General features: G+C 37.1%; 2 protein-coding genes across 2 annotated transcripts; both read left to right on the top strand.

The window, feature by feature from the left end:
* The first annotated feature begins 26,970 nt into the window (after window positions 1–26,970).
* Window positions 26,971–57,781, top strand: SLC30A5 (solute carrier family 30 member 5). The gene is made up of 16 exons (XM_079145199.1): window positions 26,971–27,345; window positions 32,286–32,408; window positions 33,384–33,450; window positions 34,417–34,502; window positions 38,214–38,301; window positions 41,243–41,330; window positions 42,250–42,326; window positions 43,253–43,423; window positions 44,162–44,450; window positions 44,632–44,840; window positions 45,556–45,713; window positions 46,842–46,971; window positions 49,780–49,981; window positions 51,947–52,173; window positions 53,906–54,034; window positions 54,952–57,781. The coding sequence occupies exons 1-16, from the start codon at window positions 27,260–27,262 to the stop codon at window positions 55,120–55,122; spliced, it is 2,301 nt and encodes a 766-aa protein (XP_079001325.1). The 5' UTR covers window positions 26,971–27,259; the 3' UTR covers window positions 55,123–57,781.
* A 5,258-nt stretch (window positions 57,782–63,039) lies between these two features.
* Window positions 63,040–71,093, top strand: CCNB1 (cyclin B1). The gene is made up of 9 exons (XM_079145934.1): window positions 63,040–63,737; window positions 64,303–64,473; window positions 64,563–64,715; window positions 66,021–66,203; window positions 68,312–68,470; window positions 68,661–68,897; window positions 69,058–69,198; window positions 69,798–69,908; window positions 70,335–71,093. Exons 1-9 carry the CDS (start codon window positions 63,717–63,719, stop codon window positions 70,440–70,442), a joined length of 1,284 nt encoding a protein of 427 aa, XP_079002060.1. The 5' UTR covers window positions 63,040–63,716; the 3' UTR covers window positions 70,443–71,093.
* Window positions 71,094–72,089: the final 996 nt, after the last annotated feature.

The raw sequence follows: 72,089 nt of genomic DNA, 5'->3' as shown, positions 1-72,089 counted from the left end.
TATCTTGGTTTTTCCGTTTATTGGTTCCGTGGAAAGAATGCCATATCTCTATATATATGGATCCATTGCACTCTTTTAACAGCCACATACTATTTCATTAAATGGTTTTGCCATAACTAATGGAGCACATTTCCCTGAGAGTCATTTCTAATAGTTCCTCTCTGGAAACTTAAAAATCTAATTTTTACACATTTAAATGCAATTACTGCCTTGCCACATTTTAAATATCTAGTTAGTTGCTAGGAAGCCTTTCTTCAATGTCATGAGCTACAAAACTTTAGTACCTTGCAATCTTTTTGGAACAAAGCTTTGTTCTCAAAGCAATTTATCTTCATATGTGACAACTATAAAGACTTGGCTGGCTCTTAGCCCTGCATCTTTCAGTCTTTACAGCCCCAGCCTCAAAGCACCAGATCCAAGACCAATCTCCATTCTAAACAGGAGAAAAACAAGGACCTGAAAATGCTTAAGTTAGACCCTCAAATCTCTGCGCTTCATCACATGCCTCCCTACTGGTGAGGGGAGCAAATGGGCTCTTGAGTCTGGTAGGAAATTTATAGACTGCTTGTTCTCCCTCACACTACTCCTAATGACAAACATTAATTCCAAGGACAGCACAGTTCAAACCCTAAGGGGAAGAGAAACCATTTCCTTCGGACCACACATTGAGGTGTGTCCCTGCAAGTGTACTACCTGTTGAGGGTAGCTGAGGCTGCCCTCTGCCTTCCACAGAGCCATTCTGTATGTAGGAATTTCCCATAGTGTTAAATTCACTTCACCAAAGTCAAAATCCAGTTCTCATCTTCCCTGCAGGGGGCTCACAGTTTGCACAATCATATGTCTAGAACAACACAAGGAAGCAGGTGCTACTTGAAATCATTTTCTGACCAGGATGGAAGGCAGTGACCAAGAGTGCCAGGGATTCCTGGGGTGACGGTAGTGTCTCTGGTGGACTTGGGAGGTGGTGCAAGTTCTGTTGCTGGCACTCAGCAGAAGAGCTCTCAGAAGAGCTCAGACTGAAACATACTGCACCTTCACTTCTTCCTCCCTCACAGATTCCAACCTCTTCCAACCATGAAAAGAAAAGGAAAAAAGCATTCAACTTCATTCAAAAGAGAAATGCAAAATGAATTAAGAGAAATATTGTTTTCTACCTACTGAGCTGGCAAAGATGAAAACATTCAATGCAATACCTTGACGAGAACATAAGAAATCATACTGCAAGTGAAAGAATAAATGCAAGCTGTACAAAGAGAATTTGGCCATCATTATTAAGTGTGAAATACAAAACCTTGTTTTTTAAAAAATATATTTTTCGTTCTCAATGGACATTTATTTTACTTATTTATATGCAATGCTGAGAATTGAACCCAGTGCCTCACACATGCTAGGCAAGACTCTACCTACCATTGAGCTACAACCCCAAACCTGAAATACAAAAACTTTGACCCAGCAATTCTTTTTTTTTTTTTTTTTTTTGGAGGGGTTGGTGGTGGTTAGTAGAGATTGAACTCAGGGGCACTTAATTGCTGAGCTACATCCCCAGTCTGTTTATTTTTTTACTTAGAGACAGGGTTTCACTAAGTCGCTCAGGGCCTTGTTAGTTGCTGAGGTTGGTTTTGAACTTGAACTTGTGATCCTCCTGCCTCAGCCTCCTGAACTGCTGGGATTACAGGCATGGACCACCATTCGTGACTGACCCAGCAATTCTTCCAATAGGAATTCACAAATCGGAGGCCCGAAAACTGTTTATTTAAAGGACCAAATACTAAATATTTTGGGCTTCCAAGTCAAACATCATTGTTGCAATTACTCAGCTCTACTATTGTAGCAAAAAAGCAGTCATAGACATGCATAAACAAATGGGCACATCTGTGTTTCAATAAAACTTTATTTACAAAAAAAAAAATGGCAAGTTGAATTTTGCCCACAGGCTATAGTCTGCCAACCCCTGTTAGGTAACCTAGCACATACATACAAAACATCTACTGTATTCATCACAGCAATAGCCTAGAAATAGCTATTGTTTTGATGTTATCAGGAGAGAACTAGATAACTGAATTACATCACCTCCATTCAATGGAATACTGCAGCCACTAAAAAGAAAGAGGAAGTTCTATGTGTACTGATAAGGATTGATATCCAAAATACATGTTTTAAAAAGCAAGACAGAGAACAAAGTAGAACGTGTTCCATTTCTTATTAGAAATGTACACATGCATATTACATATTGTTTTCTCATAGCAGAGCCTATGTCCCAGGGAGACAATTTCCCAAGAGGTTGGGGAGGGGAGGGACAGCTGAGGGACAGGAGCATGAAGAAGACTTTGTTTAGTTTCATCGTATGCTCTTTTGTGTCCTTTGAATTTTATACCATATGCTTTATGAATAATAGCAAATAAACACAATTTAATTTAATTTTTTAAGTGTGTTTGCTCTTGCAACAGTGTTTTAGATCACCAAGTACAGGTAGAAAAATAGAGTAGGGTTCTGTACAACAGACTAGCTATCTCCAAGGACCCCTCCCACGCCCAGAAGCCATGTGGCGTCCATCAGGAACACTGGAGTGGATATCAGGAGGCCTGGCTTTCAGCCCAGGTTCTGGCTCCAGCTCTCTGTACTGCCCTGGCCAGACACCTCATCTCCCTGATCATCCCTTTCCTCTTCTAAAAAATGAAGGCAATAGTACTTTTGAGCTACGTGAGTAAAATAATATTGCTGCTATTGGAGCATCTCTTAATATCTCTCAGCTTCTCTTGATCTTTAAAATCAGAACGTTGGACAAAAGGGGTCTTTCAACTCTATGATGCAGGGTTCTGTTAATAAACAAAGTTGTCATTTACAAGAATTCAGGCAAAATCATGAACTTGGCAAGTAAGTGAAGATCTCTTTTTGCTTACCTCAAGAGAGTGAACTCCATGTCCAAAAAGAAATTAGATAGATGTTTGTGCTTAGACATCTAGTCCAACCTGGAGGTGGGAAAGGACTGCCTAATTCCAGGGACATCAACTCTTCTATCCTTGCCTAGTTAACACAGTCATTGCCAGCCATATTTTTTTAAAGTGTCACTAGTTATAGAATATGCCCTTTAGAGAAAAAAATTGGAAATGTTCCTCATAAAGAAGGATGCACTAGGAATTTCAAATAATTGACTACTGAGAACTGGCAGGACAAAGAAATGGAGGGGTTGGGTCAGAGGGTCCACTCAGGTAGAGTCCTCAGCCCCATCATGATTTCCAGGCTCTGCCAAGAGCCATCCTGTGTATTATTTCAGGAACTTCAGGAGATGACAGAATTAGTGGTAAGGCAGAGCAGCATTGCACTATCCTCAAATTTCTGAGAATTAAGAACAGGAATTGATTATTGTTGAAGTTTGGAGGAGTTAAACTGACAGGAAATAACATACATGTTGAGTTAGAGGGTGCTGAAGGTTGTGAAATCCACTGCCAGAAAAGGCCAACTGGAGGAGAGTGTGCCGATGTGATAAGAGCAGAGTTCTCAGCCCCTCTCAGCTGGAGGGAGACTCTCCTCTCCTTCGTCAAGTCCATGGGCTTGTGTGTAACTTCACAGACACTTGGAAAAGAAGTTTGAAAAGACTCCTCCTGCCCCCGGCTTTGAAGGACATTTCATTCCTGAATAAACCATTGTTGTTTTGTCCACCTTAGAACCAAGGCAGCCAGGCCTAGCTAAGAGATTTTAACAAGTCACAGACTTGCTGGCAATGCAGAGTGCAGCCGCGGTTGATCCCCAAAACAATGATGGATAGGACAAGGGACAGGGAACATGGCACCCTACATCAGCAGAAAAAGAGGCTGGATTTTTAAATGTGAATTAAAGGATTACATTTTCTCTTTGGTAAGTGAGAGATGAACATTTATTAAATACAAGACACAAGACATGAAGGTTTGGCAACAACTTTGGAAGATGATGGGGGCAGGTAGAAATCAGATGGAAAAAATAAAAGAGAAAGTGAATATGACACCAGAAGAATTGGTTTTGTGTCCATCTTTGGGTTCCTAATGAAGAGAAAGCTCCCAACAGGGGACTTAGTGCTAGAAAAGAACAGGACAAACCCTGATAGGGCAGAAGCCAGAAAGAGAACATTCAGAAAAACTAGCATCCAAGAGTTTGAGAAAGGGACCCAACATATGACCCTTTATTTCTCTAACCCATCTTAGTTCTCTCCCAACCTCCCCAGAGAGAACTACTGTCAATTAGTCTTTCAGTCTGTGGGGTTTTTTTAAATATGTTTTTAGTTGTTGATAGACCTTCATTTTATTTATTTACTTTTATGTGGTGCTGAGAATTGAACCCAGTGCCTCACACATGCTAGGCAAGCGCTCTACCACTGAGCTACAACTCCAGCCCCCAGTCTGTGTTTTGATCCATGTACACACATCTGCAAACAATGGATATTTTTGTGTGTTTTTACTCATCATTAGAAATAATGGTATCATCCAGGATACATTTTTCTACAACTTGCTTGGAAACAAACAAAAAAAAAAACTAAAAACTCATTGTATCCTAGTTCTTGCTTTTCAACAACTTTGCCTCCTTCTACCATGTATTCATACCCTGATTATTTATGTATCCCCACACACCTCTTTTTTTTTCTTGTACTGGGTGTTTACAACTAAGACACATCCCCAGCCTTTTTTAAAGTTTTTTTTTTTTATTTTGAGACAGGGCCCCCCTAAATTGCTAAGACTAGCCTCAAACGTGTGATTCTCCTGCTTCATCCTCCCCAGTCTCTGATAGTACAAGTGTGCATCACCATGCCTGACTATGTATCCCTCTTTTTTTGTGTGTATATGGTGCTGGGGATTGAAGCCAGGGCCTTGTGATTGACAGGCAAGCACTCTATGACCTGAGCTATAGCCCCAGCCCTGTATCCCTCTCTCAATGGACAATTAGCTTTTTTCCAATTTCCTACTTTGCAAACAATGCTGCAATGTGTATCCTTGTACATATTTCCTGGAGTGCATATGAAAAAATGTTTCCCCAGACCAATAGCTACCTAGAAATAGAATTGTTGAATACTATAGTATGATTACTTTCAACTTTAGAAAACATTGCTGAATTATTTTCCAAAATGATCATGGTAATTTATACTCACACCTACTCCCTACAGACTATTATGTAAATTTATTTTTGCCATTCTAATGAATATAAAGTGCTATCTTGTTTTAGTTTGCATTTTTAAGATTAATAGTGGGATGAGCATCTCTCCATATAAATTTACCATCTGTGACTTTTCTATCTATACCCTTTGCCCACTTTTTTTTGCATGTGTGTGCGTGTGTGTGTGTGTGTGTGTGTGTGTGTGTGTGTGTGTGTGTTATATCAATTTGTAGGAGTCCTTCATATATTCTGGAAACTATTAATTTGTTTGATATATCTGAACAGATTTTGTATTCCACAGTTTGGGAACCAAAATATCAGTAATTCTTTTCATAGTATAACGTTCAGTTATATAAATGTTCTTATAAGATATAAGAACTCATTTGATTTTCTAATACAAAAAAAATCAATTAAAATATTTTCTTTGACTCTTTATATATTTTTCTATATTTTGCACCAAAAAAATTTACAAAAGGACAATTCCTAAAATGTCTAAGACTATTTTATCATATGGTCCAATCAAATTTCACACAGTGAAATTTTCCCTCTGAGTTTTAAACTTCTGTATCAGGGAATGTCCCCTGCCCCATAGAACAAAAACAAATGATACACACAAAATGGGAAATTTTGAAGCAATTTTATTTACAAGTGGACTAATTTCAAAACATTGGGTGAGTTTTGAGGAACTATGAGAGATAAGAGCAGAGTAGCTGTTGCCATCCCTAAAGGGAGAAAGGGGAGAACTTGCTGGAACCTGGAAAGGCAGAGAGTAATACAGTGGGCCACCTGAACAAGAGCAGTGGTCTTTTGCAGAAGGACTCAGCAGCCTGAGGCAATCTCAAAAGAAAGAACCAGGAAAATAAATGCCCGAAGCCCATGCCCCTCTCTCCCTCCTGCAGAAAGACAGAGAGCATAGGTACCTTTGATATAATCCATGCAGAACAACCCATTCACAGAGAATGGTCTGGAGAAAAGTGAAGAATGCATCTAGAGGGACAAACAAGATATCCAACACTCTTGTCCAGCCAAGTAACATGAGATTCTATTTCACATATAGGAAAGGAAAATAATATAGTGAAGATATAAAAAAATTGTGAGATCACTACTCAGAATGGCAGTCATCAAGAATACAGACAATAACCACCATTTGACCCAATTATCCCACTCCTCGGTATATACCCAAAGGACTTAAAATCAGCATACTACAGAGACATAGCCACATCAATGTTCATAGCTGCTCAATTCACAATAGCTAAGCTATGGAACCAACCTAGATGCCCTTCAACAGATGAATGGATAAAGAAAATCTGGTACATATACATAGGAATATTACTCAACCTTAAAGAAGAATGAAATTATGGTATTTGCCTATAAATGGATGGAACTGGAGACTATCATACTAAGTGAAATAAGTCAGTCCCCAAAACACCAAAGGCTGAATTTTCTCTCTGATATGAAAATGCTGACAATAGGTAGGGAAGGGGTGTTACTGGATTAGACACAGGGGAGTAGGGAGAAGGAAGGAGGGTGGGAATGAGAAAGACAGTAGAATGAATTGGACATAATTTTACTCTGTTCATATATGAATACAGGACTAGTGTAACTCCACATCATGTACAACCATAAAAATGGGAAATTTTTTGTATATATATTTGTTTTCCTTGTATATATGACATATCAAAATACATTCTACTATCGTGTATAACTAATAAGAGCAAATAAAAAAATTTTTTAAAGAATACAAACAGGGCTGGGGTTGTGGCTCAGTGGTAGCATGTGTGAGGCACTGGGTTCAGTTCTCAGCACCACATATAAATAAATACATAAAACAAAGGTCCGTTGCCACATCAATGTTCATAGCTGCTCAATTCACAATAGCCAGATTGTGGAACCAACCTAGATGTCCTTCAATTGATGAAGAAACTGTGGTATATATATACAATGGAATATTACTCAGCCATAAAGAATGATAAAATTATGGCATTTGCAGACAACTGAAAATTAGTTTAAAAAAATAATATAAACAATAATAGTAGAGATAATGTGGGGGGAAAGGGACATTTTTACACTGTTCGTGGGATTGTGAATTAGTACAACCACTATGAAAATCAATATGGAGTTTCTTCAAAAGGCATGGAACTACCATAGGACCCACCTATACCACTCTTTGGCATTTATCCTGGAGAATTAAAGTCATCATACTGTAGCAATACATGCAAACTGGTGTTTATTCCAGCACAATTCACAATGCCAAACTATGCAACCAACCTAGGTGTCCATCAATAGATGAATGAATAAAGAAAATGTGGTATATATACACAATGGAGTTTTATTCAGCCCTAACGATAAATAAAATTATGCCATTTATAAGAAAATGTATGGAACTTGAGACCATTATGTTAAGCAAAATAAGCCAAACTCAGAAGGTCAAGGGTCATTTATTTTCCCTCATATGTGGAAGCTAAAGAGGAAAAAGGAAAAGAAAGGTGGGGATGAGGATCTCATAAAAATCAAAGGGAGATCGGTGGAAGGATAGAGTTGGAAGGGGAGGGCATGCTGGGAGTGATATCGGCCAAATTATATTGTTATATTGTGTGCTTGTACATTTGTAACAACAAATTCCATCATTATGTACAACTATAATGCACCATTAAAAAATGTGTAAAGAGGGAAAAAATAATTTGAGACCTTTTTTTTCCTAATATAAGTTTAAGCCATGAGTTACTAAGTCAAGAGCCCCACTCTAAACCCTACACTACACGCTACCATACTCCAACCCAATAAAAAAGCCCTTTAAAAAAAGAACAGAACTGTTTAATAACTGACAAGTCCTTGTAAACTCTTAAGTTCCACTATAAACTTTTAAATGTTAAAGGTGAGTTAAAGGACTCTCTGAAATTACACAAGAGTAATGAGAACAGGAAAGTGAAAGACTGATAATAGGAACAGATATATAGTCCACAGAGAACTTCATGTATTTTCTATCTTTCATCTCTGTCAAGGAGAAAGATCACTGGATACAAAAAAAGTAGAATATTGGCCAAATTATGTTGTTATATTTTATGCATGCATGAATACGTACCAACAACAATATTGCATCAATTTAAAAAAAGGTAGAATAAGCATTTAGATGAACAACCTAAAAATCCAAACCGGTAGAGATTATAAGAAAGCACCTGGTTTCATTGTATCAATGCAAATCTCCGGGCCCAGCAAATCACATCCCAGGCTCTTCCTAGAAGAGTTGGTGTGAAATAAGCCAATATTTGTTATATTAAAAAAAAATCCTAGAAAGTGAGAAGAGCATGAACAATGTACTTCTCAGATAGGGCTATCAAACATCACCTTAAACACAAGAAGGCGAAAGGGTAACAATGGTGCATAAAATTCAAGAAGGACAAATCATGATTGAATGAATTGACAGCACTTCCCTTTCTATTCGAACTCTGCTGGACTCGCAAATCAAAGAAAGTCATCACACATCTTCAGCATGTGAACTCGACATTTGACAAAGACTCTTACTTGTAAACAAGACAGGAGAATGTGGCCCAAATGACCACAAAGAGAGAAGCTAATTTTGAATCAGTGTCCGCCGAGAGTCTCTAGGGCCATGGTGTGCTGTCTCCAGCCATGACCTGTTCATGGAATAAATGGCTGAGTGTGCAGCCTGCTTGCCTGTGCCCTTCTTTCATAACTGGGAGATGAAACTGATAGATTGAATGACAGAATGAAGATCCAAAGGCTATAACAACAAGCTAAATTCAACAATAAAAAATTTAATTGAAATTAATATAAAACTCTACACTAACACTTTTTCATTCACAAGAACAGAATTAGAAAAACATGAAACATAGCAGGGTTTATTTCTTGCTTTTATTTTTCTCTCTTTCAAAACCTATCAAAATGACAATAAAATAATTTTTAAAGAAAAAATAATGAAAAGGGCAAAAAGAATGAGAGAGGAGAAATAAAGAACAGGAGATGTGAGCAATATTTGAGAGATGAAAAATACAAAATAACTGATTTGGCATAACCCATCACCAAAGCACCTGCAAAGAGGAATTCCAGTGAGAAGGAAGGCAATTCACCCAAGAACCCCGGAAAGACCTAGGACTAGGTCTTGCTCAGATATTGCAGAAGGAACTAGTAAAGCCCAGAGTAAAAAGTAGAAGTGTGTTAAATCATTACAATAGTCTCCTCTGATTCTTGTTTCTGCTTTCTGATGGTTCAATCAATCATGTTCCAAAAATATTAAATGGAAAATTCCAGAAATAAACAATTCTTAGGTTTTCAATTGCATGCTGTTTTGACTAGCATGATGAAATCTCTCCCCACCCTGCTGCATCCCACTCCATCCCACCCAGGAAATGAATCAGCCCTTTGTCCAGCATACCCACACCGTCTGCTGTCTACCTTATCTCCTCCGGTCACTTAGTAGCCAGCAGGGTTATCAGATCTACTGTACCAGTATCACAGTGCTTGGATTTAAGTAACCTTTATTTTACTTACTGATGCCAAAGAGACGATATAAAGTGCTTCCATTAAGTGTGAAGGAGCCAGGAACTGTCACCCCTCAAAACAGCATGCTGGTATGTGGATTATTTTAAATTAAAGGTCTTAGAGAGCAGTAGGTGCTGAAAGAAGCTTTCCTCCTTGTCTGCCTAAAGTCTGGACCCACCAAGGAAGAAAATAATTACCTTTGATTCCTTCCCTGAGTTTCCATTAATTAAATTCATTTCACAATAAGAGAGACTGAAGTCTGTCAACATCCCTGAACAGAATTTTGTCTTACATCATTTTCTTCTTTTTTGGTTCCATTCAGTATTCAAAAGAGAATCATTTACAAACTATTGTCTGTTCTTTGGGCCAAAAAGAATTTGTCCCAGGTCATTGTATGTCTGAGTCCCCCAAAAGTCATTTACAACTCCTCAAAACTGTGTACATTCAGCAGGACATGGTGGCACACGCCTGTAATACCAGTGACTCAGGAGGCTGAGGTGGAAGGATCACAATTTCAGAGCCAACCTCGGCAACTTAGTGAGGACCTAAGCAGCTTAGTGAGACCCTGTCTCTAAAGAAAACATAAAAAGGGCTTGGGATGTGACTCAGTGGTTAAGAACCTCTGTGTTCAATCCCTGGTACAAAAACAAAAATTGTCTACATTCCCTCTTTTCCCCCTGCAAGTCATTTCAGGCAGTGGGTAACAACAGTATGTGATTGCCTCTTTGCATGTAATAAATCCATATGCCTTTTCTTCCATTTAATCTGCCTTGTTCAGATTATTCTAGTAAATCTTCAGAGGCTAGAGAGAAACTTTCCCAGCACCACTAGAAGTGAGAAAGTGAAGGTCCTTGGCTTTAATAAGATAGGAAAAATATTGTATGCTGAGGTTGCTAAAATCTATGGTAAGAATGAACCTTCTCTCTGTGAAATAGTGGAGGAAAAAAAAAATCATGCTAGTTTTGCCATTGCACCTAAAACTGAACAAGTTACAGGCCTGGTACATAAGTGCTAAATTAAGCTGGGAAAGGCATTCAATCTATGTGTGTATGTATAAGAAAAACATAGGATATATAGATTTTGGAACTATCTGAACTTTCAGGCACCCACTGAAGGTCTTGGTGCCTTTAGCAGGACCACTGAAAATAGAACCAGCTAGCCAGCAATGGTGGCACACAGCTGGAATCCCAGCAAGTCAGGCAATCTAGCGAGGCCCTGTCTCAAAATCAAAAATTTTTAAAAAGGCCTAAGGATGTGGCTCAGTGGTTAAGCACCCCTGGGCTCAATCCCCAGTACTGCAAAAATTAAAATAATAAAAATAAAATAGATTGAGATTTTCAGGGAGTCTAAATCCAGTCACTTGAGATTTCAAGCAGAATTAGACAAACACTAATCAAATATGTAATAAAAACAATTCATTATTTGATTATAAACTTGACTCTGATGACCTCTAAAGTTCCACTATATCTGAAGTTATGATTCTAGAATGTTTACTGCTGTCATTGTGTAGAAGGGAATACAGTAGGTTTTGGTGATGGTTGGATGTAGTTCCCATGAGTGTCCTAGAGATGGCACTGTGGTTTACAATGAGACCCAGCAAAACTGCTACTCCTGCCTGGCTCCCTGGCTGTACTGCGTGTGTCTGGTGATACATAACTAGAGTTTCTAATTTTAAAAACATCAGAAATCTAAACCCATAGATTCAGAACTTCTAGCTCTAGTGACGCATGAGTCATCATGTGCTTTGGTTGTTATTTCTTTCAGCACTGGCCTTCTACCTCATTGATATCTCATCTGCTGCACTTCATTCTATTTTGCCATTCTTGGGCAGCTAAATAAGTCAAATGCCAAAGTTGCAGCTGCTTTGCATCCCAGGCCTTCTGCCTCATTATGCATACCTTCATCTCAGGGGTGCAGGAGTGTGGGACTCCACAAGTAGTGACCCCACCTTGATTATTAAAATAATGTTTGTTATTATTTTAAACAAAAACAACAACAATAACAAAACCCTTTTCCAGCACAAGTTTAGAATCTTATGTCCAATATGATTATCTCTGGCTATCCTCCCTTTTCCATAGCTAATGGAGATTTATGCTTTGCTCCTAAAAAATCAATTACTTAATACCTAGCTCCTCCTGACAAAGGTCAACACTCAAGGCTCTACAGCCCAGTTCCTTCATTTTCCCCTATCTGTTTCAGAAGTACAAGGTCCATGGTGGTTTTCTGCTGCTCACCATAGAATACCTCCATCAACTCCATAGATTCAAACAGCTCTGCTCCTTCATCCACATCTCAAATCCAGGACAACTTCCTAAGACTAGGGATCTATAAATGTCAGATCCACTCATTTTTATCATAACTTGCCCCTTTGGATTTTTCAACCTACAATTTTTTTTTTTTTTTTTTTTTTTTTTTTTTTTTTTAGTTAAATGCCAGTAGTCCAGCTCAAAACCTAGACTGCCTTTATTTATGCTTGGGTCCAGTCTCACTAACAAAAAATGCTAGTGAGTTAAATAGGAAAAGAATTCCCACCTCACAGTCCAAACAACAACAAATCCCAAACAACAAAAGCAGCGTTCTTTTCATTGCTGTCTTTTCAATAGTCATGGCTTCTTTGCATCTTATTCCAAGTATGTGTTCCAACTGCTTTGGTCAGTTATGGAAGTGCTCCCCGCCAGTCAGGTGCAGTGGTGCACATCTGTAAGCTAGGGAAGCTTAAGCAAGAGGATCACAAGTTCAAAGCCAGCACTTAGGAAGGCTCTAAGCAACTTTAGTGAGACCCTGTCTCAAAATGAAACACAAAAAAGGGAGGGCTGGGGATATGTCTCAGTGATTAACCGATGGACTGTGTTAGTTTTGTTTAATTGTTTTTGCTTTTTTTGTTTTTCAGAAATGTCCTCTGTACTAACTTCATCTGAACTCATATTTCCCATTTATCCTAATTCTTCTATCAACTTTCTAGACTTATTTTTCTGTCCTTCTCTGGTGAGAAGGGAAATGTTTACAACATTTAATAAGCACTTGTGGAAACATCTCTGAGTTGTTTGTCCCACAGAAGGCAGGGCTGCACCTAGTTAATTCTTCTTTCAGTTAAACAATTTCTATAGTTAGGGTTAGGGTTAGGGTTAGGGCTCTTAACATTTCCAATACCAAATAAACAGTCCCCTTAACCCAAATCACAAAAAGGAAAACTTCTAAATTGGAACAATTCTGATGTATTTAATTCAATTTCTTACCATATTCATAACACGATTCTTAATCCTTTCTGTATTTTATAAAGGTGGGGTGGAGTGGTCTAGCAGTCCTCCTGATCTGTTTCTGTCAGGCAAATTGTACAGCTTAGTGAAAAGTGAGGATTTGAACATGGTAGGTTCAAAATCAGCACATAAGCCCCCCTTCAGGCCAAATTCATTAATTCTGTGATGAAACTATGTCCTGGGAGATCCTGAGGATGAAGGGAACCAATGTCTCTGATGTAATTCATGCATGTGGAACAGAGATGTGGCTCACCTCCCAACAGGATGAGAGAAGAGGAGAAGAGCTTCTAAAGCTCATGGAAGAACTGCATGAGAAAGCATGACAGTTCTTGGTTTCTAAGGCAAAAAGAAAAAAATCAACAACTTGAGCCTATAATTGCCTTAAGAAGTTTTTCAGTGAAATTTAAACAACAAACAAAAATAGCATAACAGATGCTTGCTACAGAGTTAGCTTTTGGTTAGGGTAACTAGGCCTCTAGTTCTCTCTAAAGAAGAGGTCCTAGGTCTCTCCAAAGTCTACTCAAAGGAGCTATGAAAATGACCCCATTTGTGACTCTTATGGTATTAATCTTCTGATGTTTCTAGTGAAAATAAGAACTTATACATCGTAGATCAGGCTTCTATGAAATTATATCACATGAAGTGTGTCTCTGTCAACTCAGGCTGCCACAATAGACTGAGTGGCTTAAACAACAGACATTTATTGTCTCACAGTTCTGGAAGAGTCCAAGTCCAAGATCAAAGTCAGTTTCCAGTGAGGGCTCTCATAGACAGCTGCCTTCTTCCTGTGTCCTCACATGGCAAGGAGAGAGCCAGTCCTCTGGTACCTCTTCTTATAATCCTATCATGACCACATCCAAACCTAATAATCTCGCAACGGCCCCATCTCCAAATACCATCACACTGGGGTTTATGGCTCCAATTTGTGAGTTGGGGGTAAGGACACACCTGAGTTCATAGCAGAGTGTAATTATTTGTAGTATTTTATAGTGTTGGCCTGTTTTGTCCTTTGGAAAACTTAGTGTGAATATAGTTGGGGAGTGGGGGGGGGCCTTGTTTCCTTAAAAAGAAATCAAATCACTAAGAAAGAATACCGCTCGCTATTTTACTTTTGATTCTATGGGAAGCTAAGATACAGCTTGCCTCATTTCAACTTACAGGAACTTTTTCCAGTTCACACTCAACAAAGAAGGATTTAACTTCTTTGTTGTACATGAAGCTAAAACAGTGTTAAGTGTACCAGCACATCTAGGTGGGTTAAGTTTTTTGGTATCAAACAACTTTAGGTTACTTCAAGTACTGAGGGGTTTTTTTGGAGGTGGGTTGTTTGTTTGCTTTTTGGTTTTTTTATGAGTTGCATATGGGATTAAGAGAACTTGGACTCTCTGCTATTTGGCCAGGCATTACAGGGCACAGACAAGCAGGAGAGCTGGTCTGCAGTTTCGGAACTGTAAGGAGACAATGCAACAGCAGAGACAACAGACCCCAGCTAGCCACACTTTCCTCAGCCCCCCGAGGACACTGCCCTCCACTGTCAGTGACTCAGTGTCTGTCTTCCTCTGCTTCTCCAGCTCATCTGTCTTCAACCACCACCTCACTCTGAGTATCTTTTCTCCACCCCATGGCTAACATAACTCCTGACTTCTGCCAGTTCGTGGTTTCTGCAAACTCTTGGTATCTGCATCCTGCCCTCCACATGGAGATCCAGGTAAGCTTTCATTACCAATCACCTACCTCTTTCTCTTTATCAATCACCAGTACAAACACTTGAGAAAACTCAACTGATTTAGCTACTAATCACAGACCATCTGATACACTGCTAGTTCAGTGGTTCTCAAACTTGAGGATGGAATCCGCTGGAAAGCTTATTAAAGGACAGATTTTGTATGCCACCTCCAGAGTTTCTGATTCAGTAGACTTCTAGAAAAGACCCAATAATTTGCATTTCTAACAAACTTCCAGGTGATACTGATGTTTCTGATTTTGAGACCACATTTCAAAAACCACGGCTATAGCCTGTAGGTGGATGGTCCTCGGTTAAATGTTCATAGCAATAGGTAGGGCATAAGTTATGTGGTTTAGAGGCACTTATGAATAAAGAACACAGTGCCATTTCCCTAAGGAAAGGTTCTGAACGTAAAGCTTTATCACAGCCTGTAGCGAGGCAAGCCACACTCCGACATTTTCCTGTTCTAACTTTTCCTAAGTGAAGCTCATCAAGCATTTGTTAAGTGCCTACTACTGAGTGCCTCCTCAGTACTTAGTGCCTTCTTAGTACATTGCTTCTTGCGGCAAAATGAAGATGCAAATAGAGATACAAAATCAGGCCATTTTAATTTGTAATGACAGAGGACTTTGCTAAATAATTTTAATAACTAATAAAAATGAATAGGAAGACACATCACCAAAAAAACTAGACATTCTTAACATCTGCGCTCAAATTATATTGTGGTAGAAACAGAAGTTTGAGAGGGGCATGGACAAGAAAAGCACATTTGAAAAACTAAGATGAAAAAAATGAGTTATGAACTATTCAGAATTTCTAACACTGATAAAACTGACGTCTATTAGGTTGAAAACACCTCAAAATCCAACTGCATACAAAGAAGGAAACACTCCTGAAAAGGAAGAGGTATTTGACCAGTCTGCTAGACGCAGGAAATAAGCTAAATATATGCTGGCGTTTGGGGAAACAGCAGGTATTGTCAGCCTCTAAAATGGGTGCACTGTTTTTCCCTTGAAAGTAGAATGGCAGAAAGTAGAAGACAACTTAAAGCCTGCTCCCTTTCCCAGGCAGGCATCCCAGGCTGCAGCGCCCGCCCTTCACTTCTCTGAATTTTGGCAGCACTTTTGCACCGTCTGAATTCACAGTGTATAGTGTTGTATTACATCGTCCTCTAGTGGTTACAAATTTTTCTTGTCTCCCTTCTCTTCAAGGCAGTGTTAACCTCAGTGCCTAATAAAAGTCTGTTAAATGACTAGATTTAATGACAGGTCCTATGTTCTCCTTGATGACTGAGACAGATATGACCTACCTCAGCCTCACTAGGAAAATGGGTGTTCAAGAGTCTTGGACTCAGGTAACTCATGCCATCATTGATCTTTCTTTAAAATAGATAATGCCAATCAGTTTGCCATTGCCTCTGCTATGGACTGAATGTTTGTGGCCCCACCCCCCTGAAATTCATGTTGAAACCTTAATCATAAATGTGATGGTATTTGAAGGTTGAACCTTTAAGAGTTGGTTAGGTTTAGGTGAGGTCATGATTGGGGAGCCTCCTTACTGGAATCAGTGGTCTTCTAGCATTCCCTCTGTGCCATGTGAGGACACAGCAAGACAGCCACCTGCAAGCCAGGAAATGAGCCCTCATCAGTACCCCACCATGCCAGCACCCTCATCATTTATTTCTCCAAAATGATAAGAAATAAATGTGTATTATTTAAGCGCCCTCTCTATGGTATAATGTTATAGCATCCTGAGCTTAGACAACCTCTTCTTGTACAGTTTCAAGGAAATCCAGTGTAAATTTTGGGCATGCCAGGGAGCACAAAAACTTCAAAAATATTAACTATAGGTTTCCTATTGATATGATCTAAGGTAGTCAGTGAATACATTTGAAACTGGTCTCTATTCCAGAATATTGTGACTGCAAAGAATTTCAGAGTGAGCTTTTGCACCTCAGTCATGTCTGAATTGTGAACACCTCACTTCCTGAATAGAGAAACCATGTAAACTTATGACTGGTTCATCCTTTTGTCTCAGCATGGTATATGGTATTTGCGGAGGTTCGTTGCTTTTCTTTTAATTTTGTCCTTTTGCTTCTACTGTGCACAAGGCACACTGAAATCAGTTTAGGGACATGGGAAATACAAATGGAACTCACCCTTCCCCTCAACGTGCTTACAGTATAGGGAGAAACCAGAGTACATACAGATTCTATATCACAGTGTTTTAAAGTTCCCCAAGAAAGGGATAGAGGAAGAGTTTTAGGACTTCAAAGAAGAAGTCACCTCTCAAATAATTCTTTTTGGATGTATGACATCTGTCTTTCATTCCTGAATGAAAACCACTCAACTGCAAACCAACCACAGGAAATCAACAATGACTGACAGCTGATATCATTAATCTATATTGAAACTGACTAAGGACAAAGGACATCACTCCAACTCTTCAGATGACAAAAATTTTACCAAATTTTAACATAGAAAAAAATCACTCATTATTTACTGGCTTTAAGATACCTTATCAAGTACTAATGAAAAAAATAGCAAAGATATTGACCATGACCTAAATAAATGTATCATATAGTGGGAGAAAGTTGCTTAGAATTAACAACAGTCAAGTAATGTATCAGAACCAAGATCTTATGAATGACTTTCCAGCTTAAACTCAGCTATTTTTCTATTTTTTTAATTTCAAGATATTCATTAGCCTTATTTTCCAATTCTAGAATTAGGCAACACAAAATAAAAATAGTTTGTGGAATAAAAAATATTCCACAAAAATAGAAATACTGTTCCCTCAGGAATTTTTTAAGTTTTATAATATAAGTTGTGCCATATCTAGGTGTTAGGATTGGAGTTGAGGGTAAAAATAAGTTTTATCATTTTGCTAGAAGAAACTAATTTCAAAATATTTGTTGACAAAGGAATGGTATACGTAAAATATGAAGGACTACAACTCAGTAATAAAAGACAAACCACCTACTCAAAAGTTGAGTGGTTTTCCAGAAAAAACTCGGCCTCATTCTATAAGGACCAGCCTCAATATGTTGTGAGACACAAGTAAGAGGGGCAGACAGCTTCAGAATTGCACCAAGCGTGATCTATTGGGGTACTTACTGACATAAGGGTGGTCCTGGGCAGTGGCAAGACCAGTTAAGGCCCCACAATTAGGGTCAGAAAGAGGGGCTGTGGGTTAGGACAAAAGTGACTTTATTCTGGCTAGAATGTATTTAGTTTCTCATAAGCTAGTAACAAAGAGGCAGACATATTCCTAGAGCTGGGATCTAGTTGTAAATCTCCACATACCACTCTAACGGTTTTGCCCATTTATAGTTTGCTGGGAAACTAACCAGGAAAACCTGACTGGGATAACTCTGGGGTAATCATGGCTGTTATGACTCAAGATGGCTGCAGTCATGTCAAGCTGAATCTATACAGGTGGAATGCTCAGACACTTTTCAAAAGATGACATAGAAATGGTCAATAAGCACATAAAAAAGTGCTCAATTTTTTATTAGTCATCAGGAAATGTAAATTAAATGAAATACCACTAAGTATGCACCTGTCAGAATGACTCTCAATTAAAAAGATTGATAGTACCAAATGTGCACAGATATGAAACAACTCTCATACACTGTTGATAGATTATAAAATGATACAACTATTTTGAGAAAAGACCTGGCATATTCTTATAAAGCTAAAAGTACTTGCAGTGGTCATTGCCTGTGGTCTGGCAATTCCACTCCTTGATATTTACCAGAGAAAAAAGAAAGCCCTAGTCTACACAAAGACGTGTAGCAGCTTTTTTTTATTATACCCCAGAATGGAAACAACCCAAATACCTATGAATAAGAGAAAGAATAAATGATGCAATATCCATACAGTGAACAAAAGTAACAAAATATACAGTAACAAAAAATAATAAGCTATTGATAATATAGCAACACTGAGAAATCTCAAAAATATTTTGTTGAGTGCAAGAAGGCTTACTCAAAAGAGAACATGTTAGTCTCCATTTATATGAAGTTCTAGAACAGGCAAATCAACTCTATGGTGGAATAAAAGTAAAAATAGCTGTTTCCTCTGTTGGTGGATGCCTTCATACATTGATATGTCATAATCAGTGAAATAAAATTAATAGGAGGGGCTTTAGGGAGGAGACAGTTCAGGTGGCAGAATCTTCGTAAGAGAAGAATGGGGTTAGTGCCCTTATAAAAGAGACACCAGAGACATGCCTAGTGCCTTCCACCCTGTGGGGACACAGCAAGAATATGCCATCTATGAACCAGGAAGCATTCTGTACCAGATACTAAATCTGCTAGCACTTTGATCTTGGATTTCCCAGTCTCCAGAACTGTGAGATACAAATTTTTTTTTGTTCATAAGTTACATAGTCTATGGTGTTTTGTTACAGCAGCCTAACCAGACTAGGACAGTGGGGTTAAAGATTGACTGAGAAGGAACATGAGGAAATTCGTAGGGTGATGACAATGATCCATACTGTGATGAGGGTTTAGATTCAAAAAATACTGTATTTCTCAAAACTTGACAAATGATGACTTAAGATTTGTGCAGTTCATCATATATAAAATTTATATCAAAGATATGGGGGTATAACTCTTGCCTAATATGCTCAAAGACCTGGTTTTGATCCTCAATAATACAAAAGATAAATAATTTTATGTCAAAAAAATATAAACAAATATTGAATTTAGTTAACAATACACCTACTGAAGTATATAGGGAGAAAATATTGATGCCTACAATTGACTTTTAAATGCATCCAAAAACATGATGGAGTAATAAATAGGTAGAGAAACAGACATGTGATAAGACAAGCATAATATGTTGCTAATAATAGAATCTGGATCACTGGCATGTGGGCATTTATTCAAAATTCTTTCAACTGAATGACGTTTGGAAATTTTTGTAATACAAATGTTAGAAAAAATACACAATCAATAAACTTAGAAAGTAAGTTTAATGGCATAAACACTGAAATAAGTGTATCTTGGAAATATTTTTAAAATGTGATTGTAGTCAGGATTGGTACCTGCCATGACCCTCTCAACTCTCTTAGCCTTCAGGGAAGAAAAATGAACAAACAGGAGAGATGAGGGATGAAGAAAAGATAGACACACATAGAAAAAGGTGAGGCTAGGTGGGCAGCTGAACTCTGATGGAGTTTGACTGACCCAGAGCTACCCCTGCACTTTTACTGTATAAGTTTCATCATCCAAAAGGTTATTTGTTAGCAAAGCAGGCAATCTGAAGACTGGTGAGTCATTAGGGTCATCTTGTTTTGCTTAGAATTCTCTATCCCTGGGAGTTGGTGCCTGAACTCAAGGTCCCAACTGATAATTGCTGTGTGCCTTTGCAAGTAGCCTCCCCAGGCAGGCATCACCATAGCAACTGGACCATTTGACCTGCACTTCTGCACAGGCAGTTCCCAGTGCAAATGCAGCCACAAGGCTGTTAGAAAGACCATGATTCAAATCACCACTCTCCACAGGTACCACCATATTCCACTTTTCAAAAATCTTTTTTGTGGTGGAGGGGTGCACTGGGGATTGAGCCCGGGGCACTCTACCACTGAGTCCTTTTTATTTTTTATTTTGAGGCCTAAGTTGGCCTTCAGATCCTCCTGCCTCAGCCTCCTGATTCGCTGGATTACAGGTGTGTGCCACCACAGCTGGCTAAAAAATATGTCTGTATTTCACAGTGTTCCATGTTTCTTCATTGTCACATTTATCCCTTAAAGTACACCAGTATCATGATTTCAAAAATCATTAACTGTTCCCTTATAACTAACTGCTCATTATAGAACGGACAGAAGAAGAAGCCCCACAATGCAGGCCAAACATTTGAGGTTCCAATCTCATCTGGCTAAGCAGATTCTGTCTCACCTTCCCTCAGTCTTCTCCAACTTTAACTGAGGCACTAAGATGAAAAGAACTCCACCATTCTGCCAGTTCTGCATTTGATGCTTTTATAGGGTAGTGTCTAGTTTTTCCTGTGTAGTGCATAAAGCCACTATGAATACAATTTTAGAATATTATTTTCAAATTATAAAAGTCATAATATTGGGGCTGGAGTGTATCTCAGTGGTAGAGCACTGACCTAGCATATGTGCGGCCCTGGGTTCTATCCCAGTACCACCACAGGGAGATAAAAACAGCAATAATATTGAGTGAATGCAAAAAGTATTCAGAAAAACTTTTTAAATGTTTAAAAACTAGGGCAAAATAAAATTAAACTATCTATAACCCCTCTACCCAAAGAATATCATTTTCCACATTCCATTGTCTCCTAGTTCAAATTTGTCAAATTTTTAGTGTGCCAATTTAAAATATTTTAAAAAGAGAAAAGATGAAACTAAGGTTGTGTTGCCCAGGGGTATGCGTCTCAGTTTCCATATTAGAAAATAGGGGATAATAATAGCACTGTCTCATAGAGCTGTGAGGAATGAATCATTATAAAGTTATTAATAGAATGAGTTAGACCTCATAGAGGCTAAATAAATGATTATTATTAGCACTTACCTAGTAGTCTTGCTAACAATTATTGCAGCAATTAATATCCTTGTATCTATGTGTTTTCACATTTGTGTAACATATCTGTGAATTCCTAGATCATGTGCACTTTAAAATTATATAGATATTATCAAATTGCCCTTGAAATAAAACTACACGAACTAACAATTCCGACAATTCGAGTCCCTATTTTCTGATCCCCTTGACAACAGTGTCAAAATTTTTTTGATTAAATGGTAAATGATATTATCTCTGTGGTAAGGCACATAGAGAACTGTGAAGGGATAAGATTCCACCCTGCTTGCAAGCTCATAATCAGCCTGCCACAGTTTCATGGCTGCTGGCAGAAGGCCCTAGACTCTTGTGTCAGAGACTGTTAGTCAGCTTTCCATTACTGTAACAAATACCTGAGGCAGATCAACGTTAAAAAGGAAAGTTTATTTTGGCTCACAGTTGTGAAGTTTTCAGTCCACAAACAGTTGGCCCCATTGCTTTGGGCCTGTGACAGCACAGTACCTCAAAGTGACAGTGCATGATGGAGCAAGCCCATTCACCTCATGACTAGGATAAAAAGGAAAGAAAGGACCCCCAAGCTGGGGACCAAGCCTTTATCACCTGGACCTTTGGGGGACATTCCAGATTCAGTGTTCTTCATTGCAAATCATTGACACAACTCTAATTCCTGCAAAAAAGGAATTTTTTTTTAAGTAGGAGAGAATGGGTAATGGGTAATCCACAGAATATTTTGGAGGATCAGAGAGCCAGAATCTAAAGCTAGGCATCCAGAAATAAGATCCAAACAAACCATAGAGACCACTCTGAAAAAAAAAAAAAAAAAAAAAAACCCTGCCACAGACTCTAGGAACCAATGGCTCTCAGCTCAGGAACCAAATGACTCTCAGGCTCAGGACTGGTCATCAGAGTCTCTGCCACTGCTACTTTCAAAGAAAAGTCCAAATGCCTCCTCAGGGCAGAAAGTCCACACCCCCACTTGTTATCTCCCAACTGAACTCAAGTCATATCTGGGTATGTGTGATCAGGGAAACCCAAATTGCATTCCAGAAGTATGGAAATGTGAATTTTCTAGTTCAACCTCAGGAAGGTGGAAAATACAATGTGAAAGATGACCAAAACACAAGTAGCCCTATAACAGAGGTTATCAGTAAGCCTTTGTCCGCAGGGATCATTTTCCTATTTTCACACATACCAGTAGCCAATACCTTTATCTCTGTTGGAGAACTACTACTGAATGTGATTCCCAGCGTGCGACCTTCATAATATCCAACCCCCATGGAGGAACTTTGCCTGATTTTACGCCCTTGCTTTTTCTTTCCTCTCTTGTCCCGCTTTCCTAGATTTCCTGGGATATTTACCTTGAATCACTTTAATTTAATCCTCATCTCAGAGTCACCTCTGGGAAACCTAACCAGGACCTACATTTGGACCTAGTATGTGGTAAGCACTCAGCAAGTATTCCTTGGAAGGAAAAAAGGTGATGCTAAGTTGCTGGTCAGGACAATATCCACCATATTATCTGATCCAGATTCCTGGAGGTAACCTATGAAACAGGCCCTCCCCATCTGGCTCTCTCACATCACTGGAATCAGTTGTCATTCATGTGGGAAGAACATAGCAAAATAGCTGAAACTGAAGTGCATCAATATAACAAAAGCAATCACTTATACCTCATTAAATGAAATAGGAAGGCATGAAATACTGCTATCAATTAGTAGATAAATAAAAGGACAGGAAAGTTTTACCTTACATTCAAAGGTCAATAATAATGATTATCATTTGGTTACATTTAAAGTAATAATTGTTTTGGTCAAGGAGTAAAAATTAATAATAATATAAATGGGTGAAAGCGTAAAAAGGAACGGGATCTTTACACAGTCTCAAGATGTCTCCAGACAAAATACTTCTTAACTAACTCTAAGAAGTATTTTTAAGAATTAACTTCTTATCTTTTCTCTTGCTTTTTCTCTCCTACTCACTTGCTTTCTTTCTCCTCCTTGCTTTCCACTCTCTCTAGCGCACACCCTTTCTCTTTCCCTTTCTTTTCCTCTCATTTTCTCTCATACCCTGCAGGGAGACACTCTGTTTGCTTAACAAACTCCCTTATGTGAAAAAAAAAAAAAAAAGAATTAACTTCTTAGCAGCTCGGGGGGCTGAGCTAGGAGGATGGTGAATTCAAAGCAAGCCTCAGCAAAAGCAAGGTGCTAAGCACCTCAGTGAGAGCCTGTCTCTAAATAAAATACAAAATAGGACTGGGGATGTGGCTCAGTGGTCAAGTGCCCCTAAGTTCAATGCCTGATACCAAAAAAAAAAAAAATTTTGTCTGATGTGGAAATGACATAGTTGGTGTGTCCAGTTGGGTTTCAGGTCCTTGTTATCCAAAAAAAGATCTGAGCAAAACATACACAAGTAACAGGCATAGTACAGATATATTGAAGGTGAAGGTGAGAGTAGCACTCCATAAGGTAGAGCAGAGTGGGCTAAGCAAGAAAGAGAGGCTCAAGGCCCCAGTGTCTGGAAATCAGTGTCTTATACATCAAGCCATGAAGCATTCTCTTTTCTATACGAACTGGATTGAAGACCTTACCCGACTTGTTCCCGTTGGTTACCCTATGATACCTGATTAGAATGTGTCCAATTTTCTCCCAGTAGTTACTTTAGAAAACCTAATTAGACTACTGCCAACTTTACCCCCATTGATCATTTTAAAATAATATATCTGTGGCGGGAGTTGTCATGGTGATAAGCCCTCAGTGGCAGGAGTTGTCATGATAATGGAACTTATAACAAGCAGGGACATGATTTGTCTCCCTATCTTGTCCTCCAGCGGTATCTTCCTCATACCCTGTCTCCACCATCTTGTATCTTGCTACCTAACAGAAATATCAGACGAATACAAACTGACTGATGGATAGTCTGCAAAGTCATTGGATAGTCCTCTTTAAAAATCCAAGGTCATGCAAGAATGGCAAGACTAGGAATTGTTCCAGAGAGAAGAAAATGAATGAGACATGACAATTAAATGCAACACATGATCCTGGAATGGATTCCCATAAAGGATTTTATAGGGGAAAAAATCAGAAAAATCTGAACGAGGTTTGTGGGTTAGAAGATGCTATGGTATCAATGTTCATTTCTTGATTTCGATAGACATGATTTTTTGAAGACTGTCCTTATTTTTAGGAAACAGACACTGCCAAGAATTTAAGAGTAATGTGGCATCATGTCTGTAAATTACTCTCAAATGATTCCACAACACAAAACAACAACAAAAAAATGTTCTCTATATATAGAGAAAGAGTGATAAGACAGAGGTGGTAAATTGCTAACAATCGAGGAATCAGGCTGAGGGAATACAGGTGTTCTTTGAATTCTTGAAACTATTTCAAAGTTTTAAATCATTTCCACTTTAATAGTTGTAAACTATTTCTAATAACTATTTTAATTCCATGCAGCAATCTAATTCAAAATCAGTATGAAATAAAAGCATAAAGCTAATGAGAAATAAGTCACTTATGAACAAAGTAAAATAATTTTAATATAAATAAGAATTACTCACTAAATATTCTAAAACCTATGAGTCTTGAATTCTATGCTTCATTTATGCACTAAATTTTACTATTAAGGAGCCATGGGTGAGGGGTTGGAGAAGTCTAGCTCCACAAAGGTCTTCTCTTCGTTTATTAGGATAAAAAATAAGGAACAGTGGCACAAGCCTGTGATACCGGTGACTTGAGAGGATAAGGCAGAAGGATCCGAGTTTGAGGCCAGCTTTAGCAACTTAGCAAGACCCCGTCTCAAAACGAAAATAATAGTAATTTAAAAAGCAAGGGAGTGTAGCTCAGTAGTAGAATGTTTCTTAGTTCAATTCCAGTACTATAAATAAATAAATAAATAAGGTACAATGATTCCCAAGAGGATTTCATATCAGTTTTTCTTAATATGCAAAAGCTTTAATTTATTTCATTTCATTATAAAACAAGTCAAACAAAAGTCTCCAAATTATATAATATAATGAACACCTCATCGAACCTAAAATACATTTGTTTTTTCTATCTGAAAACATTTATTAGTTCTCTTTCCCCTTCTATCTTCCACACACACGCACACACAAAAGAAGTAACTTCTATTCACATAACTAAGGTCACATATAGCTATTGGTTTGACCGTTTTACAACAAACTATTTCTGAGAGTTATACTTTCTTTAAATAATCTCCCTCACTAAAAATAATATTTTGAAAAATTTTAAAACTACCTAAAAATGATTTAGATATTTTTGTTTTCTTGTTTTGTTTGCTTTGTATAAATCACGACTATAAGGGTTTGAGGGTTGCCTTCCTCTGTGTTCTTCACATAGAATGTGTCCTCTGCCAATGTTTTTCATGTGCAAAATCTTAAGAAAATGTCAGGTACAATTGTCTACCCATGAATCTTTTCTTGTTACTATACCTTATTTGGGAAAGCTTAGTATTTGTGCCTTTAATGCATTATATTACCAAGTGGGCCTAACTCAAATTACTAAATATTTTCCACAATAGATTATAATGTCCCAGCCAGCAGACTGTTTCTTACTAAGGCTCTTTGTGTGTACTCAAATTAAGTAGAGTATTATGAACTAATTATAGGGCTGGGGTTGTGGCTCAGTGGGACGGCCCTTGCCTGGCATATGTGATGCACTGGGTTCAATTCTCAGCACCACATATAAATGAATGAATAAAATAATGATTTATCAACATCTAAAAATATATACAAAAAATTAACTAATTATAATCTATACTGTTCAAAATCCTATTTTCATTTCCACTCCATATCCCCAAATTTCCCTATGAGCAATAATAGTTAATGTTTATTGAGTAAAACTATATATCATTCACTTTTCCAGATACTTTGATACCAGGGCCTTGTGCTTTTGAGGTAAGCACTGAGCTATATACCCAGTCCTTCCTAGATACTTTTTAACATTAACACATATAATCCTCCCAAGTACCCTATGATATAATTATTATTATTCCTATTTTCCAGTTGAGGGAAAGAAAAGTCAAGTGATTGACAGTAAGTGGCAGAGTTAGCAATCAAATCAGGAGAGACATAGGAGCCCATGTTCCCAACTTCCTAGCAAGAGAAAAATAGCCCTTTTAAAGGCCTATGTTTACAGATGTGTCTGGATTAAGCAGCAGTTTCATAGCCAGAATTTAAGGAAATTCTATTCTTTTTAAAAACAGGATAAAACAGTTCACAGCAACACTTTACCAAATCCTGGCCTTCTTATGCTCTGTGCGCACTTCAGAAATTACACAACCTCTACCTAGCCCTCACGACCGGTATTCCAAGTCCCAAGCAAATAAACACCAAAAAAAGCAGTCACTTCTCTCCATTCTTTCATTAGACAGATCTTTCCTGCCTCCCACTATTTGTTACAGAAACAAAAACCTCAAGAATAGTTATATCTTTAAGGGGACTTGTTCTTTTAAAGTTTTTGAGCCTTCTCATCAGAAAAATGTTGATCCATTTATCACACAAAGTTCGAGGCAGCTACCGTGTTACAGACCCTAGATTAAGAGTCCCTATCTCAAAGATTAAGACTTGCGAAGTTTAATCACATGTGCATTTTCTGTGACCCGCGCCCCGCTGCACTACAGGAACCCGCTGTACCCCAAACAGCCAATAGATGGCGCTGCAAGAACACGTAAGTGCATCATCCGCGTCAATGGGAAAGACTGATAGGGGGCGGGGATTCGAGCCGTCACCCCATGGTGGGAGGAGCCTACAGAAGGACGCGGGAAGGCAAGTGTTCTCCTGTGCGCAGGCGCAGGGTTGGGCACTCCCCCGGGAGTGAGGGCTGCTGGGCCCGATGACGTGGCCTGGCAACGTCCCTGCCGGTGCGGCCTCCGGAGAACCGGCGTCGCTGAAACTGCCCGCGGCCTAGTCCCTGCGCTCGTGTGCTTGTGAACCGGAGCTGGGGACAGCAGTGGCGGTCCGGCCTACTAGGACCAGACAGGGCTGCTGCCATGGGGGAGTGACGCGCCTGCGCCCGCTGTTCCGCGGCAGCGGCAAGACATGAGGAGACCCCGCGGCAGGGGCAGCGGCGGCGGCTCCTGAGCCCGGGGATGGAGGAGAAATACAGCGGGGACGCGCTGACCGGCCCCGGCGGCGGCGGCGGCGGCCTCGGGCGGGTGGACGTGCCCAGCGCTCGGTAAGGGATCGATCCCGACTTGCCGCTTGCGCACTGCAGCCCCGGACGGCAGCTGCCAGCCCGGCGGTTCGGACACACCTTCTCCGGCCTCCCTCGGGCCCCGCACGCGCTACCGAGCCCTGGGTCCTCTTCCGCTGCCTCCCAGCCCGCTGCCTGCCTCTGGGCTCCTTGGCCCCTGTGGCGCCCACTGCAGAACGGACGCTCTGAGATCCAGGAAGCTTCTGCTGGAGTCCTTGGGTTTCGGGGCAGACCGTCAGTCTTAGAACCGCCAGCCAGTTTCTAATCTCAGAAACATTTCTCTTGGCTGTTTCTCCTTCGCGTAGTAGTTTGGTGACAACCTTAACGACGTTTCCCTGTGTAAATTGGGGGAAGGTGTCACTATCATCTCTGAAGAAATCAAAGTACAAGCAGATGAACTTGGGTGTGCAGGTTAACCCAGCACATCAAGAATCCAGCCCCGTCGTTGAGTTTTCTTTTCCTTTTTTGGTTTCTTTTGTTATTTAAATAAGAAGTGTGTGCTCCTTGTCAAAAAAAAAAAAAAAAAAAAATCATAGAGTTTCGCCACCACCCAAAGGCCAGGGACCAAGTAGCACAGTGACACTGTCCAGTGTGTCTTTCCTGACCTGTCCTAAATTCTGAGGTAGTGTTACAGGATGCATAAAATATGGCCCAGCAGTTTGATTAGAACTGGTATTTATTGCCTTCATTTCAAATGAGCTTAAGTTTTTATGGTTCTTTAAAACTTTGAGGTTTAAAAATTATTTTGATAAATTCCTGAGAACTGTAGTAACAGCTTTACTGACAACTTTTTTGTGAAAAATCAAAACACCACGTATCTTGGAGCAGAACTTCAACCACCTGCATTTTTGTAGCATAAATTTTCTAATCTATTTTGAGCAGTTCATTTTGTAAATATCAGCATATATCAGATGTTAATTTTTGACCCACGACAACTAAATGCAATGAGATAGTGGTCTAGATTTGGTAGTAGTGAAAGGAAAATGCTATAAAATGACATGACCATGTCAGTTGACAAAATTGGACTATGGACTACAGATGAAAGTTTCATATCATTAAGTTTCCTGTTGCTAACCCTACTGGTTTTATAGAAGAATGCCCACATTCTTATTTAGGAGTAAAGAAACACTGATGTATTTTACTTACTCTCAAATAATGGGAGGGGGGAGCTGTTTGAGAGAATAATAAAGCAAATGAGACAATATGTTTACAATTAAGGTGTCTAGATACAGGGCATGCTATTTTTATAGATTCTGTGTTAACTTGGAATTATTTCTAAACGAAATAGTTTCAATGCTTTTTTTACTCAAGAGCTTATTGTCTTAGGTAGGTAAATGTGATAAACAATCCTTTGCCATCTTGTTTGCTCAGCAGAGTTGTCCTATGTTGGTTCATTGCAGAACCAAAGTCAGTTCAGGACTGGCTGAATTTTGATGGATTCCAGGTTACAAAAGTTTTCTTTATATAGGCTGAAAAACAAATACTGGTGTAATCTCCAACAGAAACTGACTGTGGTGGCACATGCCTGTAGTAATCCCAGCTATTCAGGAGGCTGAGGCAGGAGGATCAAAAGTTTGAGACCAGCCTAGCAATTTAGCAAGACCCTGTCTCAAAATAATACATTAAAGGCCGGGATATAGTTCACTGGCAGGGAACTTGTTTAGCATGGGTTTGATCCCCAGTATCTCAAAAAAGCAACAACTAATTGATAAAAAAAAAAAAAAAAAAAAAAAAATTCTTTAATTGAAGATATTTTTATGCCTGAATTCACAAATATGTACTGTTTTAAATGTATTTATTTTTATGTGGTGCTAAGAATCGAACCCAGTGCCTCACATATGCCAGCCCCTTGGACTGTTTTAAATAGGGTTGTCTGTCTGTTTTTTGTTTCTTTTGTTTGTTTTCCCTTACATAACTAGGGATTGAACCCAGGAGCACTTAACCACTGAGTCACATCCCCAGCCTATTTTATTTTTTATTTTGATAGGGTCTCACAAAGTTACTGAGACTGACTTCAGACTTACAGTCCCTCCTACCTCAGCCTCCCAAGTCACTGGAACTACAGATATGCACCCCATGCCAAGCTCTGTGTGTGCGTGTGTGTGTGTGTGTGTGTGTGTGTGTTGATTTAAAAAAGGAATAAAGAAAATTGGTGTGTCAGAAAGATCATAAGAGTAATAACATCAATATGTATTTTACATATATAAATGCTCCGTATGACTAAATCTTGGCATTCAAGTGCCTTATTTTTCAAGTTTTATTAATAATTTAGTCAGAAGTTATTTAGAAATCTATATATTACTCACCTTCTTAAAACAAGTGCATTATAAATATAGCTTAGTAGTAGACCACTTGCCTGGCTGAGGCCCTGGGTTTGATCCCCAACACTACAAAAAGAAATTACATATGTAAGAATATATAGACAGAGATACAAAATTTACCTTTTCCTTAATGATTTGTAGTCATGATGAGCAGCATCCCATGAACTGAGTAAATACAATACTGTCTTCAAGGGCTGCTTCCCAGTGTTCGTGTTTTACTTTGCTGCTGCCTGTATTTTGAAATATTCTTCCTTTTCCATGCTTTTATTTCCAACACAGTCTTCAATACAGACTATATCTCAAACTCTGTGGAGATATCCTTCCCTTCCCTAGTCACTTCTACTACATGTGTTCTTTTCAAACTCTGTTCAGTGGATCACATAGATTTGTCTACTTGCCAGTCTCCGTAGACCTCAAGCTTCTTGAATGCAGGTCTCTGCTATGCATTTAGTGTCTCAGCTATTACCTAGAAATGTGTTTAATTGTAAGAAACAAAAATAACAGAGGCTTAAACAAATAAAGCTTCTTTCTCACAACAAAGAAACCAGGGGTTCCTGGTGTTTGTTCAGAGTCCTCAGTGTTACCATCTGGGAGGCAAGTTCTTTTTGTCTTTCCTCTCTGCCATTAATTCTTAGTGTATTGGCTTTCATATTCAGGCTTGTTATAATCCCAAATAGCCATTTGGGATTAAAATTGTGCAGATAAATTTTAAATAAAATCCTCCCACTAAGGCAGGAATGAGGTTGAGGAAATAATTCCAATTACATCTTGCCCTTTTATGTGGAAGAGGGAAGGCTGTACCTGAAACCACTTTGTCAGTAAGTGAACAAGGACTATTTGAAGAATAAATAGCCCTATGGAGGATGTATGTATAACTGGGAATAGATGAGAACCCTCAAAAGCCTTTTGAATGAACTTTGGTCTTCTGAGTAATATTAAAAAGAACAAGCTAAGGAGACATGGTATTGACCCTGTCTAGCTCTCTGTGCTTCATCTTCCCAATCTGCAACTTGAGAGGAACTGGACTAGAGAATTTCTGAAGGTGTTTTTTTAACCTCTTAAATGTTAATGTCCTAACATTTTTCCCCCAACATCTGCTTTTAGACCTACATAACTGCTAGAGATTTGGCAGGCTTTGTAGAAGGGTCCTGCTTGGAGGTTGTAGCCTGGCTTTTGGGATGTTAAAATTAAAGTAGAGAAGGAAAGCAGGGCTAAGAAGAGAAACTTCTTTTTAATCTCCACAGTTTTATCCAGTGCCTCATCCTTCCTGTCCTCTTTGCTTCATGTCCAGACCTAAGCAGAGGCTAAGCCTTATGACTCATGTGGTGGTTGAGAAAGGATGTTGCCTGGCTGTGTGGGACAAGAACCTGGGAATCCAGTTACTTAGAAGACTTTCCTCAAGGATCCTCCCTTTGCAGCTTCCCACATCCTTTCTCAAATGCTTGTGGTTCCTGGGCCTTTTCACCTCTCTAGTTCAGGGCATTTGAATTTTCAATATTCACTGTAATCACTTGGCAAGTTAGAGGAAGAGAAAACCTAAGGTGTTTACCATTTCTTTGCTTCTTCCTGAGTGACTGTTGTTGAGTTTCATCACAGATAGAATATAGTTCCTATTTTTGTTTTCCTTATTTGTTTGGAGTAATTGATAAATTAAAAGACATATTACAGGGGCTGGAGTTGTGGCTCAGTGGAAGAGCACTTACTTGCCTGGCACGTGTGAGGCACTGGGTTTGATCCTTAGCACCACATAAAATACAAATACATACGTGTGTGTGTGTGTGTGTGTGTGAGAGAGAGAGAGAGAGAGATAAAGACGTTACAAGCTGGGCACAGTGGCACACACCTATAATTCCAGCTACCTGGGAGGCTGAGGCAGGATGATCGCAAGTTTGAAGCCAGCTTCAGCACTTTAAAAAGGCCCCCAGCAACTGAGCCAGAGTCTGTCTCAAAATAAAACAAAAAGGGCTGGGGATGTGGGGGTGTGGCTCATTGGTTAAGCACCCCTGGGTTCAATCCCCATTACCAAAAAAATAAAAAGCATATTATAGCCAGACATGGTAGCACTTGTAATCCCAGCAATGCAGGAAGCTAAAACAGGAGAATCACAAGTTTGAGGCCAGCCTTGGCAATTTAGTGAGACCCTGTCTCAAAATAAAAAGGACTGGACCAGGTATAGCCAAAGGAATGAGAAGTTATGCTCCATTTGTGTACAATGTGTCAAAATGCATTCTACTGTCATGTACAACCAATTAGAACAAATTTTTTAAAAAGGAGTAGAGTGTAGCTTAGTGACAGCTGGTTAACCAAGACCATCTTTATTTTTAGTTTGTTGCTTTTTTAAAAAAAGTAGACTGTATCTATATATATTATCATTCATATACGTTGAAAAGAAACCAGTAGTATAATATACACCAGAATGTTAACAATTGTTATCATGTGTATAATGAGTAGTTTGGGTTTGTTTGGCTTTTTTGTTTTATTTCATATTTATTTATGTGTATATCTTTGAATTCTGTAATGGTATCTCCTGTAAGAAGAAATAAGAAAGAGTTCCTTGTGATTTCAATGATACTGAAAGTTGTTTGTGCTTTTATTTTTCAGATTAACAAAATACATTGTGTTACTATGTTTCACTAAAGTTTTGAAAGCTGTGGGACTTTTTGAATCATATGATCTCCTAAAAGCTGTTCACATTGTTCAGTTCATTTTCATATTAAAACTTGGGTGAGTATGTTCCTTATTTTCTAAGTTAAACCATGCTAGAAGCTAGGCATGATGGCATATACCTATAGTCCCAGGACTTGGGAAGTTGAGGCAGGAAAATCACTTGAGCCCAGGAGTTCAAAGCCAACCTGGCAACTTGGCAAGACAAAAAAAAAAAAAAAATCTCAAACATGCTGAACTGCATTTCCTATATAATCCCTTCATTGTGTACTACATTCTCTTCTACATACAGTAATTCATTCTTCCTAAATTGAGATTTCTGGAGCTTGAAATTGATCGTGACCACCCTCTGCTACTTTATGTATTACTAAAAATCTATTAAACTCTTGGGAGTATAATTTTGGTGATCTAAGAAAGAGATTCTTGACTAAAGAAATTTAAGCACCAGTTGTGTGCAACTGGGGGAGACAGGGAATTGAACCCAGAGCTTTGCACATGCTAGATAAGTACTCTTCCACTGTGGTACATCCCCAGCCCCTTTTATGTTTTATTGTGAGATGGAGACTCATTAAATTATCCAGGTTGGTCTTGAACTTCCAATCTTCCTGCAACAGCCTCCCAAGTAGCCATGATTACAGGCATGTGCCACCTTGTGTGGCACATTTTTATATCACGTTTTGGCAAAAGTAGCAACATATAATTAGTACTTTATTTCTATCATATTGGTTCAAGATTTGTTATTATTGAACTCTAGAGAAAATAAGCATTATTTCTCTTTTGTATGTCAAGGTATTAAAAAATATTGAGACTCCACTTATGTGGTGTGAACTAGTTCCAAAGACAATTACAAAAGAATAATTCCCCAAAATGTTGCCATGGAAACCTTGTTAGAATAAGTATAGTTCTCCAGTGTAGTTCTTTAGAGGACAACATATCTTTCAAGTTCTGGTACATTTATTTAAAATAAGCGTACTTACTTAAAACCACATCTTGTATTTAATATTGATTAATATGTTACTGTTTTAATATTTACAGGACTGCATTTTTTATGGTTTTGTCTCAAAAACCATTTTCTTCTGGGAAAACTGTTACCAAACATCAGGTAAAGTTTTTGCAGAATCATTTATTCCTTGCCCATTTTTTAATCAGGGATACTTGGAAAAATAACTTAAATGTTCAACAGAAAATATGTACAACTACTCTGCTCTTGACTTATTTGACATATGTTTGGTTTATGTCACAAATTAGAAACCTAGGGCTGGGGATGTAGCTCAGTTGGTAGAGTGCTTGCCTCACAAGCACAAGGCCCTGGGTTCAATCCCTAGCACCACCACCAAAAAAAAAAAAAAAAAAAAAAAAAAAAAAAGGCCCTGTCTCAAAATAAAAAAAAAAATGAAAAAAACTGGGGTTCTAGCTCAGTGGTTAAAAAAAAAAAAAAGAAACCTATACCAGGATTTTTATTAGAATGACAAATTTAAGTATTTGTGTTTTAGAGACAGAACATTTTTTAAAATAGGATTAATATTTTAAACCCTATTTTACATTTCTTTCTGTTTTCAAATAATTGGAGCACTAAAAATTCCTGGTAGAAAAGAATTTGAAGACTAAATCATTCCACATTCCTAGGAAACTGGTTTGAAACTGAGAAAACAGAAAATTGTAAAAAAAGTATTTCAAGAGCTAACAACAGACAAGAACACAGATAATGGAAACTACTGTCTTGCAAATCTAGAATTAATCAAGGGATCTTAGCAATTCTAATTTTAATTTTAAAATATGTAGTTTTTTAGCTTTTAAAATGTTTGTTACTTTTTTTTTTTTAATTTTTTTAGTTGTAGATGAACACAACCCCTTTATTTTATTTATTTATTTTTATGTGGTGCTGAGGATTAAATCAGTGCTTCACATATGCTAGGCAAATGCTCTACCACTGAACTACAACCCTAGCCCCCTATTTTTCTCCTTATGTGTTACCATTTTTATCATTTTATCTTTTCATGTTTATTTAAAATTGAGATATTTAGTAAAACGTGACTGAAATTTTTCATTTTTTTGTTTCTATTTATAGTGGATCAAAATATTTAAACATGCAGTTGCTGGGTGTATAATTTCACTCTTGTGGTTTTTTGGCCTTACTCTCTGTGGACCACTAAGGTAAATAAAAGTGTATATTTAGAATGTTTGTTCATATTTCCTCATTTTGAATGTTAATTTTGTTCTACTTTATTTTCTGTCAAGTATTTATTTGTACAAACGCTTTTATCACTTCTATAGCTTTGGATAGAATTCAACAGAGAGAAAGAATAACTGGCTTGTGGATTAGTTCTTTGGTGAATTCCATAATGTATTTACTCATGATCTGTCGTAGATACTTTACTAGTTAGCATCCAAGGAGTTTCAGAAAATGTTTATCATAAGTGGCTTTTTTTAAAAATCACTTATTAGTGATCATTTTACTTGCTGATTTAGAAGCTAAAAGGTCTGAAATGGTAAATAAAATCAACCAATAAGGAGAGACACAAGTATTTAAAAGTGTGTGTGTGTGTGTGTGTGTGTGTGTGTGTGTGTGTGTGTGTGTATTGGGAATTTAATCCAGGGGTGCTTTACCTCTAAGCTACATTCCTAGCCCAGCCCCTTTCCACCCCCACCCCCAGCCCCTTTTTGTATTTTATAGGGACAGGGTCTTGCTGAGTTGCTTAGCCTAAGTTGCTGAGGCTGGCTTTGAAACTAGCAGTCCTCCTACCTCAGCCTCCCAAGCCACTGGGATTATAGGCATGCACCACCACACCCAGTGTATTTTGACATATTATTCATGTACAACTTCCTGTTCTTCTGGTTGTACATGATGTGGAATTATATTGGTCATGTATTTATATATGAACATAGGAAAGTAACGTCCAATTCATTCTACTGTTTTTCCTATTCCCATTCCCCCTTTATTCCCCTTTGTCTAACTTTTTGGCCCAATTCTATAAGTGACTTGTAAACAAATGTTTTGAAATAGATTATTAGTCATCAGATTAAAGGTGGCAAGTTAAGTAGACTCCCATTTCTTGTTCCCCTAGACCTATACAGAGTAATCTTTAGTTGTGCTGATGGGCCTGTTTAGAGAAGAAATGCTTAAGGACACTTAATAGAATTAGAACATGAAATTGTACATAAGCCTCCTTTTAATATTTTTTCTATTTCTAATTGGTTTTATTTACTTAGTAAGTATAAGAAAAAGTACCTTGCCAATCATGAGGGGGAGTGTGAGGATAAGAGGTGAAGAGTAAAATGAAGAATCTCACTCAAAATAGTGGGTGAACAGTAGGGAGAATGATGAATGAGAAATACTTTGTGTAACATTCTTTTCCCTCTCTCAGACATTAGAATAGCTTCTGGGATGGGGTCCCTTTGGGTGGTTTGCCCTGTGCTTTGTCAGCTGCAGAGTATGTATAAATCCAAATGTCATATCCCTGTCCATAATAGCAACAGCATCCAAAAGGGTGGGAAAGCTGGCAAAATTTCTCAGCTTGGGTACAACTTTTTCAATTTGTTCTTGACTATAAGTGAATAGTACTGCTGCTTACATCTGTTAAGATCTTAAATTTCTTACAAAGTTATGTTTTAGTTCATATGCTATTAAATCACTGTCTCTATGTAGTAAGATAGGGAAGGAAGGGGGAAATAACTTAAACTCTTACTTGGCTCCTTCTTTAGTCATCTACCTCCTACTTTTGCAACTCCTGACCACCACCAACACTGCTGCTCTTATTCTTTGACTAAAACCATCATGCAGTTACTCAATTAGAAAGACTCTTTCAAGTTGAATGTGGTGGCACATGCCTATAATTCCAGTCACTGGGGATGCTGAAGCAGGAGGATCCCAAGTTCAAGGCCAGACTCAATAATTTGCCAAGACCCTGTCTTAAAATAAAAAGGGCTGGTGACATAGTTCAGTGATGGAGCCAATCACCAGTACCTCCCAAAAAAAGAAAGATTCCTTCCATATTTCATAGTCTGTCTAATTTTAGGTTAGTATTGCTATGTTGATATATTTTCTTAAATTTCCAAATTTTAACAGAACCAAAGTTATCATCAATGTGCTCTCATTACAGATTTTTAGGTAAAGAGAAAAAGTGAAAACTTATTTAATAAGCAGCTGAAATCACTGCTGTTTAGACCTCATAAACCTCCTTATGACTGGATATAATGTTTCTTATATAATGTTTCAAAGAAGTATTTCAACCTAAGAAAGAATAAATATAGACAAAAATATGTTTGAAGAATAATAAAATGACATACATGTATCTTAACACTAAGCCCCCAGAATAAAACCTTATCAATACCTTTGAAGCCCTATGTCTCTCCTGATTATATCTCTTCCTTTCCCTTTGAATATAACCAACATCTTAAGTTTTGTTTTTCATTCTGTCCATTTTTTTGTAGTTTATTTTTTCCCCTCTCTTTCTCTTTTCTTCCTACTTTCTTTTAGTGTTTAACTTTGCAAGTTTTTTACTTTCTATAAATGGAATTACACTGCATTTATTTTTCTGCAACATGCTTCTTCCATTCAGTGTTATGCTATATATATAGTATGTGTGTGTGTGTGGTGTGGTGTGGTGTGTGGTGTGTGTGTGTGTGTGTGTATATACTTTTTTTTTTTTTTGATACGGGAGATTGAACCCATAGGTGTTCAACCACTGAGTCACAGCCACAGCCCTTTTTGTATTTATTTTGAGACAGAATCTCAGTTGCTTAGGGCCTTGCTAAGTTGCTGAGGCTGGCTCTGAACTTGCACTCCTCCTGCCTCAGCCTCCTAAGCATCTGGGATTATAGGCATGCACCACCATGCCCAACTCAGTACATAATTTTTATAGCAGTTTCTTTTTTTTTTTTTTTAATAATTCATGTCTTAAAATTCACCTTTCTTAAAGGTGAATTTTTAAGTTTTTTTTAGCTGTTGATGGACACAATACCTTTTATTTTATTTTATTTTATTTTTACATGGTGCTGAGGATCAAACCCAGTGCCTCACATGTACTAGGCAAGTGCTCCATCACTGAGCTACAACCCCAGCCCAAAATTCACCTTTTTAAAATGTTCACCAGAATTGGTTATAGCATGCACCTATAGTCCCACCTACTTGGGAAGTTGAGGCAGAACAATCACTTGAGTCCAGGAGTTCAATGCCAACCTGAGTAACATAGTAAGATCTTGTCTCCAAAAAAATAAAGTGTCCACTTCAACCAGGCTGCCACATACCTGTAATTCTACAGACTCCGGAGGCTCAGGCAGGAGGATTGCAAGTTGGAGGCCAACTTCAGCATTTTAGCAAGGCCCTAAGCAGCGTAATGAGACCTTGTCTCAAAATAAAATATCAAAAGGGCTGGGGATATGGCTCAGTAGTTAAGCATCCCCAGGTTCAATCTCCAGTACCTACCCCCCCCCCCAAAAAAGTATATACTTCAGTATTTCACATATCAATAAGAGTTCATTCGTTCTTACTCTGTATAATAAATAGTTCACTGAGTGGTAATACTCTAGTTTATATTATTTATGCTTTTATTAGTGGATAAGTAAGTTGTTTACCCTTTGGGCTTACTGCCAGCAGTGCTGATGTGAGCAATCTCATAAGTATTTCCTGATACACACATACAAGAAATCCATATGATTACCATTAGTAGTGGTCTTATTGGATATTTGTAGGGTCAACCTTTCTAAGGTACTTAATACCAAAATGTTTTCCATAGCAATTGTACCTACTTACTTGTCTCATAATGTATGATATTTTGTTAATTCAAGGGAAATATTTATTTTCTTTTCTTGTACTTTAGATCATGCTTCCTGATAAAGGTCATAAATGATATTTTTTTTCCATAGGACTTTGCTGCTATTTGAACACAGTGATATTGTTGTTATCTCACTACTCAGTGTATTGTTCACTAGTTCTGGAGGAGGACCAGCAAAGGTAGATTTTCCATTATCAATTACTCGGAAATTGAAAGTATAGTTGCAAAATATTATCCAAAGCAAAAAAAAAAAAAAAAAAAAAAAAAAAAAAAATTTACCATTTATAAGAATGCAGGGTGGGGAAAGAATGCAGGGGGTTTTATGTTGGCTTTGTTGGTTTTATATTTTTCTTACAAAAATATTTTTCTTGTGTTTTTTAATTTTGAAATGATTAGATTCCTAGAAAGTTTAAAAAAAAAAAAAAAGAGAGAGAGAGATAGAGATCTACCTTTCAGTTTCCCCCAAAGATTAACTTCTTACCCAACAAAAGTACACTATCAAAGCCACCAAACTGATGTTGGTACAACCCATAGATCTTATCCAGATTTTACTAGTTTTACATATACCTATGTGTATATATATAGATCTGTGTAGATACTACCACAACCAAGATACAGAGCTGACATAAAACCACAAAGATCTCCTTCCCACACCTGTTCTTAACCCCCATAATTATTTTTGGAAAATACTTATAAACTTGTTATATTTAAAGTCTGATGAACATTCATCCAGCAATTTGCCAATTTGGAATCCCTGTTAAGTAATTCAAGTATTATCCTTTTTGGTGAAGTGATTTACCAATCTATAATTTCAAACTGTTAAAGCTATAATGTTTCTGTTTTACCAAATTAAAAATTTCCTGTGCATGGTACATTATCCTAGACACAGAGGAAAGAAAAAATGAAGACAAGATAAGATAATCTGTGTTCTGTAAAGGACTTTACAGTTAAGTTTATGTTCTCATTTATCAAGTGTAGTGGTAATCACATGTGAATGGCGTAGAGGAAGATAAATAATAAAGTGAACAAAATAACATGCCAAGTAGAGCAGAGTAAAAGAGTGCCCAGACTGCAGATTTCAAATTAGGTCAAATTAGTGTGAGAGCATAGGCCACTCTTTACTCCTTCCCCCTCGGTAAGAGAGTACTCCGAGATAAAATACAAGTGAACTGAAGAATATTGTGTGCTTTTAAAAAAAAGATGTTTGTGAAAACACTAATCTCTAGGTAGAAGAACTCTTCAAGCATAAAAGCAATGGGGGAAAATTTAACAATAAAAAATACTATACTTTCAGGGATCATTTCTCAATAAAATAGAGAAAGGGAATCAGGCAGGGAAGGAGGGGAGGGTAAAGGGGGGTTCTTGGGAACAAAATTTATCAAATTATATTGTGTACATGTACAAATATGTAAGAACAAATTCCACTATTATGCATAATTGCAATGCACCAATAAAATGTAAAAAGAAAAATTGCCACAAATAGAAGTTTTTTGTTTATTTTAAAATGTAAATCACTCCTATCAGTTAAGGAAAATGCTTAAATTCCTCAACAGAAATGAGCAAAAAGCAAAGAAATACAAATGACTTTAAAACACTAAAAAAAAAAAAAGTTTGGCAGCACTAACAGAAATGAAATGAAAATATAAATCTTGCATATCTTCTCATTAATATTAGTAGTGAAATCAGAGCATCTGTCTAGAATGCATTGATTTTTTTAAAAAAATTCATTTTATTTATGTGTGTGTGTATATATGAATATATATGTGTGTATATATATATATATAAATTAAGGTTCTGAAGCACTACAAAATTCTCAGTTGCCCTCTTTGTTAACAGAAGATTAAATTATATTCTCTATTTGAGTGTTGTTGATGTCACCATATCCTAACTCAGTGAAATGTTAAGAACTTTGAAATGATACGTTTTTTATGTAATTAACTTTTGTCATAGTGCCTACCACACTGAAAATTTATCAAGCACAGTGGTAATCATATCAATAGACTAGTATTCCAACTTTTGAACTTTATTAAACTAGAAGTATTGTCTACTAGAAGTATTTTCTCAAGTATTTATACTCACATATAAATATATGAAATATTACACAGATGTATACATATCATGCAGAAAGTACCTATAAATATGGAATATATAGTAATAATACTTTAGGTCATTTTTATATATACCTGACATTCTGAAATGTTTACATCAACTAAGCCAGTGTATCCTTCCTATAATTCCCTTTCATTAAAATCTTTTCCCTGAAATGAGAACATAAACTTAAAAAGTTTTCAGGAGCTGAAAATGTAGCTCTGTGGTCCAGCACTTACCTAGCATGCATGAGGCCCTGGGTTCCAGCCCCAGCACCATATAAAAAAGAAAGTTCATCCGTTTTTTTAATGTGCTTTATTTACATCCTTACTAGACATCACAAATGACTTTGCTAATTTTCTTAACATAGCCTCATGATTCTTCTTCCTTAGAGGAATAAGTAATAACTATAATATTCTCTATTCCTTCCATGTTATGCAGGACAGTAACTCCCTGTTAATCATTCCATAGCTAGTTGGGGCTTTTCAACCAGAAGTAAAGTAACATCTAGGAAGTTTGATTACATAAACATTAATAGTGTGTTCATATTAACATGCCTAGCCACATTAGCAAGGAGATAATCAAAGTTGTCCATATTATGTGTATTAAATCACCTTAAAATATTCTGCAGGAACCAGGCATGATGGCACATCCCTGTAGTCCTAGCAATTCAAGAGGCCAAGGCAGGAGGATCATGAATTCAGAGCCAGCTTCAGCAACTTCTGAAGGCCCTAAGCAACTTAGCAACACCCTGTCTCAATATTAAAAGGGTTAGGGATGTGGCTCATTGGTTAAGTACCCTGGGTTCAGTCCCTGGTGCCAAAAAACATATTCTGCAGATTTGTTGAATCATTTTACATTTATATCTTACTATTAATACTGTAAACTTATGTAAGGGCTTTAATATCAGATGTTATTATTTCTTTAAGTGTTGATTTTTTTTTAATGTTTTGCTTTAGTATTTAATATAATTGTTTTAAGAATCAACTCTTTAAAAAAGATATCCTTTGTATTTTTTTTATTCATTTTCAGACAAGGGGAGCTGCTTTTTTCATAATTGCTGTGATCTGTTTATTGCTTTTCGACAATGATGATCTCATGGCTAAAATGGCTGAACACCGTATCCTTTAAAATGCAGTAGATTGGAGTTAAAGTCTTATAGAAAATAGAAGACTGGCAGAATGAAAAAGAGATGAATGAATTAAACTGATCAATCATGAATGACACAGATTAATGCAGACATCCTAAATCAATATTTAAATTTATTAAATCAATAGTGAATAAATTCATTCTAAATATCTTTTAGATCTCAATATTTTCTAAATAGCCAAAGTTTTCCAAAATGTAAAGACATTGAAAGAATATATTAGAATGTTCTTGTGCTTAAAAAAAAAAAAAAAAAATCATGGGCTGGGGAGATAGCTCAGTTGGTAGAGTGTTCACCTTGTAAGCATGAGGCCCTGGGTTCAATCCCCAGCACCACAAAAAAAAAAAAAAAAAAGAAAAAAGAAAAGAAAAGAAAATCATTTAAATTCCCTTACCTGGTGTTTACTTGCTTGCTCTAAGTTATTATTGCTAGCTCAGCCCCCACTCTTCTCTTGTATAAACTCACCTTTCCAGTCAAATATGTCTACTCATTTTATTCTACAGGCAAGTCCTGTTCCTTCCTATCCACATACTATTGCCCACTCTATTCAGAACTCATAGCAGCCATTATGGTTCTTCTGGTTACTCATACTCACTACCCTAAATCTTATTAGTAAACTAATAATAATTTACTTTGTGACAGTGAGAAAGTATAGCACTTTGAAAAAGCTTAAGCACTGTTACAGTTGTTTTGGAAACAACAAATGAAACATTCCGTTATTTAGTTTGTTTTGTTTTGTTTTTAAGAGAAACATGTTATTGAGGGTAGACAGGTTTGTGACAACCAGACTAGTCTGTATTCAAAACAATAATGTAGCTAAAATTTGAAAAAAGGACTTCAGGTTTTGAAGAGTTAATATTTGGAATTTTTTTCTTTACTCCAACTCCCTTAGCTGAAGGACATCATGACAGTGCTCTAACTCACATGCTGTACACAGCCATTGCCTTCTTAGGTGTGGCAGATCATAAGGTACGTTCTTTCCTTTGTTGTTAATGTGATCAAAAGATTTTGAAAAGTCATAGCAACTATAACTTTAAAAGTACATTTAGGGCTGGGTTTGTGGCTCAGTGGTGGAGCACTTGCCTAGCATGTGTGAGGCCCTGGGTTCGATTCTCAATACTGCATATAAATAAGTAAAATAAAGGTCCATTGACAACTAAAAAAACATTTAAAAAAGCGGGGGGTGGGGGGGAGCCTGGAGTTATGACTCAGTGGTAGAGCGCTCATTTATCATGTGTGAGGCACTGGGTTAGATTCTCAGCACCACATATAAATAAATGAGTAAAAAATAAAGGCCTATCAACATCTAAAAAGTATTTTTTTTAAAAAAAGTATATTTAAGGGGCTGGGGATGTAGCTCAGTGGTAGAGTGCTGGCCTAGCCCTTGTGAAGTATTGGGTTCGTACCCAATACCGCCCCCCCCCAAAAAAATGCATTTAAAATAAGGTGTGATGGCTAATGATTATTATCCTGGCAATTCTGGAGACTGAAGCAGGAGGATCACAAGTTACATACCAGCCTCTGCAATTTAGTGAGAGCCTGTCTCAAAAGAAAATATTAAAAGGACTGGGGATGTGACTCAGTTATAGAGTGCCCCTGGGTTTAGTCCCCAATATCCCCCCCAAATAAAAAAACAAGATACAATAAGTAATCAGGGTGTAGAACTCAGTAGTAGAATGCTTGCCTAGCATGTGCATGGCCCTGGGTTAGAATCCCTAGCACCACAAAAATAATTTTTTTTAATTATTGGTAAATTACAATATTGCCTCCCACTTAAGTAGTTAGGTAATTGGGAATACAAGAAAACCATACTGGTCCCATTTCTTCATATATGTATTTAGGATTGAATATTGGACTGTGTGTTTCCAATGACACTTACCTAATTTTATTCATAGGGTGGAGTACTATTGCTAGTACTGGCTTTGTGTTGCAAAGTTGGTTTTCATACAGCTTCCAGAAAGCTCTCTATAGATGTTGGTGGTGCCAAACGTCTTCAGGCTTTATCCCAGCTTGTTTCTGTGCTTCTTTTGTGCCCATGGGTCATTGTTCTTTCTGTGACAACTGAGGTAAGAACAAGAATTTATTAGTAATTAAAATAAATTGCTATAACTTATAAATTTTAGTCCAGTATATTTAGTCTAAATATGAAGTTGAAAGTGGCTTAAATTATCCTCTTTTTTTTTGTAATTTTTTTAAATGTGGAATTAATGTTATTGCTTATAAAAATACAAGTGAGGGGTTGGGGAGATAGATCAGCTGGTAGAGTGCTTGCCTCACAAGCACAAGGCCCTGAGTTCGATCCCCAGTACTGCGCAAAAAAAAAAAAAAACAAAAAAATACAAGTGAAACATTATTACATTTACATATCCCTCATATTCCTATGGCCCAAACAAATCATTTGAAGAAATAACAGTTTGACTTAGGCTCAAGGATTGTGGGTCAACTAGTAGTTATAAAATTATTATTAAATAATATACTTTTATTTTTAGGAAAGAGGATTGCAAGTTTAAAGCCTCAGCAACTTAGCAAGACCCTGTCTCAAAATAAAAATTGAAAAGGCCTGGAGATATGGCTCAGTAGTTAAAAGCCCCTAGGTTCAGTCCCTGGTACCCAAAAATATATATACATATGTACTTTTTTTTTAATACTTTGGAGAATAGTGGGAAAATGTACCAATTGTTTATAACTCATATATATTAAGTTGGCATTTTATGAATCATAACAAGGATTAACAAAAATATAACATCTTGTAAAATGTGATCTTGATGTACATATAGTATTGACTCTTTTCTTTTTTTCCCCAGAGTAAAGTTGAGTCTTGGTTTTCTCTCATTATGCCTTTCACAACGGTTATCTTTTTCGTGATGATCCTGGACTTCTATGTGGATTCCATTTGTTCAGTCAAAGTGGAAGTTTCCAAATGTGCCCGTTATGGGTCCTTTCCCATTTTTATTAGTGCTCTTCTTTTTGGAAATTTTTGGACACATCCAATAACAGACCAGCTTCGGGCCATGAACAAAGCAGCACACCAGGAGAGCACTGAACACGTCCTGTCTGGAGGAGTGGTAGTGAGCGCTATATTCTTCATTTTGTGTAAGCATTTTTCCTTTTGTTTTATTTTAACATTATTTTCATGGACTTGGTGTTCAAATTATTTATTTGATTTGGAAATTTGTTCACTGCTTGCATTTCAGTACTTTTTGACAGTTGCTATATTGTTTTTGGTAACTTGAACTTTGAAAGCTTTGTAATATACTTTTCTTTCTCTTTGCAGCTGCCAACATCTTATCATCTCCCTCTAAAAGAGGACAAAAAGGTACCCTTATTGGATATTCTCCTGAAGGAACACCTCTTTATAACTTCATGGGTGATGCTTTTCAGCATAGCTCTCAGTCGATCCCTAGGTTTATTAAGGAATCACTAAAACAAATACTTGAGGAGAGTGACTCTAGGCAGATCTTTTACTTCTTGTGCTTGAATCTGGTAAGATTTTTAAATATTGGTGTCATATCTTAAAAGCTCAATATTTTAATTTTGGCAGAGTGCTATAATTCTAGTACTTCCCAAATTTCTATAATTAGAGATGGGCTAAAATTTATATTTTCTTTGAGTAGAAGCAAGATCAAGAATCATATTCAGATTACTTAAGCAAATAATTTTTGAGGAATTGTGTGGAAGCATTGATTTAGTATGCTATTTCAAATCAATAAATATAGTAGTTTTTAAGAAGTTTAGGGGCTTGGGTTGTGGCTAAGTGGTAGAGTGCTTACTTAGCACGTGTGAGGCACTGGGTTCGATTCTTAGCACTGCATATAAATAAATGAATAAAAATAAATGTCTATCAACACCTAAAAATTTTTTAAATATTTTTAAAGTTTAATCTCTTTATGAGTATATCCTAAACCATCAGTTGCTAACATTTTAGAACCTTATTAATTTTTTACAGACATATAAAATAAAACAATCTCCTTAAAAGTTTATAAGATGGATATATCTGATTTTACTTAGCTTCTTAGAATTTATTTGAAATGAGGTTTCTAGTATAAGTGGCAGTTAAATGACTAAAGATGCAGAGTTTAAGCAGATCTTCAAAGAAGATTTGGGTAATTAAAAGTCCTCATGAATAAATTGATAAATCTCTATTGAAATATATTTCCCAACATACTCTTTCCTTTTTTTTTTTTTAAACATCTTTTAGCTTTTTACCTTTGTGGAATTATTCTATGGTGTGTTGACCAATAGTCTGGGTCTGATCTCAGATGGATTTCACATGCTGTTTGACTGCTCTGCTTTGGTAATGGGACTTTTTGCTGCCCTAATGAGTCGATGGAAAGCAACGCGGATTTTCTCCTATGGGTAGGTACATGGTCAAGGTAATACAGGACAATGAAAAAAATCTTAAGTGCACATTCCACCTTAGGGAATAAAATTATATTACTTTTGATACAGATAATTTTCAGACATTGATTTTTCTTTTAGTTTGAAGTAGATAAAAAAGGATATGAACTAAGCATTTGATAAGTACAAATGGCAGTGAACTCAAGATCATCCTCCTTGATAAATCCTTTTTCATAGGCAGTGAGAAAGACAGTTAAAATCTTTAGATGTTTGCCCAACATGTTTCTTTGAATCTATGAACTGTGCATGATCATTCACATTTTTTTTTTTTTTTTTTTTTTTTTTGCGGTGCTGTGGATTGAACCCAGGCCTTTTGCTTACAAGGCAAGCACTCTACTGACTGAGCTATCTCCCCAGCCCCCATTCACATCTTTGTTGTTAAAAAGCGTATTCAAAATTTGAAGTGATCACATATGAAAAATCCTTTCATTAGTCAATTCACATATCAGAATCCCTTTTGTACAAAGTATTTTGATAAGACCTACTCTAAATTAATAAATTTAGTTTTTAACTTTATATTTTGAAAGGTGGATGAAGCAGAGCTACAAATAATTTTGGTACAAAGCAGAATCTCTGTGCCATAACAGATAGAGAGAGTACATCAAGGATTTATAGGAGAGAAAATAACTTCTTGCTAAGAAATTAGGAAAGGCAGCCAAGTACAGTGGTACATACCTGTAATCCCAGCTACTTGGGAGGCTAAGGCAGGAGGATCCTAAGTTTAAGACCAGCATGGGCAAAACAGCAAGAGCCTGCATCAAAGTAAAATAAAAGGACTTGCTTAGCTGTTGAGTGCTTGCCTAGCATACATGAGTCTCTGGGTTCAATCCCCAGCACTGGAAATAATAATAATAATAACAACAACAACAAAGACTTTTATATCCAGGATACTTTTGACTATATAAAATTTCAACAGATATATGTATAAAAGGACTTTTATATGATATTTTAAATCATGATAATTTTCTATTGTTCATTAAGTAGTTTGAAAATCTGGATTTGTTTCCTAACTTATAAACTAATATTATCTGTACTTTAAAAATACTTGTCATTTTCCTTGTCTAAACAAATATTCTATGTTTTTAGGTATGGCCGAATAGAAATTCTCTCTGGATTTATTAATGGACTTTTTCTGATAGTAATAGCTTTTTTTGTGTTTATGGAGTCAGTAGCTAGATTGATTGATCCTCCAGAATTAGACACAAACATGTTAACAGTAAGTCTTTTTCTTTTCCTATTTGAATTTCTACTTGTACTTAAAGTTTTTCTGTATATGGAGTTTAACTATTTGTTGTTTTAACCTAAGAAAAATTTTATTTTTATTTAACTTACTTTCTTGCTATATAGTCCTCCATTGCCTGAGGTTTCACTTTTTGTAGTTTTCATGGTCTAAAAATATTAAATTCCATAAAAATATTAAATATTCCACAAATTAATTCCAAAGTTTTAAACAACTTTTATTACATTTTTATAATTATTCTATTTTATTATTCTTGTTGTTGTTAAGCTCTTACTGTGCCCAATTTATAAACTAAATTTTATAATTTTATAAACTAAATTTTATATATTTTTATACAAATGTACAGGAAAAGCAAAGTATATATAGAATTCATTACTATCTGTGGCTTCAGGCATCCACTGGAGGCCTTGAAACATCTCCCAAGAATAAGGAAAAACTACTGTGTTTACATTTACACCAATGACTCTTAGAAATGATTTTTTTCTCTTAATATTTTAGTAGTCAGAATGTTAGATTATATTGTAAAACACAGGTTTCTTTCTGACGTATTAAATGTTTTTCCTTAAAGTTGGTTTTTCTTTTTTTATTATGTTTTGTTTTGCTTTGTTTTGGTACTGGGGATTGAACCCAGGGGTACCTTAACACTCAGTTATATCCCCAGCACTTTTTAATTCTGAGACAGTGTCTCACTGAGTTGCTTAAGGCCTCATCAAGTTGCTGAGGCTGGCCTGGAACTTGTGATCTTCCTGCCTCAGCCTCCTGAGTTGCTGAAATTATACATGTGCACCACCACACTCAGCTAAAGATTTATTTTTAAATACCTGAGGAAATTTGTACAATGTTAGAAATGAAATCAGAAAAACATTAAAATTTTAAAGGTTTTACTCTACAGGTTATGTCACTACCATAGAAACATTTAATGTTCTCTCTGTACCTCCAAACATTTACATGTACTATTTCTTGTAATTGACACACTCTACCCTCACTTCTGCCTGCAACCTTCCTCAAAATTTTGCTAATATGACTCCTCTGGTAGTGTATTTTCCTTTAATCCCTCTCTTCTCTTCCATCCTCCAAGAAGAAGATATATATTGGCATGAAAAACATTTCAAGATGTACTAAATAAAAAACATAGCAACCAGGTGCAGTGACACATGCCTGTAATCTCAGCAACTTGGGAGGCTAAAGCAGGAGGATTGCAACTTTGAGTCCAGCTTCAGCAACTTAAGGAGGACTTTTTTCAAAATAAAAAGAAATGGGGATATAGCTCAAGAGTAAAACACCCCCGGGCTCAAGCTCCTATACTGGAAAAAAAATAATACACAATTCTTTTTTAATATATAATTCTATATTTTTAATGTGTGAATTTATGTTATCTTTTACATAAAAAGTGCTATTTTCTTAGAAGAGACTGTAATTCTCTTTTTTTTAAATATATTTTTTATGACTTATTTATTTATTTATTTTTATGTGGTGCTAAGGATCAAACCCAGCACCTCACACATGCTAGGCAAGTACTGTTCCACTGAGTTACAACCTCAGCCCCTGTAATTCAGAGGAGTAGAATTATAGGGAACTATCACTTTCTAGTACATTTTTTTCCTGATGAAATATACAAAAATGAGATGTTTTTCAGTAGAGGAAAAGGAGTATTTATGAGATAATGGGGTTTTTGTAAGCAATATTTGGTTTCATTCAAACTCATTACCTACAAGCTTATAAAGCTAACATTTTAAAATCTGGCAGACAGCTGAGCACAGTGGTATACACCTATATCCCCAGCTACTTGGGGGGCTGAAGTAGGAGAAATGCAAGTTTGAAGCCAGCCTCAACAACTTAGCAAGACACTGTCTGAAAACAAAAAGGACTGGGGATGTAGCTCAGTGGTAAATCACCCTTGGGTTCAATCCCCATTACCAAAATATAAAAAATAAAATCTGGCAGAAAAATGATCTGAGTCACAGGAAGGATCAGATAAGCTCTGTACATGTTCACTAAAGTAAATATGTTTTCTTACTGCCTTGAAATATAGTTTAAATTATTTGCCCCCCACAATTTTATATTTTCCTTTCATAAAGTAAATGACTTTCTCTAAAGGAAAACATGTAAATAAAATAACACCCTAAGCTACTGTTCAAAATCATTTTATAAGAGAGGATATTCAAGGGTAAGTAGCTTTGTTTATACTTTGGAGTATTACTGTGGCACCACTGGATCAAGATAATTTCATACAATTTGTTAAAATAATTAAGAGATTACCATGTATGTTTGCTTTTTCATTGTATCTTTTATACTTCAGAAAGTTTTACTATAAAGATGATATTTGTTTGGAATCTACCAGTTAATAAATTATAATCATTCTCATACAAATTGTTGAAATTTACATAGTAATATAAACAAGATTTCAAATTCAATGTGTACCTCTCATAGTGAACAATACTTTCCAACTCTTTATTTAATTAAACAAAACTTTGCATCATTTATTTATATATGCATAAGCCATGAACAAAATACATATCATTCTTTAATGACTTGTTTAAAGTAAATCCAATTCCTCTACTTGTCAGTTTTGTTTGGTGTTTGAAAGAATGATCCTTCCAAAATATTTCAGAATTCACATTTTTAACATTTTGGACCTAAATTTTACTTAAGTTAAACTTAAGTTTTACTGTAAATATTTTCACAACTGTAAACAGAAAACTATATGTAGCCATATAATAATTTAAATAACAAGTTTCTTTTGATTTTGCAAATTTAAAGGATTTCTTTCCTCCCTTTTGCTAGCCAGTCTCAGTTGGAGGGCTGATAGTAAACCTTATTGGTATCTGTGCCTTTAGCCATGCCCATAACCACAGCCATGGAGCTTCTCAAGGAAGCTGTCACTCATCTGATCACAGCCATTCACATCATATGCACGGACACAGTGACCATGGGCATGGTCACAGCCATGGATCTGCAGGTGGAGGCATGAATGCTAACATGAGAGGTGAGTCCTTATGCAATATTCTGTTACCTTTCAACTGTGTTCTGAATTAATATTTTGTGCTTGTTTTTATTCAGTATTCACTCTATAGTACACTGTTATTTTTAGAAAGTAATCTGGCTTTAAAAAAAAAAAAAAGGTTTGAGCAGGACACATTGGTGCTCCCCTGTGGTATCTACTCAAGAGACTGAGAGACTGAGGCAAGTAAGATTACAAGTTTGAGGGCAGCCTCAGCCATTTATTAAGACCCTGTCTCAAAAATAAATAAATAAATAAAAATAAAGGGCTGGGAATATAGAGCTAGGGATATAAATCAGTGGTACAGTACCCCTGGGTTCAACCATAGTGCTAAAAAATAAATTAATTAATTAATAATAATAATAATAAATTAACTTAAAAATTAAAATTAAAAAATCTGAAGTTGCCTTCGGTAGAAAACACTGGTATTTGGCCAGGTATGGTGGCGCACACCTTTAATCTCAGCTACTCAGGAGACTGAGGCAGTAAAATTGCAAGTTCAAGTCCAGGCTGGACAATTGAGATCCCATCTCAAAATAAATAATAAAGGGTTGGATTGTAGCTCTGTGATAGAGCATTAGCCTAGTATATCAAGGCTCTGGTTTCAATCCCTGGTACTACCCACCCATAAAAGAAAGAAAACAGGCATGTTTATTTAAGTAAAATGGAATATTATTCATCTTTTTAAAACTAAGAAAGTTCTGTAACACGCAACAACATGGCTTGAAGATATTATGCTAAGTGAAATAAGCCAATCACAAACAGTTCCTGCATGATTCCACTTCTGTGTGATGAAATTCATAGATTCAACAGTGGTGACTGGGAAGAGAGGACAATAAAGGTTGCTGGTCAACAGGCAGAAAGTTTCAATTAAGCAAGATGAATAAGTTCACAAGCTCTTTTCTATAACATCATACTACTAGGCAACAGTAATGTATTTTGCCATTAAAATTTGGTTAAGAGGGTAGTTATTATGTTAAACGTTCTTACCATAATAAAGTGAATTTTTTAGAAAGTGAAAATCAAGGGTCTGGGGGATAGCTCAGTGGTAGAGCATTTTGTCTAGGCCCTGGGTTTGATCCCTAGCGCCACCAAATATATATATATATGTTCATAATGTCTACTTTTAAATTATTGAGGTCTTTTTCATAGTGACTGTTCAATAACTATTGGTTGCAAGGGAAACACTAAATGTACTATATGAACTTTGACTACAAAAAAATAGGAAATGTTTATTGTACTATAAAGTATGGGGAATGTCTTAATCTCACTGTGTTGAATTCTTTAGACTAACTGCTTAATATTAAAAACTTTGGTGATGTCAAAACCTGGCTCAGGCCATAATTTTTTTTTTTTTTTTTTTTTTTTTTTGCGGTGCTGGGGATTGAACTCAGGGCCTTGTGCTTGCAAGGCGAGCACTCTACCAACTGAGCTATCTCCCCAGCCCACTCAAGCCATAATTTTTTAGGAAGCCTTCCCAGAAAAAGTACACCTCTTAAAACTTTACCACACTTGTGTCCTAGTTGCCCATTTCTTTACTTTTTACTGTACACTAAATGCCTTAAAGACAGTGACCAAAAATGCCAAACATTTGCTACTGTTGGTGGTTTTTTTCCCCCCTGGCCTGGTTGCTTTGGTAACAGAGAAAGATGCCAGCAGTTTAACCAGTGATCTGAGAGAAAGTGTGTGTGTTGGGGATGAAGAGGTTGGAATTATATTCTGGGTTTATGAAAGAATTTTTTCTTTATGGATTCAGTAGAGTATAAATAAAAGATGCTATGGATGTCTGGAAAAAATAAAAAATAAAAAGACAGTGACCATGTCCATCTGAAGTATCAGCCACTAGCAAAGTGACGATGCCTAGTAGGTGCCCAGCAATATTGGTAGCAAGGATAAAAGAGCTAAATTAGATATTTTAATGTGTAATGTTTTTATATATTTTCTTTGTAGGTGTATTTCTACATGTTTTAGCAGACACACTTGGCAGTATTGGTGTGATTGTATCCACAATTCTTATAGAACAATTTGGATGGTTCATTGCCGATCCCCTTTGTTCTCTTTTTATTGCTGTATTAATATTTCTCAGTGTTGTCCCACTGATTAAAGATGCCTGTCAAGTTCTCCTTCTGAGACTACCACCAGAATGTGAAAAAGAATTACATATTGCTTTAGAAAAGGTACTGTATGTAATATCTTTACTATTGTTTTCCTTTTAAAATAGCATTTAAAAATGAATTAATTGACCTGGCAAGAAATGTGCAAGAAAAAAATTTTTTTTTTTTTTTTTTTACTTAACGGATATAAAACAGACTGAATAAAGGGAAAGAGAGATGTTCTTGGATGAGAATACTGTATTATAAAGATGTTGATTTTTGTTGTTTAGATCTGAATTCATTTGTCTCACATTGGAATTTTGTGTTGCTTTTTATTTGTAGGGCTAGACAATCTAGTATTATTTTGAACTTATTTGGAAGAGTTAGTGCTTGAGAATAAACACACTTTAAACAAATAAAGTTAGTCAAGTTTTCTCCCTGTCTCACAATTAGTGAATATTACAGTCTTCTTTTAAAAGTATTTTTTCAGCCGGGCATGTGACACATACCTGTAATTCCAGTGATGTGGGAGACTGAGTTAGGAGAAGCCCAAGTTTGAGGCCAGCCTCAGCAACTTAGTGAGGTTCTAAGCAACTTAGCAAGACCCTGTCTCAGAAGAAGAAATGAAGGGGCTGGGGCTGTAGCTCAGTGGTAGAGCACTTGCTTCACACGTGCTAGGCACTGGGTTTGATCCTCAGCACAACATAAAAATAAGTAAATAAAGATATTGCGTCCATCTACAACTAAAAAATATTTAGAAAAAAATAAAAAGTGCTGGGATGTAGCTCAGTGGTAAAGCACCCCTGGGTTTAATCCTTAGTAACAAAAATAAAATAAAATAATAATGAAAAGTGTTTTTTATTTCAAAGAAAATATATATGTCCAACACAGAAAATTTCAAAATACAAAAAAGAAAAAAGAAAACCACATGAATTTGACCACCTGGGAAGAAATACTTTTCCAAGTTGTTTTTCTGTATAAAAATATTTCAAAAATAAAAAAAAGCAAAAACTTTTTTGTACTATTTTATGTTTTTCCCCATTTATTTAAATGTTACATTGAAAAATATTCTAATAGATTTTTTATAACTTTATTTTTAATTTATTTTTTAAGGTGCTGAGGATCAAACCCAGTGCCTTACATGTGCTAGGCAAGTGCTATACCACTGAGTCACAATCCCAGCCCCTTTAATAAATTTTTAATGATGGTGTGCCATTACATAACCAATCTTCTGTTTTTGAACATTGAGGATAACTTTTGAATATCTTAGCTCTATATAACAATAATGTTTATGTATGTATCTGTAATTGAACCCATGTATTTCATTAAACATATCCAGATTATATTTAGAACAGGCAAAGTATATATCAGTGAAAGATACCTTTACTTCAAACTAGCTGTCTCTCTCCTGTACCTTACTACTTCTGGCCTATCCTCATTACCATTTTCTTTTTTCTAATCAGTATAATATTGATTTCTAAACCAAGGCATTTATATATTTGCTTTCTAGCAAAGAGCATCCCATTGCATTAAGTAAATTAGTCTGAGCTGGGTACAGTGGCACATGCCTGTAATCCCAGCCACTCAGGAGACTGAGGGAGAAGGATCATAAATTCAAATCCAGCCTCAGCAACTTGACGAGGCCCTTAGCAACTCAGTGAGACCCTGTCTTTAATAAAATATTTTAAAGTCTGGGGATGTGGCTCAGTGGCTAAGCATCCCTGGGTTCAATCCCTGGTACCAAAAAAATAAATAAAAATAAATAAATAACTTAGCCTTTAAGACCATTTATATCACCTCTTCTTTGATTCGACAGATACAGAAAATTGAAGGATTAATATCATACCGAGACCCTCATTTTTGGCGTCATTCTGCCAGCATTGTGGCAGGAACAATTCATATACAGGTGACATCTGATGTTCTGGAACAAAGAATAGTACAGCAGGTAATAACTTTTGTTTTAGTAATTTTGGTTGAGATGATTTATACTTAAAATTGCAAACATCATTATATGGCTCAATAGTCATTTACTCTACAGAAATATCAATCTTAGCCAGATGTAGGGGTGCATGCCTATATTCCCAGCTACTCAGGAGGCTGAGGCAGGAAGATTGCAAGTTGGAAGCCAGCCTGCACAACTTAGAAAGAACTTGTCTCAAAATAAAATAATGGAAAAAAAAAAAAAAAAGGACTGGGGCTATAGCTTAGTGGTAGAATGCCTGCCTACCATGTACAAAGCCCTGGATTCAATCCCTAGTACCACCAAAATAAACAAACAAATAAATAAAAATGTCAGTCTTTCAGCAGTTCAAGGGTACGATCACTTATTTTTTTATACCTAGATTTGTTTTCTGTCCAAAAAATGTTAAAAATCATTTTAATATCTAGAGGGCAGACTCAATGTAAAAAAATTTCATTTATGATCCATCTTGGTTCCCAGTTGATTATCAAGAAATAAATTATTGGAAATATACCCGAAATTAATAACTAAGTTGGCAGGATATATGCTATGTGTGGAGATAGGAATCAAAACAGTCCCTAGGGCTGGAGATGTGGTTCATGGTAGAGCACTGACCTGGGCATGTGTTAAGGCCCTAGATTCAATCCCAGTACCAAACACACAAAGAAAAATTCTTGTGGCCCTATGGTAGATACAACAGATGGAAACCATAGCTGTTTTCCTTTACTACTTTAAATGTCAGGTCAGTAATTTAATGACCTTCTTAACAGATGTATTCCAACATTTTGACTAGATAATAAACATTTCTCTGAGGGTTTATCTTAGACTATTAACTATAAAAAATATATTAATTATTTAAGATGTGTACTAAATGCTTTAAAATGTCTGGATTTTTGTAACAGGTTACAGGAATACTTAAAGATGCTGGCGTAAACAATTTAACAATTCAAGTGGAAAAAGAGGCATACTTTCAACATATGTCTGGCCTGAGTACAGGATTTCATGATGTTCTGGCTATGACAAAACAAATGGAGTCCTTGAAATATTGCAAAGATGGAACTTATATCATGTGAAATAACTCAGGAATTATCCCTGGGAAATGAACAATGGTTAAATGACTCTGTTTATAATATTGCCAGGACAAAAATTGCACATAATTGTACAATAACCTTTAAAGCTCCCTACTGTTGGATCAAGGAATCTTTCTTAAAGAAAATTTAAATACAGAATTAAGCATAATGGTATAAGAAAAATAATTAACCACATTTGAATTATGTGTATGAGAGCAATCTCAAGATTTGAGTGAACATGATGTACTGCATCGTCTTCAAAAATGGACACATAATGATGGATTCTGGTGAAGACCAAAATTACTTCTGTATGTTTACTTTCTATCAGAAAGCATCTCCATTGTAAATATGTATTTACATGTTTATTACAAAGACCCAAATGAAAAGTTTTTAGTCATTTTTTGCATAGCCTAAGGATGAAATAGGAATAAAAATTCTATATTTATGGATTTTCTGTATATAAAACTCTTTTCTAATTATAACTTAAGTCCATTAAGTAAAACGTTTTGCCACTTTAAATGTAAACTAAATTATTTAGAAGAAACTTCAACCACTGATTTGAGATAAGCAGTGAGAACAGGGAAGGATAACATTACAGTTTTTGATGTATTACAAAACCAACCACTCTGTAAAATAAATTTTTTTACTTTTGGTAATATTTGCAAATGAATAATTAATTTATTAGGGTAAAGAACTTAGTGTAAGTTGTGTCCATGTTATTCATTTACTTGCCATCTTCCTCCAAAGTAGAATATTCCATTTCTTGTTACTCATTTGGCATTCCAAGCTATTTATCACACTGGTATCCAAGCAATCCTAGGCTTCTCAACTTCTCATTTGCCTCCATATGTTCTGGAACAGCCAACTGAGAGAATCATAAGTAATTGCCAATTCAGAGTTTAATTCTCTGCCTATGGATAGAATTTTTTCAAATTTCTGGAAAAGTGTAGCTTTATAAGAAATAATCAAAGAATAGTTGTTATGTCAAGTTTAATAAATAAAACTTGTCAGTGAACATTTGGACAGCATGAAATCAAAATGCCATGTAATTACTTTCAGTAGTGTTATCTAATTATATTTTCTAATTTTAACTGGATATATCATCCAAAAAGATTTTATGATAAATATATAATATATGCAGTTTTATGAACACCAAAGAATGTTGTCCAAAAGATATACTTTTGTATATCTATTTATATGCATCTAAATAGTTTCATTCTTATGCTAGGAATTTTGATAAGTAGGATAAATTTAGTATGGGTACTATTTTCTTATCTATCTCATAATGGCAAACGTATTGTAAATCATATTTTTGTCTTACCAGTTTTAATATGTGAGGAATTTTAGAAATTTGCTGTAAGTTATTTTTATAATCCTTGTCTTCTCTTTGCACATTTTTTGGTCCAGAATCTTCAGTACATATTAAAATTTTTGAGTGGTGGGAAAATAATTGCACATTGATGTTTTAATGCAATTTTTATAAAGATTTTTTAAATAAAAATTTTTAAGCAGTTAGGTACAATAAATATTGTACTAATGTTAAAATTTTATTTCCCTTAGAAGGCAAATAACAGCAAAAATAAATTAATATGATTGAGAACTATAAGGGTAGAAGAGAAGTGGGGCTGACAGTTAAGGGGATACAGCTGGAAATTAGAGCAACTAAGTTTTGAAAGCATCAAATTGCCAGTTCCAGTTCATGGAAGACATGTGACTTTAGGCAAATCAGCCTCTTTTTTTATATTTTTTTCCTCATTCATAAAGGCAGTAAAATCTGCTCAAATCTATTTCACCAGGGTTTGGGAACCAAAGGAATAATGTATGTTGTAAAGGGTTAAATAAAGTTGAAGAATCATTATTTTAACTTGGACTTCAAAGGCAACTTTCATTAATTTCTCTTTTTTAAAAAACAAATCAACATTCCAAGAGGTTAATTAGATATTAAGTGTATATCTAATTAATATCTAAGTGTATATCTAAATAATATCCAAGACAGAAGCCTATTTTGATAGTTCATTTGCTCCATAAAAGGTAGTGATTGTTAACTATTCTCTCAACCATTATTTCTGTTATTACCAATTTAGGAGCATGTGATTTCCATTTAAAACAAACTTTGCATCTTTTATAGTATAAATTTGTTGTTCCTGCGGCAGGGCATGGTGTTACCTGTTACTCAGTGACTCATGAGGCTTAGGCAGAAGGATTGTGAGTTTGAGATCACCCTCAGCAATCAGAAAGGCCCTAACCAACTTAGCGAGTCCCTGTCTCAAAAAAAAAAAAAAAAAAAAAAAAAATTAAAAAGGGCTAGGGATGTGGCTCAGTTGTAAAGCACCCCAGGGTTCAATCTCCTAGTACCAAAAAAAAAAAAAAAAAATTTTTTTTTGTTGTTCCTTTAACATAATGACTGATCAAATATTAACTTTTTTCTAGTTTCAGAGGAAAAATAATGAAGCTACATAATTAGATGCTTCTCACCAAAGGATTTTTTTTTTTGCTTTAAATTTAGATAAAATGTACATATTCATAATATATACACTGGAAACAACCTAAAATGTTCATCAATAAGAATTAATTAAAAAGTGGTGGTATATTCATTTGGAATACTACTCAGCTGTAAAAATAAAATTGGACTTCTCAAAAACAAGTACACTGAAAGAAGCCAGACACAGAGTTCACAGTGATTCCTTTATATGATTAAGTCCAAGAATATATAAGACTAACCTAGGGTTTGAGGTGTAGCTCAGTGGTAGATAGCTTGCCTAGCAAGCATGAGGCCCTAGATTTAATTCCCAGAACCGAAAAAATAAAGACTATAGTGATAGAACACAGGAAGTGGTCTGTATAAGTTTTCTATTGCTGTTATAACAACAAATTATTGCAACCTCACTGGCTTCTATAGGTCACTTCATAGAGCTAAAATGGAGGTGTCAGCAGGTCAGTGTTTCTTCTGGAGACTCCAGGGTAGAATCTGTTTCCCTGGATCTTTCAAGTTGTTGGCTAAAGTTAGTCTTTCTGTATATAGACTGAGATCCCTGTTTCTTTGCTGCTATTCCCACCTTCTAGAGGTCAGCTGCTTTCTTTGGCTTATGGACCCTTTCCTCTGTCTTCAAGCCAGCGGCAAGTCACTTGTCATGCTTCAGATATCTCTGCCCCTCTTCCCACTGTTGCATCCTCAGACTGTTTTTTCCACCTTCCTCTTCTACTTTTAAGGACTCAGTGTGGTTACATTAGGCCCATGCACATAATCTAGGATATCCTCCCCATCTCAAAGTTCTGAAAGTCCCTTTTGCCACATAAACGGAATCATAGGTTCCAGGCTTTAGGGCCTGGACAGCTCTGGGGAAGATGTTACTCTGCCCACAGCACATGTTGTCTTGAGGGTGCACAGGATGTACTGGAAAGGAGGAAAAGGGAATGTTTGAGGAGTGTTGGGACCATTCTGCATCTTGGCAGGGTAGTGGTTACACAGCTATACACAACTGTCAAATCTTTTAAATTTTAATTTCTACATTGTTGCATTTTCTTTTTCAAGTTGTTCTGGGGTTTTTGTTTGTTTTTAGCTTTTCGCTATTTCACGATAATTTTGTGCTGGGCACTACGTTAAGCATTTTACATGACCATATCGTAACTTTTTTTTCTCCTAGTGCTCTGGTGTTACCATATATTAAATACATGTTAACTGATCAAGTTTGATAGTGCATTATGGTTGACTAGATTTTTTTCAGATATATGTTGTTCCATTTTATGGTTATTTTTCATTTGAACTCAGAGTCTAAGGAGAGACCCCCTGCAACTGTGGTATAGTACCTAAAGTTTTCAATATTAATATTTACATAGTTATGGAAAGCCTTTTTAATAAAATGTTCTGGGTGCTGTGGTATAGGCCTATAATCCCAACTACTCAGGAGGCTGAGGCAGGAGAGGCAGGACAGCAAGTCTGATGCCAACCTGAGCAACTTAGCAAGACCCTATCTCAAAATTTAAAAATAAAAAGGGCTGGTGATGTATTTCAGTGGTAAAGTGTCCCTGGTTCAATCCCCAGTACCAAAAGAGAAGTGGGGGAGAGCTGGGGAGGTAACTCAGTGGCAGAGCACTTACTACACTGCTATGGGGATAAAGTCATCAATAATTAACAGTCCTGCCCTGACAAATATACTTTCTAATGAAGACAGCCTAATATGTAACGAAATGTCAGGTATGCTAAATGCATAAAGAAAAGCAGTGGGGCTGGGGGTATAGCTCAGTTGGTAGAGTGCTTGCCTCGCATGCACAAGGCCCTGAGTTCGTTATCCCCAGCACCGCAAAAAAAAAAAAAAAAAAAAGGCAATAACTATGGAACCCTTCCCATGTGCCAGATGAACACTGGCTTAAGCAATAAATACACATAATTATTATCTTCATTTTACTAATGAAGAAACTAAAGCAAGAAAAGTTTAATTAACTTTCCAAAATCATACAGCTAGTAAATGGGAAACCAGCTCTTCAAACCAGGCCTTGTGGATTCAGAGTTGACATTCAGCTAAAGCAGGGTTCAAGCCAAAGTGCCAGAGAATTTACTAAAGAATGGTCAAAGAGGATCTCTGTGGAAGAAGGCTTTAGGGCCTGATGGAAGAAAGGAGACAATATCTACTATTTTAGACTGAGAGAACATAAATGCAAGAGCTTTTGAGACAAGAAGTACTTACCATAATTTCAAAACAAAACAGGCTGGGGGTGTAGCTCAGGTGATGGAGCACTTGCCTGGCACATGCAAGGAAAGGCCTGGGGTTTGATCTCCAACACCACAGGAAAAGAAGAAAAAAAAAAATATATATATATATATACATATCAAGAAGGTCAGTGATGCTGCAAGATTAGGCAGGTGACACATTGAGGACATTGGAGACTGTAGGTGTACCTCTCAGAGTAAGGGACTGTCATGAACCAATGTGTTTCAAAAGGATCAGGGTAGGAGAGTGAGTAGGATATAGTGGACAGTTGGAAGGTTTTCACTGAAGCCCAGCAGAGAGATCAGTGACTGGGACTAGGTAACATACTCATTGCCTCTTATCTGTAAATTTGTTTTTCAAGATAAAAACATGAATCAGACACAAAGCCTGTCTTCAGTATGCTTATTACAGTAGGTGATAAAAGACACACAACTATAAAGATTGAGAGAGATTTGATGCCTTCACAGAGCAGCAAAGTTCAGAATGTAGAGGTTACTTTTAGCTGGAAGAGAAGACTTCACAGAGATAGCATTTATAGACCTAAAGGACCAGTTAGGTTTGGAAGTACAACAAGAAGATCATTCCACATTTGTGGTTGTTTTTGCATGATCACATATTTCAGATTTGTAGACCTATGAGGTCAGGAGTGGGGTTTTGAGGGTATTTGAATACCTGTGCCTCTCTTTAACCATTACCAGTTAATCAAATTATACTGACTTATCCTTTACAAATGCCTCACTTTAAGTAGGATTTCCCATTATTGGTTGCCTCAATTTTCCATAAGAGCAAGATAGGAATACCTAATATGAAAGACTGAAAATTGATACTGAGATAGGCTGGCCTAGGAATCAGATTCTCCACTACAGATGTGATCCAAGGTCCACTTATTCTCTGACTTAAACTGATGAAATCTGGATCCACTAAATATATGATAGATTCCTACAGGATTTATGGAAGCAGTTAATTTATGGGTACACTTTTATTAAAAATTTACTCAATAGATGCATTAAGTGCCCAATATACATAAAGCAGGGTGATGATACAAAAGATGTGTAACATGATTTCTGCCCTCACAAGAAGGCACCATTTACTGAGCATATAAAAAGTTGTAAAATAGGAGCTGAGGATGTAGCTCAGTAGTATGGCATTTGCCTACTAAACACAAAGTCCTGAGTTCAATCCACAGCATGCACATACACAAAAAAAGATACACCAAAAATATATAAAACAATAGAGCATAAAGCCATGCAAGCTCTGAGAATGAAAAAAGCAATACTGTTACACATTCAAAGGAGGACAAGAACTCTCTCCTGAGAAATGAGAAAAACCTTTATGGATGAGAGGGCCTATGTTAATAATGTGGGAAAATCAGTGGAGTTAGCTTTTTTTTTTTTTTTTTTTTTTTTTTTGGTACTGGGGTTGGAAGCAAGGGCCTCTACACAGGCTAGGCAAATGGTCTATCGCTGAGCCTATAGCAATGACTTTGAAGCTTGAAGTCTGGCTCATTTCATATCCTAGCCATCTGACACATCTGTTTAAACTCTGATCTTCAGATTAATCAGCTGTGAGCACCACAGTTTTGGGGTGATCAATGGGGCATTTCTTCTATTCATGACCCCACTAATCAGCAGAATGTAAAGTATAGCTGGGCACCAATATAAAACTTATCAAATTGTGGGAGTTTTTTTGTTTTTTGTTTTCCAGTACTGGGGATTCCCAGGCCTGGTGCATGCCTGCATCTACCTCTGAGTTACATCCCACCCCCTTTTTTTTCCTTTTTTTTTTTTAAAGACAGGGTCACATTAAATTGCAGAGGCTGCCCTTGAACTTGCAATCCTCCTACCTCAACCTCCAGAGTAGGGATTACAGGCATGCACTACCATGCCCAGTTTAAATTTTGCTTTCAAATTCCCACTGTTACATTTCATGTTTCTCAGCCTGGCTTTGCGGGCCTCAGGCTACTACTCAGTCCTCTACAAAAACTACTCTGTTTAAAAAAATGTCATTCGACCAGAGTGGAATGTGGAGAGAACCCTCACTTCAATTTCTGGGAGGGCCTCATTCTCTATTCTCCACCACTCTTCTTTGAGGCCTCCTCTTTTATTACTTGTCCTTTCTCTTATTCATTTCCCTCTTTTTTTTTTTTTTTTTTTTTTTGTACTGGGGAGTGAACCCAGGGGCACTTAACCACCGAACTACATCCCCAGCTCTATTTTCTATTTTATTTAGAAACAAGGTTTCACTGAGTTGCTTAGTGTCTTGCTTTTGCCAGAGGCTGGCTTTGAACTCGTGATCTCCTTCCTCAGCTTCCCAAACCACTGGAATTACAGGCCTGTCTCACCATACTCAACTTTTTATTTTTGAGATGCCCAGGCTGGCCTCACACCTTTGAACACAAATGATCCTCCTGCTTCAGTCCCCCAGGGCACATTATACTACACCCTGCTTGACTCCACCTTGCCCTCACTTAATTTAGCAAACTGAAGGTCACATGAGGACTAAAGTTAAGCCTTGTAACAAGATTTCTCAAATAGGTAGGACATTTACTTGTGAAATATTCTGCCTCAGGAAGCATAACTTACTCCTAGAGCAATGTCTTTAGAAAACAAAAAAACTAGTTCTCCTCCCTGGACTGCTATAATCATTACAATAAATAAAGCTTTTATCTATGCTGAGGAAACCTTTGCATGAAAAGTCAAAGTATGATTACACAAGGCCACATGTGAAATATAACAAAATACAAATTTTTACTACCTTCTCAAGTACTGATTCCAAAGACTTCTATAAACCCCCTGCATACCCGTAAACCAAGCAAAACTGAGACAGGAGCATCACAAATTGGAGGCCAGCCTCAGCAATCTAGAGAAATGAAAATTTTATTTTAAAAATAGAGTGGGGCGTGGTGGGGCAGGCCTATAATCCCAGCGGCTCGGGAAGCTAAGGAAGAACAATCGCAAATTCAAGGCCAGCCTCAGAAATTTAGCGAGGCCCTAAACAATTTAGTCAGAACCTATCTCAAAAAATAGAAAAGGGCTGGGGATATGGCTCAGGGGTTGAACGCCCCTGGGCTCAATCCCTAGTACCAAAAATAAAATAAAGGGCTGGGAATGAAGCGCTGTGGTAGAGCACCTCTGGGTTTAATCCCCATAACCAAAAAAATAAAAATAAAAAAGTAACTGTGAGATATGGATACGTTAATTTTGCTTCAATAAGGTACCCATTTTGGTATGTGTATGTATCTCATACCACCATGTTGTAAATCTAAAGTACCATCCCACAAAGGTACTGGAGTGATCGAAGGAAAGAATTACCTATATTAAAGCCTTTCACGTGCTTTAAGATGTTACTACTTCTACTGAAGGGGAGGAGAGTGTACGACAATAAACCGGACTAGACCCACAAGTGCCAGTTTCTAAAACTACGTACGCTCCACCATCGTTTTTTCCGAATAGGAAAGACTCCAGCCTGCGCCTGGCACACGCACTCACGCCCTCTAGGTGGGCGGTGCACGCAACGCGCCTCTCCCAGGTGGCCCTGAGCTGCCGTAGGGCGCAGGCGCGGAGTCAGATTACGCGAGATGAGAGCGGTGCCTTGGGGATCGCAGCCTCGCTCTGGCCCCGCCCCTGTCGAACGTCTTCTCGGGGTCGCTCTGGAAACGCATTCTGCAAGAACAGACTGGGACCAATGGGAAGCGAGCGAGTACCATGAATGGACCAATAAGGAGGGAGTGGTGCGGGGTTTAAACCCGAGCGGGGCCGGCTCCTCCCGGCGTGCTGCAGAGGAACGACTGTTTATCTGTGGTGGGGTCAAGTCTTTGGTTAGTCCGAGACTCCGGTGTTCCTGTACCTGCTTCTGCCAGCTGAGCCGCTGCCTGGTGAAAAGAAAGCCATGGCGCTCCGAGTCACCAGGGTGAGCCGTTACGGACCGTGAAAAAACGCGGTCTTCCTTGCTCCGGGCTTCTGCCTTATCTCACCTGCGGGAGTCCCCCGAACCCGAGAGGACCACGGCAGCGGTGGGGGGCAGATGGGAGAGGGGTTACCGAGAGAGCGCCTAGCTGGGCCTGTGGCATGCTGGGGGAGTTCTGGGGACGAAGGGAGGTGAGAAAGAGCCGAATGGATCTTGGATGTAGATCTGGAAAGTAGGTGGAAGAGGATCAACGGGAAACCTTTTAAAAAGCAATGGAGGGCCGCCAAGTCAGCCCTCCACCCATTGAGCAGCCCTCTTCCCATAGGAGTGTCTGTACTTGAACGCACATTTCCAATGTAAATTCACGGTGTTTCGGGGCTGGATGGGGTACATGAAAAGCTTTTGGGAGGAAAATGCTGAGGCCATAGAACCTGGAACTCAGGTTTCTCCTCAGAACCCATTTGCAGCCAGCTTTCCTTCTGAAAGCCTCAATTGTTCCCACCTTAATTAACCCTTGACTTACTCGAGCCTCTCTGGACCAGCCTTCAAAAGTGTTTTCTTCTTTCAGAACATGAAAATTAATGCCGAAAATAAGGCCAAGATCAGTATGGCAGGTGCAAAGCGTGTCCCTGTGGCCACTGCTGCAGCCTCCAAGCCTGGGCTAAGGCCAAGAACAGCTCTTGGAGATATTGGCAATAAAGTCAGTGAACAGCTGCAGGCTAGAGTGCCTCTGAAAAAGGTAACTCTCTCCTGAGCCATCTTCCCCCGAAGAGCCCACATTCCAGCTGTGACCCTTGATAGAGAAACATTTCATTCTGTGTTTCACAGGAAGCAAAACCATCAACTACTGGAAAAGTTATTGCTAAAAGACTTCCAAAACCTCTGGAAAAGGCACCTGCGTGTGTTCCAGAGCCTGAACCTGAACCTGAACCTGAACCTGAGCCTGTCAAAGAAGAAAAACTTTCGCCTGAACCTATTTTGGTAAACTTACTCTTTATTGAGTGCTTAGCATAAGGCAAGCCGTGCCAAGTACTTTATGTGCATTAACTAACATAATCTTTATTTATTCTTTCAGGGTTAGGTATTATTTCTAGTTTCTGGATAATGGATCTCCCCAGCCCAGAACCTTTGTTTTTAATTGCTTTCTTATATTACTCCCTTTGTAAATGATATTAAATAGTTAGATGCCTGAAGCTACAAAAATCTTTGTCTAAGTATGAGCCAATTCTATCCAAAATTCACTGAATGAAACAATGTTTTCTTGAACTTTTTAATCCCTAATATGACCATTAAAGAATTGACTATGATGTTGGAGTATATAAAGTAAGGGGAGGGATATATATACATATAGAGAGAGAGTGGGGAAGAAAATAATTTAACAGTCTAAAAACCAAGAACTTGTGACTAGGAAAGTAATTAGCTGGTAGGGTAATTTGCTTAGGGTCTCACTAAGCACAAGACTGGCTTTCAACTTCTGATTCTCGTGCCTCAGCCTCCCAAAGAGCTGGGATCATAGGCCTGTGCAACCTTGCCTGACCCCTTACTGATTCTTACCTTTGCTTTCCCACTTAAGAATGCCTTCCCCACCCTCTATCTCATTTAGCAAATAATCTTTTTGTCTTTATCAAAACAGCTCAAGCATCAATTCCTGAAGCTTCCTCTAATTTTCCCCACACTATCTCTGTTTCCACAATCTTCTTAGTTTATTTGTCTCTACTAAGTTTAAAGCCCCTTGAGGATGCTATGAGATCAGTTTGACTTGAAGGTGCTCAATAAGTATTTGAACAGTGGGGTCAAAGGAGTGTAAAGGAAATGGTTAATGGTAATAAAATCAGTTAATCCTTGGTAGCCAGGACAGAACTTGTATTTCCCTGAGTAGTGAGAAGCAATCCCTGTTTTATAACAGACTAAAGGTTCATTTATCTTTCTTTTGGCAGTGCTGGGGATTAAACCCAGAGTGTCATTTGTTTTTGAATTAACTTCACATGATGCTAATAAACAGCTTCATTACATGCTGATTTTCTTTGACAGAAAGCTTAGAATATGAATTTATTTACCTCTTATTCTGCTGACTTAAATTAGCTTAATCTAATTTGGAATTTTGCTTTTTATATTAATCACTTCCTAAAAAGAAATTGAACAAAACTGATACTTTTCCTCTAAGAAAATGAATTGTCTATTCAGCAGTATTGTTTATTGAGTTGGTGATACCAATAATCTGACCTTCATTCCCAAGTTATAGTGTGTGTCTTCTGCTATTATTTCAAAAGGTCTCTCTGTTTCAAGGTTGATACTCCCTCTCCAAGCCCAATGGAAACATCTGGATGTGCTCCTGCAGAAGAATATCTCTGTCAGGCTTTTTCTGATGTAATTCTTGCAGTGAATGATGTGGATGCAGAAGATGGAGCAGATCCAAACCTTTGTAGTGAATATGTAAAGGATATTTATGCTTATCTGAGACAACTTGAGGTCAGTATAATCACTAGAGTCTGCTTTTTTCTAAACTGCATTTAATTTTTTTAAAAATTTTTGAGTCTTTTGTTTGAAATATTTCCCAGGCTTGAATTCCTGGGTTTAAGTGATGCTCCTGCATCCGTCTCCTGAGTAGTAGGGACTGCCAGCATGTGCCACTATGCCCAGCTATTAAAGATATTTTCTATCAACAGTTTACAATAATAAAGCAGGACTCCGGCAGCATTTCCCTGTTGTGTGTGTGTTGGCGGGGGAGGTGTGCTAAGGATGAAATCCCAGGGGTACTCTACCCCGGCTACATCTTCCGTCCTTTTTATTTTTTATTTTGAGACAAAGTCTCACTAATTTGCCCAACATGGCCTCAAACTTGTGATCCTCCTGCCTCACTTAGCCTCCTAAATTGCTGGGATTACAAGCATTGGATTCCCCCACCCGACACTAGAGATTGAACCCAGGGGCAATTAATCACTGAGCCACATCTGCAGCCCTTATTATTTTGAGACAGGTCTTGCTAAGTTCCTTTTGGATCCTGCTTAGTTGCTGAGTCTGTATTTGAACTTGCAATCCTTCTGCCCTGCCTTAGCCTCCCAAACCACTGGGATTACAGGCATGCACCACCATGCTTGGCAGCATTTCCTAATGATACATTATGTTTTCAATTTCTTCATCAGGGCTGGAGATATAGCTTGGTGGTAGAGTGCTCACCCAACATATGTGAACACTAGATTCAATCCCCAATACCACAAAACAAAAAAATTAAAATTCTCCTTCATCAAACACCAAAAATAAAAAGTCACTAAACAAATCAATGAAGTCTACTTGCCACTTTGAAGAAGAAAGTTCAAAGTTGGTAGATACTATTATGGCTCTTTCTGAAGGAAAGTCCATAGATGTGTAAACACACATCACAGTTGGGAGTGGTGAGTCCCAAACTCCTTGGTTTTAAGAGGACTAACAGGCCAGGCATGGTGGCACACACCTATATTCCAAGCTTCTTGGGAGACTGTCAGGAGCATCACAATTTCAAAATTTTAAAAGGAATAATGGATAAAGATGAAAAAGATGCTGACAGACTATGCCCACTGCCAACACAAAGCTTTTTTGTCAGTGTGCCTGATATGCATCATTTTTTAATCTTACTTAGAGACAGGGTCTTGCTGAACTGCTTAGGGCCTTGCTAAATTGCTGAGGCTGGCTTTGAACTTGTAATCCTCCTGTCTCAGCCCTCCTGAGCTGCTGGTATTACAGGCATGTGCCACCACACCAGACTTATTTTATTTTGAGACAAAGTTGCACTAAATTGCTCAGGCTGGCCTTATACTTAATATTCCTTCTATCTCAGCGTCCTGAGTAGTTGGGATTACAGGTATGCACCACCATGCCTGGTCCACTTCTGAAACTTTCTATTGCCATTTGTGTTTCTTCTCCCAAAACAAGGAAGCATTCCGCATAATAAAATAAAAATTCTAATATAAAGTTAGCAAATATGCCCAGTTGTTTTTAATGCAATCTTCTCATCATTTACATCTTCAATCATACCTGGTCCTTTTGGGTTTCTTCTCACCTTCATTTTATTACTTCGTAAGAGTTGTATTGTAGCCTTGGAGGATTATGTTTAGAAGGTATACATTGCTAGTCCTTAATGGTTCCTTATTCTCTTTAGATATCTTGAGGTTTGTAGTCTGGAACAGGAATGTGGTAGCACATGATATCCAGCTGATCTGCAAATTACTGACATTTTTCTCTATTTCCTAAAAGCTCAGTCAGGCTGAGTCTGGTTTTAGAGTCTTCAGTGAGAAGATCTGAGATGATAGTATGGTGTCTTTATTTGGGAGGATGATGGGTACAGAATGTGAACCAGCCACAGTGATAGTGAATTGAACATCATAACATCTAACAATGTTTAAAACCTGCCACATTGTCCTAGCTAATGTTTGCTTTCTTCCTCAGTGACAGAACTATTTAAAGTTACCATATGAATAATTGGACTAAAAACTTGTAAATTCTAAATACCCCAAAGCTATTCCTTTTTTTAAAATAGTTTTTCTGGACAGAAATGTCACATGCATTTGTGCTTCCAAGGAAACCTGCATTTTCTTTTGCAGGAAGAACAATCAGTGAGACCAAAATACCTACTGGGTCGGGAAGTCACTGGAAACATGAGAGCCATCCTCATTGACTGGCTAGTACAGGTTCAAATGAAATTCAGGTTGCTGCAAGAGACCATGTATATGACTGTTGCCATTATCGATCGGTTTATGCAGGTGAGCCTGGTTCAGTAACTAAGGGTTCTCCATTCTAGGATCCTAGCTGAGTCCAAGAAACTGATTTTTCAGCTAAAATCTGTCTCAAGAGATAGGACATCATTAGTTAGGATTTTACTGTATGTCTCCTTCATAACTGTATCTCCTTTTCAAGTACATGTTATTTATACAGGTGAAATTCTCATTGTAGGATAATTGTGTGCCCAAGAAGATGCTGCAGCTGGTTGGTGTCACTGCCATGTTTATTGCAAGCAAATACGAAGAAATGTACCCTCCAGAAATTGGTGACTTTGCTTTTGTGACTAACAACACTTACACTAAGCACCAAATCAGACAGATGGAAATGAAGATTCTAAGAGTTTTAAACTTTGGTCTGGGTCGCCCCCTACCACTGCACTTCCTTCGTAGAGCCTCTAAGATTGGAGAGGTACATACTTCTTGAGAAGCCTTTGTTAAGATATATTAGGGAGGGCTGGGGTTGTTGCTCAGTGGTAGAGCACTTGCCTAGCATGTTGAGGCACTTTACAGAATTTTACCAATGTAAAATTCTCTGAAAGAAGTTCATTGATATGTGGGTTTTGTTCTAGGTTGATGTTGAGCAACATACTTTGGCTAAATACCTGATGGAACTAACTATGTTGGACTATGATATGGTGCACTTTCCTCCTTCTCAAATTGCAGCAGGAGCTTTTTGCTTAGCACTGAAAATTCTTGACAATGGTGAATGGGTAAGCTCTTGTCTCACAGAACTCCCAAGCTTTTAAATTGTAAATGCTGTTTGAATACAGAATTTTGTCATTAAGACATTTTCCACTGGTTTCTAAATATAGAATCTACTGAAGGATGCTAAAAATAATCTTGTTTATGAGGTCATCTTGATAGAATGCTCTCATTTCTTTTCCTAATTTAATCTTCATAAACCCTTTGAAAAAGACATAGTAACTGTTGCCCTTTATATATGTAGAAACTCTGTCAAATGACATAACTAAAAATTCATTCTAAATCATTGATTAAACTAGTATTTCTTCCATGTATCAAATACTATCCTAAACCCTAGAAATAGAGAAAGTCAGCCAGCGTCAAGGAACTTGGAGTCTAACTTTAGGGTGAACAAGCCGTCAATTACATTAGTGTAATGAGATTTAAGCAGAGGTTTCTACAGAACTCATGAAAGAGAAACTGGGGAAGAGAAAGGCTCAAACTTGTCTTAAATTTCAATTAGAATTAGTCACATAGTACCTATCCCCCTGCTGCTCTTGAATAACATCTAGAAACTTTATGAAAACCATTATTGATGAGTGTTTTTAACATTTTGTTTTTGTCTTAGACACCAACTCTACAGCATTACCTATTATATACCGAAGAGTCTCTTCTTCCTGTTATGCAGCACCTGGCTAAGAATATAGTCATGGTAAATCGTGGGCTTACAAAGCATATGGTAAGTCAAAATAATAGTGAGATGTTGAAAAAATGAGAATAATTCAGATTTAGTGCCTGCAAATACACAGTTTACTTTTCTTTGTGTGTGTGTGTGTGTGTGTGTGTGTGTGTGTGTATACATGTATACATGTATATGTACACACACATACTTAGTTGTCAATTGATCTTTTATTTATTTATATGTGGTGCTGAGTATCAAACCCAGGGCCTCACACATGCCAGGCAAGCGCTCCACCACTAAGCTACAACTCCAGCCCCCATAGTTTACTTTTAAGGAGTTCATGTTAGGTGTTTTGGGTTATTACTGCTGTTGTTTTACTTCTGAGCTGTACCCCAGCCCCAAAGAACTGATGTTTTAAATGAATATTTATAGCATTGGATCTTATAAATCTTCCAACTTTAATCACTGTTATTTCTTTCCCAGACTATCAAGAACAAGTATGCCACATCTAAGCATGCAAAGATCAGCACTCTTGCACAGCTGAATTCTGCACTAATTCAAGATTTAGCTAAGGCTGTGGCAAAGGTGTAACTTGTAAAATTTGAGTTGGAATACTTTATCTGCAAATAAAATTGGCACTATGTGCCACCTGTACATATTATACTACCTTTACATACTTTGAAATAAAGGTTGTGGCCCTTTTTATTTTTCATAACTTAACTCATTTTAATGTGGTTGCTTCCTATTCTTGTCTTAAAAGGATGGTGGGGAACATTTTTTTAAAAAACTGCTTTCAGTTTACTAGGGGATCCAACTGATGTATATAATTGTTGCCTATATGTTAATATACTTGTTTTATATACCTAGCATTTGCTTTTTTATGAGGTGGTAAAAGTATCTAAAACTGTTACTTCCATTAGGGCATACTGCATGTGAACCAAATCACCTTGGAGAATCTTCTACCTAGTTCTGTTTTTAAAGTAGAAGACTACCACCTCATCCCTAGTTCTTTCTGTTTTATTTATTCTGAGGGTTTCTGCCCTAATTGTAAGTGATTTACTTTAACCATTAATTTTGAGCTATCAGCTTTAGTATTTTTTTTTTAATGTTTTCACTTTGAAAAGTAACTTTAATTTACATTCTAAACACAGTTTTCATGTTATATATTTATCTTTTTGTTTAATGGTTTAACAAAATAACAGGATGCTCAAAACATACAAATGTATCCTTTTAAGAAAAAGGTAATTTTCTTAAAATTTCTTTTAAAATTTTCTTTCTCCCTTCTCAATCCCATTGAAGATTTGAAATGTATCCTTCCATGTCTTGTGTGAATATAGACAGACATATAAGTTGTCATGTTTTTTTTAAATAGGTTCCTTCTGTACACAGCAGTTCTTTTCAATGTACATAGACATTCCTGGATTTCTGCATCACATTACATAGTATGGATGTACTGCAATGTATTCAGCTATTGTCCTGTGGGCATTCAGATTGCATTTTGTCTTTCCTCTATGGAACATGCTATTGAAATATCATTTTATACTATGCTTTTCTTTATCTATGCTAGACTTCTCAGAGTACGCATTTTAAGTTCTAATAATAGGTGGAGTCAGATGATTTTCCCAGTGTCATCAGTAGCCTGCAAATGTGCTAGTTTTCTCTGCATCATTGATAGAATTGAAGGTCTTCAACTGTCAAAAAAAAAAAAAAAAAATCTATCTCATTTGTTATTTTAATTTACACTTCTGGTGGCAAGTTGAATAAATTGTTTTATCAATGTGGAATACTTTCCAAGCTTCTCATTTGCCTTTGACTTATGCTATCTTATACCTTGCAGAAAGTTTTCACATAACCGAATCTATTTTTTTTGTTGTTGTTGTTTCTTTTGTTTTTTGGTGCTGGGGATTGAATCCAGGGTCTTGTGCACGCAAGGCAAGCACTCTACCAACTGAGCTATATCTCCAGTCCCTGATTCTGAATTTTTAAGTCTTAAGGTCAACTTCATTCCCAAACTATGAACAATTTCTAAAATTAATTTATCTCATTTAGGTCTATACTGAAGTAAAACATTTTTTAAATTTTTATTCATTTATTTATAGACTAATTCTCACTAAATTTCCTTGGCTGACCTCAAATTTGTGATCCTCCTGCATCAGCCTCCTTAGTAGCAGGAATTATAGGTGTACACCAAACCCAGCCTATATAAAAATTTTCATAGGCCAGGCTGTGTATGGAATC

Source organism: Sciurus vulgaris, assembly GCF_902686455.1.
Source record: "Sciurus vulgaris genome assembly, chromosome: 6".
Classification (NCBI taxonomy): domain Eukaryota; kingdom Metazoa; phylum Chordata; class Mammalia; order Rodentia; family Sciuridae; genus Sciurus; species Sciurus vulgaris.
Note: the sequence above shows the minus strand (reverse complement) of the source record. Positions and strands in the feature narration are given on the sequence as shown.

Coding starts and splice junctions, on each gene's coding strand:
- SLC30A5 (XM_079145199.1), top strand. CDS start 27,260: ATGGAGGAGAAATACAGCGGGGACGCGCTGACCGGCCCCGGCGGCGGC. Junction 34,503..38,213: donor ACTCTCTGTGGACCACTAAG/GTAAATAAAAGT, acceptor TTTTTTCCATAG/GACTTTGCTGCTATTTGAAC. Junction 49,982..51,946: donor CATGAATGCTAACATGAGAG/GTGAGTCCTTAT, acceptor TTTTCTTTGTAG/GTGTATTTCTACATGTTTTA.
- CCNB1 (XM_079145934.1), top strand. CDS start 63,717: ATGGCGCTCCGAGTCACCAGG. Junction 64,474..64,562: donor CTAGAGTGCCTCTGAAAAAG/GTAACTCTCTCC, acceptor TGTGTTTCACAG/GAAGCAAAACCATCAACTAC. Junction 66,204..68,311: donor CTTATCTGAGACAACTTGAG/GTCAGTATAATC, acceptor TTTCTTTTGCAG/GAAGAACAATCAGTGAGACC.